The following is a 72,089-nucleotide window of genomic DNA, read 5'->3' as shown; positions in this document are numbered from 1 at the left end:
TATATAATATGAATATATCTTAAGCTATATAAAAGGATCACATGGGAGAGTACAACTCCACATCTCATCTATGATTGTTGTATTTTTCATTACTAACAGAAACTTTACTGCAAGAAGAAAAGCAAGGCAGTCCTTAGAGGGATACTTTAATAAGTTGAATACATTTATTACATTACATATTAGACATTTCTTTGATGCTATAACCACAGTTATATATGCTTCGAAATCTGCTTGTCACTTACTTACACAAGATAACTAAACTTTCACTAGTCTCTAATGCTCAGCTGGTCAAAACTAAGAAAATTTCAGTCATACTGTGGAAATTTCAGTCATGAAAAAACAACAATGGACTCCATGTGCCACATAAGATCATCTTCAGAACTATAATTTAAACACACTAACAAGACCAAAAAAATAGGTCTTTAAGTGCTTAAGCTTCTAGGAGCAAGAATGAGATTCTGGCTTTTACTCTAAAGAATTGAAGAGCCACGGAAAGATTAAGAAAGAGATGGAAAAAAAGAGCAAAATACTCCATCGCTTCTTGCACCATTAATCTTCTGACGGGGATTTGCTGCTTTAAGTTTATAAAGGCCAAATAAAGCCAATAGTGTTTAAAAGGATAGAGAAGCAGAAGAAAAGTAAGTTACATTTTGTTTTCCCTACCTTCATTTTTTTACATACGGTACCACAAGGAAATAAGTGTAGTGTTGTTTCACACTTATACATTAAACGTAATGGTCTTCTAACATACTTTTATCAGGCAGAAAAGGCAGCACTAAACTGACAACCTCGGGTACTAAAACATCTCATTTCTGTTACCACACTACAACTCCAGATATTTAATAATGGCAGAATACATGGCAGTCATTTGCTAGGAAGCATCATTTTCTATCTGCTATGAAGATGAACAGTACTCCAAGTTTAGAGGATAACTTTCTGGAGATACAGAATAGCAGTCCATCTGACAAGTGTAGAAATAGCTCTGCGTGAAAGAGACTAATCAATTTCCTCAGCCCTCCGAGCTGATACATCCAGCACATTCTAACTTCTCTTGTGTCAAACCTACCAAGCTACAAACAAAAAGAAATTTTAAAGCCTAATAAATATAGAGGTATGTAGCCTTTGATATTACAGTGGGTACAGACTTCCAAGAGGGAAGTCTGTACCTTTTAAAATCTTCTCCAATTAAGTATTCTCCCATCAGGTGATTAAATGACTGCCCGAGTAGTAATGATGTCTAAGAGAATAAGAAAACAATAATGAGACAAACAATGTAATTGCTTATTGAAAGTCAATTTAAATCCAGCTGTCACTTCAGAAAATCTGTACAGAAAAGGTGTCTTGATACTATGAAATTAATGTGAAATATTTGGCATTAAATATGCTTAAACCATTCAAATTGCTTGTCACACTAACATCCTTGATAAATAACTGAATACATTTGAGTCAAGCTCAGTCTTCTGCCTCTGAGGAACTAAAGACTCATTACCAGTATCATTATCTAAAACTAATTAGTAGTTGGTGATTATAGCCTTCTGGCACTGGGAAGCTGATTAACATTCCTCAGAAACAAATAGGACTGGGGAAGAAGGGTGGTATTTGTGTTTTGCTTTAGCCTCAAATAGCATAAAGGGAATGAAATGATTTACTATTTATACCTGTGCATGAGGTAGGTCAGTTTATTTCATTAACCTGTATAACAGTGATAATGGATGTGCTTCAGGCAGTTTCATTGCTTGATATACCTAAGTTCTAAGGGTTTGGGTTTGTTTTTTTTTTTTTGTCTAGTTGGAAGATTAGAGTAGAAATCTTAAAGTGAAACTAAATATATTATTGCTATTATTTAATTAAATAAAGGCTGGGTTTACTTTTCAAAGCAGATTTCAGTGGCAAGCTTGAACAGCATTTTCATTTTTCTTCATGAATGTAATTTGTAGCTAAATACTGCAATGATTAGTATAATTACCTTAAATAGCACCCAGTGAATTTAGGCAAGAGGGATGAACCAGCTGTGGAGTATTCTATGGAAAACAGTTTATTTTCTTAATAACGATCTATGTAATTTTCCTCTTTTTAACTAGTGAATGGATTTATTTAAAAATTCCAAATTGAAGTTTAGATCAAACTTTGGTTCCAGATGAGCCTGCAGTGTGACATAAGTGGTGTGAGCCCTAACTTCATGGATCTAGTAGAAGTCAGATTTGCAGGTAATCACTCAAAAAACTAGATACATGTATTGGAAATTTTTTCTTAGCCTATTATTCACCACCATGTGAAGTGTGTGCTGTTATAAAGAGTTTGTTCCTAATTCAAATCTGCACCATAGTAAAACATTAGATGAACAGGAAGAGGTTAAACTTTACTTGTCATCTGCACTGCTTCCTAAATAATGAGAAATATACATCTATGCATATATTCACACGCATAGAAACACATGGGTAGAATCTGCAGAGAAAACCAATCTTTTACTGCAAATGAAGTGATTTCTTTTTAATTTGTTGTTGTTGTTTCATTAAATATTTGGAAGCACTAAAATTCAATCTCTGAGACAGCAGGGAGAATTGAAGGCTCAATGGCAGGCTGCAGGAGGCGCCCTACTGGCCTCTAGTGGGTGCAGGTCTTCAGCACGGTCACAAACGTTTTTCTCAAAGCTGAGATTCTTCAGTTTTTAAACAAACATTTTCCTTTATTTGGAATAAGAAAACGTGACACGAATCCCCTGGTTTTATGAAACAGAAAAATAGCATTCATGGAGTCGTACGTACACATAAATGTGACATTATCATTACAAAGGTTACTATTTTTTGCTTAAAGCCAAAGGACACAAAGGACAAGAAATTTGAAGATGGTTTTTGTGCTATTCTTCAAAAAAAAGCACTAGAAATTTTGTTCAGTTATACATAAAAAGATTAATAACTCTCACATAATGTGGAATATTTAAATTATGTCTTGGTGAAAAAATACACAAATAACACCAAATATTTGTACAGAGTAGTAAGCAGTACCAGCAGACCCGAACCAGACCATGGTCATTGAAGTAGAACAAATGAAAACACCTAAGTTCACTAGGCTTTGGATGTCAGTGCAGGTATTTCATTTCATAAGGCTGTATTTGTAATGCTCAGACTCAAAAGAGACATTCACAACTCATATACAGCAACAGGGAAAACGACATGGATCCTTTTGATTATCTACAGCAATAGCACATAACAAGAATTTTATCTGCATAAATATCTGAATCTTACAGTATCTTATAACTGAAAATAGAGTGCACACGTTCTCTGATTGTTCTAGATTAGGAGGACATCATGTGGCAAAATTAGGTATGAACAGACTGACTTTCCCAAATACAAAAAAGTAACTCCAACCTTGCAGCGAAAAGCATTAAATACTCTTAACAAACTCTCTGAACGTAGAAGAAATATCCAATATTTGCCATTAGGACAAAAGAGGACTAGTAAGATGATTTGCAATTCTGTTACAAAGATACAGATGATCTCTTGCATCCGTAGAGGTATTCTCAGTTTCTGCACCCTCGGTGACCATTCTAGAATTTTACAGTCACATTTATAGGGTTAAATCTCAAGTACTTACATCAAACTTTGCGAGATCCCAATCAAAAGCAACAATTTCTGTGCTTGTGACCTAAAAGCATCAGTAAACAGCTCAAAGGAATATGGAAAGGAGTTCCATCCTATCCCAACAGTGAACACATTTGAATGACTCCATGATAACTAAAACATGAATAAAAAAAAAATCATCCTAAACAGGTACTGTTTGAATTACATAATTTATATTGCATTTATCTACAAAACTCAAATTATTAACCTCTTCAGGGGCAGCTATTAAATCCTTAGGTTTAGACTTCGGCTGATATTCTATCTATAGGAATCTAATTAAACCTTTATTTAAAAAATAGAAAAGAATATGCTTCAGTTATAATCCTAGTCATACTCTACGGAATCAACTCAGACTGTTCTGGTATCAGGAAATCAGCCAGAAATGAAAGAACAGAACAATTTAATAACATGGCTAAGGATAGACAGGTCTCTACATGTTTAGAATTTCTTCACAGATAATCGCTGAAGAATATGGATGTTCTGATTCACAAAACTAAAAGCTGAAAAATGGAATTCTAAGGATATTGTTCTCTTTCCAGTTTCTGCCCAAAAACCATTGGCCTGTATCATGCTATTTCTTTTTTTAAGTTTTTTCACCAAAACAGAAAAGCTGTCATAAAGGTATTAATACTACTTTTCACTTCATTTTAGAAGAAAATCCTCCCCATGGACAGAAAAATTTTGTAATGCTGACTTCAAACGCACAGCTAAGATGTTCTACAATATTTTTTATTTACAAGGCTTTCGTATTTAGTCTCAGCCCTGTAATACATTCTTCCCCTGCCACAGTTTCAGCAACCTTGGATCTTCCACTCCATTCCACTCTTCATGGAATATTTATTGACAAAGCAATAGTTTGTTCACTCCCTTAACTCATCATAGTGAACAATCTTAAACATATCTTAAGCAAAGGTATGTACTGTAACAATCTAAGAAACTGCACTATCAAGTTTGCAAGCTGGATAACTACTTTTCAGGTACAGCTTATACAGCTGTGAAGACAGGAAAAGGAAAGGAGGTGGAGTCCTAGAATAGTGTTCTAACAGGGGTAACTGAAAGACACAAAGATCTAAATACCATATTTCCATATACATATATATCCTGCATTATCAGCTACAAAAAAACTTACACGCAGAGGTGCTGTTAGAGGAGGGCAATTTTATTTACAGAGGCTTCTCTTTTAGCAGCGAGCAGAGCTGAGGCCCTACAAGCTCAGAAACAGTGGTTGTAAAGCAGTGAGGGAATCTCTCAGTACAGGTAAGGTGGGTGATAAAGTAGTTTCAAGATCGAGCTTGGTTGGTTTTATGAGATGTGACACCTGCTGCAGCAGGAGGTTAAATTCTACAGCCCAAATAGTTACTTCCACTCTGATTCCTGTTCTGCTAGAAAAGATTGGGAAAACATGGAAAAGCATTGAGAAAGTAACAAGAGGAACTTATATGAAGACCACAGTTGCTCAGTGCCTTAGAAATTAAGTGAAATACGAACTAAAAGAAAAAGGAAAAATATAGGTTAGCCCGCTGTTCAGGTCAGGAAACTGTTTTTCCTAAAATCGCATGGTATTTGAAGGGCTGTGAGGTCACCAAGTCCCCTAGTGGCTGCATTCAATAGAAGTCATAACTGAGTCCAATATAAGTTTTGTCCTTACCTGCGTTCATTAACCCTGTTAAGCATGGCCAACAACATGAATTTGTCCCTCCTTCATGTTCACTCAATCTCTCCTACTTTATTTGATTTTACTTTATGCTAGACAAATAAGCAGACAGACAAAAAAGAAAAAAATTAGGGGCAATAAAAGTACGCCAGTGTTGCCCAGCAGTTTTCTAATTGGTAACAGATCCTTTCACATCTAGCCAAGTGAAGACATAGAAGGAGTACAGAGAGTGTTCCGAAGAGGTTATTTCATCTTAGTGAACAGGGGAAGGGGAAAATAGGTGTATTTACCAAAGAAAATACAGTTTTTAGAACACTGAAGGAGCACTTCCAATATCTATCTACCAAATGTTCCCTGCGAGGGAAAGGGAAATCTCTGCTATGCCAGGCAAAGAGGGAGCTTACACAATAGGATTTCAGTCTATTTCGGTCTCACCTGCTCGCATCAATCCTGTCTGTAAATTCAGTAGGATAAAATGGAAAAAGGAAGGTTGCAAATTTCTTCAGCTACTGCACTATGACAGCAAGGAAAAGGCTCCTATCAGCCAGTATCCAAAATAACCCAAGGTCAGATTTCCTGGAATGCAACTGTAGAGCATATAACCCTCTGCCATTCTCGTATCTCCTGATTCTCTCCAAGATACTGATTTACATCTCCCACCTGCTGGCTAATCATATGCTATCAGTAAGATTTGCTTGCAGTTTCTCAAGGATTGCTGGTTTTAATCTTGGGATTCTTGAAGTCCAAAATCTCAGCTGACTACTACTCTACTACACAGTTCAAAAAGCAGTCCAAAGGAGTTCTTGCTTGCCTGAGACAGGATTCTACAGTCCTGCTTGGTGAATGCTTTGAAAGGATTTTTTTTAATCTCACCTTTTTGCCTTTCAGCAGTTAGATGAGAAATTTCCTGAGCATCCAGGTTGACTTCTATTCAAGGTTTCACACACAGTCAAAAATATTTATCCAACAGATGGAAACATGGTACACCAGTCTCTAAAGTAAGCACACCTTTTGAAAATCTCATGCCTGAGTCAACACCAGTAGTTAGCAATTGGTTGCTGCAATTTCAAAAGTGTCATCACACACAACTGAGAAAATGTCACAATCAGTCTTGCTATCTTCTTCATAGAAGAAATGTCATGTCTGTAAACTAAAAACATATGGATCATCTGATTAACTGAGAAAAATCAAATATCTTAGTGGAGTTATTGATACAGGAGATGAGTCAAAGTTTGCTTTACATAGTGAAATAAATGAACCCATTTTGTTCAAAAGTTCTCAGGAATGCCTAGTAGATATTTAAAACTTTTTGCCATCCTAGCCAGGCTGACTATAAGAATGACCAAATATAGATATAAAACAGCAATTTGCACTTCATAGAGACATAACCATATTTGACAGAAAAGAATGGCTTTTGACTTTGAGCTGTAAAAGCAAAAGTAGTTTAAGTTGTTTTTATTCAAGAGGTAGCTGCCAGTTTAAGTGCAGAACAGCTATAAACTATCAGAAGAAACAAACTAAACAGTGTACCCAAACAAGTCAAGCAGTTTAACATTGTAATCATTGATAATCAGTTCCAGATCTGGACTTTACAGACAGAATTATCTATCTAGCAAGAGGTGGTACAGCTCTACTTATACTAACAGGCACAAATATTACCTCAATTCCCTTTACTTCAATAATATACTAGGCCCTGAGATTTACTCATGAGAATTGGAAAATATTTCAGGCATGTAGACTTGATGTACTATTTCCTAACAACAAAAAAAATTGGTCAGCCTAACATTTTGCTTGCACAACTTACCACATGTTACTGGAAAATAAAGATGTGATATTTTACTCTGAAGAACCAGTTGTCAATATTGTTCATGAAGTTCAGGAAAGTTCAGTTCTACATTCTCAGTGATAAAATGTATTAATACATCATGAATTAGATTGTAAAGGGTACCTTTAAAGATTGTTATATTTCAAGGCAGTTTCACAGAATCACAGGGATTGGAAGGGACCTCTGGAGACCATCAAGACCACTCTCCTGCTAAAGTAGGCTCCCTACAGCAGGTCATGCATATAGATGTTCTGGCTCCAGAAAAGGAGAATCCACAGCCTCTCTGGGCAGCCTGTTCCAGTGCTCCGTTACCCTCCTGATAAAGTTCTTACTGATGTTCAGATAGAACTTCCTGTGTCCCAGGTTGTGCCCACTGCCACTTGTTCCGTCTCTCTGCACTGCTGAAAAGAGCCTGGCTCCATCCACTTGACCCCCTACCCTTTAGATATTATAAAGTTTGATAAAATCCCTCTTCAATCTTCTCCAGGTTGAACAGCACCAAGGCTCTCAGCCTTTCCTCGTAAGGGAGATGCTCCAGGCCTCTAATCGTCTTCGCTGTTTAGAGGTTATCTGTGTATTATACATTAACACCATCAGTAAGTAGTTTGTACATATTACCAGAACGTATCTGCTCTTATTCTTCAGACCATGTTTTCATAAAATTATAGAATGGTTTGGGTTGGAAGGGACCTTAAGGATCACCTAGTTCCAAGCCCCTGATACAGGCAGGGACACCTCCCACTAGACCAGGTTGCTCAAAACCCCATCCAGCCTGGCCTTCAATGCCTCCAGGGAGAGGGCATCCACAACCTCTCCAGGCAACCTGTTCCAGTGTCTCACCACCCTCACAGTAAAGAATTTTTAATATCTAGTCTAAATCCACCCTCTTCCTGTTTAAAACTGTTTTCCCTTGCCCTATCACTGCATGCACTTATAAAAAGTCCCTTCCCAGGTTTCCTGTAGGCCCCTTCAGGTGCTGGAAGACCCTGTAAGGTCCCCCCAGAGCCTTCTCTTCTTCAGGCTGAAAATCCCCATCTCTCAGCCTGTCCTTGTAGAGGAGGTGCTCCAGCCCTCTGATAATCCTCATGGCCCTCCTCTAGACCCACTCCAACAGTTCCATGTCCTTCTGTTGGGAGTCTCAGAACTGAATGCAATACTCCAAGTGGGGTCTCACAGGAGCAGAATCGCATTCCTTGACCTCATCACACTTCTTTTGATGCAACCCACGATATGGTTGGCCTTCTGGGCTGCAAGTGCACGTTATGGGCTTGTGTGGAGTGGAGACTTTCATCAACCAGCACCCCCAAATCCTTCTCTTCAGGGCTGCTCTCAAACCATTTTTCTTCCTTTTGGCAAACAGGATGTCATTTGGTACAGTGTAAAACGCTTTGCACAAATCCAGGTAAATGATGTCAGTTGTTCTTCCTTTGTCCACTGATGCTGTAACTCCATAATAAAAGGCCACCAAGTTTGTCAGGCATGACTTGCCCTGATAAAGTCATGTTGGTTACCACCAATTACCTCATCTCTATGTTCCATGTGCCTTAGTAGGGCCTTCAGAAGAATCTGCTCCACAATCTTATCAAGCACAGAGGTGAGATTGGTTGGCCTGTAGTTCCCCAGATCTCCCTTTTTCCATCTTGAAAGTGGGGTTACGTTTCCCCTTTTCCAACCAGGGTGAACTTCAGACCTTTTCATTGAAGTACATACAATTTTGGATTGCGTACTTGGAAACAAATTACTTCTATATGTGAAATATTATTCCTGTATACTTAAATCCTCAGAACATATTCTTTTGAGAGCACAAACTATGTATACCCATACTGTTAAAGTGAGGGAAAGAGTTTCAAAGGTGAGTGAAATCAGGATTTTGAAGTGGATTAGGCTGATATGAATAAGTTTACTTCCCAAAACATGCCAGTTCTGTAAGTTCTCAAAACCATCAACTTTCAGTGATCTTGAATGTTCAGTACTTCTGAAAATTGTAATATTATTTCTTTTGGAGTCCCCCAGGTTAGTAAATACTTCTAAAAGTTTTTTGACTTGTTCAAATACACACAGTAAATCAAATATCAAACATGTTCTAATCTGTAACAACTTCACTTTGCCTTTACTTTTCTACATATGCATCACCTGTTATGTGGCCTCACTTGCCTAGGATATAGCCATTAATGTGAATCTGAGTAGCATACACATCTATACAAGCTAACCACACTGTCCTATGTATATCCAAGTGCACTGGACATATGAGTCATCTATGCAATTACATGCCCAAAAATTTCAATAAACAGAAACATTTAGGGCTGAAATCTATTTTCATGTATTTTGCTCACTGGTTTTCACTTACGTTTCAGATCAAAAAACTCATCTCAGACAATCAAAATTCAAAGATATTTCCTACTACTTAAATTCTTTAGTTAGCACACTAGTATGTTTGCTCTCTCTCTAATATAACTTTTGTAATTATTTCTGATTTTACTTTTAATTCTCATAGACATTTGAAGATAAGGATGTTCCATAAAACTAAATAAACTGATCATGGCCCTCTGGAATTAATGAAGTTTTTACTCAAGAACAAGCACCTTTCCCCCAGGAAAGTCTCACTGAATTCTACAGAACTGCTCAGCAAATTACCTTAATAAAGATATTCGTGCAATCAGATCAAACCGTGTAATATTATACCTTTTATGTTTTCTCAAAAAAGTGTGGGTTTAAACTGTCTATCACACCAACTCATTACTTAAAAGCAATTATGGTACACAAATTATTGTTCTCAATCTGTATCCAAAATTTTAGTTCAAGGTGCCTGTGATTTCACCATCAGATGTGCTGAGGAGCTCTCACTGGTGTAACATACTTCAATAGATCTAATTTACCAACTTTACAGAGCTGCTGGCAGATGTTTCAGTTGTTTTTAAATGTGTATTGAAAGCCAGCATTTTTCAAAAGCCTGCAGCAGAAACATAACTTCAGGTTTTGTTTAATAATTATGAACAAAGATAACATAAGCAAGAAATATTGTGCAGTTATTTGTTCTTCTAGATCTCAAACCAGGTGGCAGTAAAATTCCCAGTACTTCTTTTTTGCAGTTACTCTACAAAAGGCTGGAGGAGGGAAATGCCACCTTATTATCTTACAGTGATTTTTTCTTAGTATAGTTGATTAGCTGCTGAAAACATATGATTCAGAAATAGAAGTTGAAGATAATACAGAGACCCATAGGAATTCATTAACTCTTATATATGCTGAAGCTCCTATTTATATTTTTCCCAAAGAAAAGCAACCCTGAGGAATTGGGTAGCACTTAGTAATCTAGCAGTGGTTAGAATTACTCATAAGATTAAGAAGTAGATGTCCACAGTAAGATATCAAAGCCCAAATGCTTGAGGGTCACAGACTTCCCAAACATGAAGTACTAGACTCAAATGAGAGGATGGGCACGATGACAGAAACCCAGCAGAATTAACAAAACCCTCTATTGAACAAATCAAACACTGCTCACCCACTATTCTTGAGATTAACAGTATGATAAAGGGGCTTCCCAGCTCTGGGATTTCTGCAGAGTTCTGAATAAGAAGATGCTGCTTCTCTTAGCTAAATCGCTCCATGCATTAAGGCTACTAGAACCATATTAGCGCTGCTTGCCAGCCTTTGCTAATCCACGTGTATCTTCAACTTGCACTCTATTAGTCACGAAAACTTACTTTAGAATTAATTCCAGTAAAACTTGTGCTGACCAGCAGCCATATCACTAAAGGCAGTTCTGTAGCAGAACACTAGTATGTTTAGTGCTTCAAAAAAGAGAAGAAAAAAACTTGAGTTCAAAAACAAGTTGTCTTATACTTTTTGGAAACACGATTTTTTATTTATTGATTGGTTTTCCTCATATAAAGCCAATAATGCTCATGTTTAAAGCCACATAAATGCTGAATCTATCAGATTAAGGGTTGTAAAAGCTTTTGTTGCCAACTTCTGTGTGTCATTGTAACAAGCAGAAAGATCAACATAATAGAATGTTAAGACAAGAGGTGCAAGAGACTAGCACGGTAGAAAAATAGTACAAAAGAAAAAGCACCCACCCATCTCTGAAGATCTAGGCTTACAACAGAAACCCTACAGGGGACCTCCAACCAGAGCCTTCCACAATGGCAGTCAGCCCTTAATGAGGTCTAAGAGAGGCACAGCCAGGCTCCGCTCCTTCCAGTCGCACAGGTGAATTGCCTTCACCTGTGCTCCCAGGGCTGATCTGGTCCTTTCTGCAGGTGCTCAATCACTGGTTCAGGCTGTGACTCAACAGTTATAAATACAGCCTTATACCTCTGCTCATCAGATCACTTATTTTTAGCAAAATCTAATTTTCATTTTGAAAATGAAATGATCTCTGGTTTGTTCCTGTTTTATCTATGGAGTGTATTACTGTTACTAGTTTTCATTGAGAACTATATCAAATATAAAGGCAATAAATCATCACGTGTTCAGTTATTTTAAGAGTTTGAACACTAAAATGTAAGTTCCAATGCTTCACTATTCTGTTATTAGTTGACCTCATGAAAATTAATGCCTTCATTGCTCAGAGCAAGTCCTATTTCATCTGAATAGGCAGAATCAGCCTCCTCATATCATCTTCCCTCATGGGCTTCTGAGCTAGAGCTCCTGTAAACAACTGCAGTCTCAGAAGACAAGCCTTGGCAAGAAATCTGTAATTTTATTAATTTCACAAGCATTTGCTTTATATAACCATCTTTACTCCCGTCATTATTACAGAATTACCATATTTCTCTGTATTCATTGCTTCAGTATTTTACATGAAGAGCTCAGAAGAACATGGTTAACAACAGTATCGCTATATTGTCTGCAACTAATGCTATAGAATTAAGTGGAGTACTGGATTTCATGCAGTCTTAAATTTATCATTTCTTAGACATTACAGAGAACAAGAAAAAAAAAATATGCAATCAGAGAATGTTATCCTAGCCGGCTTTATAAAAAGGTAAACATTCTAGGCTTTTGCATAGTAAAATTGCATACGTAGAAGATAAGATTCTCTTTACATACCTTCTGTTTTGGTTTTGAACAGAATGTTATCACTTATTAGGTTACTCCTTCATTTTAAATCCAACTGCAAGTGGCTTCCATTATAAATATCCTTACTTCATATCATGTTTTTGCTCTCTGTATTCCTATTGCAGTGAATGTACAATAGCATGATTTCATTAAGCATCAGTGAATACAGATATAGTTTATTTTCAAAGGGGAGAAAAATTATTCCCTGTAGTCTGGCTGATGATGTTAGCTTGTGGAACCATGTAATCAGTGGATGCAACAAGATGAGTCCTTAAGCTTCTACCAGGAGGATTTTTGAAGTGAATCTCCTGTTCATTCCCTCTTGCATTGTTTCACAGGTCATGGGTTGAGCGTAGCCAGATATCCTCCAAATGAAACAAAGTAGAAAGGCGCACTCTACTGAGCACCTCACTTTCTCCAACTATTAATGGACTTTCAGTTCACAGAAACAAACTGGAGCTAGTTCAAAGCAGACTCCCTGTGTTCCCCCCAGTCACATACAGTGTGAATGTCCAGTTCTCATCATGACTGTATATTGGCTCTTACTGCACAGCATTACATGCTAGTGTAGAAATGGAAAATGTTAGTTCAGGGTTGGGAGAAAGTTGGAGACAATTTTATGTAATAGGATGTCATTTCTTTTTTCACACTCAGTCTTTCACTTAATAAAAATTCCTTGATAAATTTATTCAAAAATAAATATTTTTCCTGCACTGGAGGAATGCATGCAAATTAAGTTCTACGTATGTCAACAAGTTCAAGCTGGAAACTCCAAGTTCTAATGCTCCAAATATGGCATGCTATCTGCAGCAAAAATACTGAACCAGTGATGGAGCACCTGGTAGGAAGGCAGGACCAACCCAGGGGAACTCAGGTGCATACAGTGCACTTGAAGGACAGGAAGGGGTGGAGCCAAGATACACTCCTTCCCAGACCTCATTTCAAGTTGGCATTGGAGGTAAGGGTATCTTTCTGGAAATTCCTGTGTACCTGAGGTCTTCTGAAGGTAAGTGGTTTCTTTCCTTTATTTCTGTGCCCATGATTGTTGTATTTGAGCAAATTCTCGCTTGCTGAACTCTGGGATCTTGCTGCTTTGCTGTTGTTGTTATGCTTTCCATTGTGTTATAGTATGTGTACATGTGTGTGGTTTGTCTGCATGTGTCAAGATGTACATACTGATTATATGGCTTGTGTTATTAGTTTTTTTACATCTCTGGAACAATCTATCACTGTAGCTGGCATTATCTGTCACCTGATTTTACAGCTTAAGGAGAAGTAAATGCCTGTCTCTATAAAAGTGGTACATCAGACAGCTCCATTAAAACACCTGCTAGAGTGCAGTCCTGTAGCTTTTCTCTATCTCTTTGAATTTACTTGCCAGATTGCCTTAGTTCCTAAACGTGGTAAGTGATGATGAAGAAGGCAGTGGTTTTGTGTGGGAAACACAAATAATATCAGTGCTGTGTCATGAAAGCAGAAAAAAGTCTCTAAACTCTACCTCCACCTGAGGCATGCTTCCATGGGATCACCCTACACATGTGATCATTTCTATTTTTAAATGTTTTCTAACATGAGTCAGTAACCAATCTATTTCTGATCTGAACAGGAAGGACAGCAGAACAACTTTAATCACAGCTGAACCAAAATTAGAAACAAAAATGGATCAGATCAGTTCCTCTATTTATACTAACCCGTTTTAGATGTACCTATATGAGCACATCAGAATAAAAAAGGGTATCCATTAAGCTCCCTCTGTAGTTATTGAGGATCAGAATTAAGTCAAAAGTGTATTTCAAAGTATAGCTTAGAGTGCTGGAAGGTGCTTGTTCTCCTCAAAGCTTTCACTTAGAAAATTGGTTAAATAATTCAATCAGGTAACTTAAGTGATCATCTAATGGGTGATTATAGTAGCATGCCTACTCAAAGCAGGTAAGATTCTGCCCTCTGTTAAGTTTTATTTATGCAGATCAAAGCACACTTAATGAAGCCCTTGTTCGGAGATGAACTTCTGAACAGGACTATGGGGAGAATGGTGGGTTGAATATGAGTCAGCAGTGAACTCTTGGAGGGACTGAAGGCCAACTGCATGCCAGACTGCATCAGCAGAAGCAAAGCCAGCATGCCAGAGAAAGCTGTTATTCCCTTCCCCAGCACTTATGAGGCTGCTGCAGCCAGTTTTGGTGCCCAGCAGGAGAGAGGTGCAGAAGGAGTCCAAAGGTAGGCCATTAGGATGGCTGGGGAGCTGGAGCACGTTACATGAGCTGAAGCTGAGAGAACTGGGGCTTGTTTAGCTATGAGGAACCCAAAGTTTTTGTTTGTTTTTTTAACCACCTACAGAGTAGTTACAGACAACACAGATGTAGGCACTTTCCAAAGGTGCACAGTGAAAGAATGAAAGACAACTCTGCTTGTGCAGAGGGGACAAACATTCTTCACCCTGGAAGATGCTAAGCACTGCAGCAAGGCCTGGAGAGGCTGTGGGAACTCAGTTTGTGGTGGCATTTCAGAATTAAACAGGCCCTGAATGTCTGAGATTACCCAGGCCTTGATTAGGACTGAAAGATGTGACCTTCAAACAACCCCTCTAACCTAAATTCTTCTATGATTCTAAAACAGACTCATATATCATGCATACAAAAATATATTAGACTGCATGGCATGAGATGATTAAAAACCAATATAGGCTTTTTTTAATGGCCATACCAGTGGGTGATATCAGAAGTCCTTTTTCAATTTCAGAACAGAGATACTTTAGCTGCAGAAATCTTATAGATGGAAAAAAGAATAAATGCTTAGTAATAACACTGTGATGTTATTGAGGATGTGTCATTATTAGAAGATTGCCAAAATATTTTGGAAATGCAGCCAAGCACTAAGAAGGCAGATGTGAATTGATTAAAAATATTAAATGTTTGAGCTGTGTTAAAACTGTGAAACAACTGTTTTCTGTAATGTCTGCTGAAGCCCTGCTGCTGGTTTTCCAAATCAGCTGATTTGTCTTGCGGAACTTGCAGATAGATGACTACAGTAATCACTATCTTTATAAAAAAGCTGAAGTATCTTGATTTAAAAAGATACTCATTGAGGTGAATAATATACAAACATGAATGTTTTTGAAGAGCTCAAAAGACTAATGTAGCTTCAAGCAGTAAAGTTGTCCTTAAACTTAGTTGCATGTAAGGAAAATACTCCTACAAAGGGGGAAGTGAACAGCATTTTTTTCCCGAGCTCCTGTGACTACTAATGACCCAGTTTCCATATCAATTCAATACCTATAATATAGGCAGAAGGTTTACATGTAGAGCTTATACTTGTACTTAGACAAACTTATATGTGTATATAAGCAACAGAGACAGCCACAGATACTGCAAAATGTTTAATGTGATTTCTTTTTCAGTTGCCTAGCAATAAAATTTGACTCTAGTAAGCTAACAAATACTGATTAGAGAATAGAACAGAACTATTTAAGGTATCTAATCTATCATGCAAAAAGAAACATAAGGCTATTTAAGAGGGTGGTAAGTGAGGAAAAAATCAATTGTATCCAGTGAAATCTCTTCAGAAAATATGTGATACAAAGAAGCTACAATGTCTAAATTACAAAGAAAGCATCAGTCTGTTCACTCCACCAGTATTTTTTTTTTACTGTCCTTCTTTTAGCAGAGTCTATTTTCATGTTGGTTAATGGATTTGGTTTTTGAATTGCTGTTTAACTTTGTCAAACCCACTCAATAGCAATTGGAAACTAACGGGAGAATTAGTTGGTTTTTTTTTATTTAGTTGAAGGAGTGTTCCTAGAACCATAGAATGGCCTGGGTTAAAAAGGACCACAATGCTCATCTAGTTTCAACCCCCCTGCTGTGTGCAGGGTCACCAGACCAGGCTGCCCAGAGCCACATCCAGCCTGGCCTTGAATGTCTCCAGGGATGGGGCATCCAAAGCCTCCTTGGGCAACCTGTTCCAGTGTGTCAGCACCTTCTGAGGGAAAAACTTCCTCCTAATATCTAACCTAAACCTCCCGTCTCAGTTTAGAACCATTCCCCCTGCTCCTATCACTATCCAGCTGTTACAGTTAACACAGTGTTACAGAAAACACAGTGTGGTAGAATCAGAAAGTCTGATGACATTTACTATGCTGGTGGAGAGGCAGAAGTCCACATGTGTGCTTTATTTGGTATTGAAGAGCTTCAAATTGCACTACTGCCTTTTAAAATGTTTATAAGGTATTTTTTCTCAGTTCTTGCCACATTGTTTTCCTCTCAATATTTAAGAGGTAGAGCAGGAATGTCACAAGCCAAAGATAGGAAGCATATTCCAAATCCAGCACAGACTGAAGTACTTCCCTCTGGCATAGTACTTACACTGATCTTTTGCCCTTGGAGCCTAAATTGAAACAGACGAGTTTATTGTAAAATGGGAAAAATGGCCCTTGGATTTCATTCCAATACTACAAGCAATGTGGACTTAAATCACACTATCTGTACATTAGTCTAACCTGAACAGAGAAGAGGCTCCTCTTTCTGTAATTTCCAGCACTTCCTTTTAACATTCCTCAGCAAAGACCTTTAAATTGGTATTTCCCAGAACTGCTGCTGTTGGACCTATCGCTAAACAATATCCATTCTGCTTGGGACCAAACAGTTGCATGATTCTCACTTCTCCTGTTACACGCACAGATCTCCACAGACTTCCTGTGTGACGTATGTACTTGGGGTTTGTCTACACAAGGAAGTAAAAATAAAGGAGAAAAATAGTCTCAATCCAGAGCTCAGTACCAACTCTGACGTAACTCCTGATGTAAATGTTCTTACCGTAGAGAAAGCAAAGGCAGCTTTTCCCTCTCTGAATAGGGATTAAGCTGAACAAAACATTCCTAGTAAAATCCGAAGGCTTGTTTATGCTCCACAATGCAGTTCTATGCAAGGAAAAAAATGAAGCAGATTTCAGTATCAGAAGCAGTATGTGTCTTCCACGTCACATATTTCCTGGTTAAACATTCCCACATCCCCAGATTTCATGTGGGAGTAATTTTAGATACTGTACACAGCTTTGCACTTTGGCTTGAAAATATCCTCAGTGTCAATGTTTTTGCAGAATAGGTCATTACCTCACAACACTATTTTTTTCTACAATAAATTCCTTAATTTCTTAGTCTTCCTTCCTCTATTATACACAATGCTATGCAGACTGACTACATACTGATTTGGTTTTGTACTGTAGTTCCCTTGTCTGTTTTACAGCATTGTGAAATATCCTTGAGCAACTAAACAAGACATGAATTGTATTTATTATATGAAAGGTCTCAAAGCAAAAGGGATTTACATGACTGATTTTTATGTGTTCAGTTTTATTACTGCAATGATAAAAACTACACAATTACTGAGGAAGAAAAGGCAGATCAAAATGAAGGGCAGGCAAGTACAGGAACTGTGGTAAGCAATGCAATCAGTATTAATTAACTGAGATACAAACTGTTTGGTTGTTTCAGAACAATACTTTCTCATCAGTAGAAACTGAAGTATTTATACACCTACTCAAATACCTTTCTTCTCTGTGCTAAAAAAAAAAAAGAAAAGAAAAGAAAAAAATTAAAGGTACACAGTACTTGTTCACATACATCCCTGAGAAGATGCTAGTTTTTGTAGGGATCTGTCAACAAAGAATTGAAAGACTGGGATAAAAAGCATTGTTCCTGCAAACATCTGCAATGCTGAGACTGTTCTAAAAAAGGGCAGTCTCTGCTCACCTCTCACAAATCCTCAGAACAGTTTGACATTAAAGAAATTCATCAAAATTAACAAAAAGAAAAAATTTTATCTCACTAGGAAAAAAAAAACCAAAACTGTTAAGGTACTAGGCACATGGAATTGACCATGTTCTCTTGTTGATTCTTACTAGTTTCTTGCATATTCTCCGATATCAGTAGTTATACTGAAGATTTTCCAAAAAGGGACAGATTAAATACAAACTTCCATGGTGGAGGCAGTATCCTATCCAATAGCTTCTTCATTTGAGTCAACGTGGTCATCTTTGCATCTAGTCTTACGTGTAAATACAAAATCCATCTCTCACTTTTTCTCATCTGCCATAAGAAATAACAGCTCAAGCTATCAATTTCACTGACGCACGTACCTGTAATTTGAGCTCTGCCCTTCACTCCATTTTTTAAATTTGAATTTTGTCTGAGAAGTCCCAGGAAATGTAACAAGTTTGGTTTGAACTCTTAATTTATTGTGAGAGTAATACTGTAAAAACCAACTTTCATGCCTCCACGTCATTGTTGCCTGAAAATTTATTAAAAGTTCTGCTGCCAACTACCTAACAAAGACTGTCTAACTTGTAAGATGTATGGAAAGGAACAAATATTTATGAATATAGTACTTACAATACTCACTGCTGGCAAACAAATCCATGTCGTCAGTGCACAAGACAGCACATCTTACTTGCTATATACTGTCAATAAAACATCATCCTGCTTTGAAAATTTGATATTTTTCTAATGCTTCACAAAGAGCAGGAAAACAAAATACTTCATATTCCTAACCAAGATCGAATGATCCTTGCAACTTGCACTTACTGCACTGTGAAGAATGTGAAAGGAAAATATTTTGGCATTTTTGTACTACCCATAGCAAGTGTGACTATTCCTTGTATCTTATTTAAATTATATACCTGCAAATACCTAAGAAGTTGTCTTCGTAATTTAATTTGATAGTAAAAAACAAAGTTGTACATATCATGTATGTAACCTGAGCCATCATTTAGTCTGGCCTAGTATAAAAAATTACCAAAGTAAATGCACCATAAATGTGATTTATAGCGTCATAAGCAATTGTTACCATTTGTAATGACAGGGTCTGTGTAACTCCTTCAACTGAGTAAGAAAAAAGGCATCTTGGTACAGGCACATTTTGTGTGCTTACAGGCACTGCTTTGGAGATATCTGCTCATTGTTTGTGTAATCATGCTTAAACCTGAGGCTGAGTCTCTAACTGAAAGTAAAACAATCTGTCCCATTTCCTGTGTTTGCTGTCCTATTAGTCAGGTAAGCCTTAGGATTATCCTGCCTATGGGGCAAGGAGCTGCTGCAGCAAGTTGAGCACTTTGGACTCTCCCTTTTTTTTAAAAAAAAAAAAAAAAAGAACAACATCAAAAAAAACCAGTCCATGAACACAAAAATAAACATTGTAGCAATCTGAGTATAATTTTTTAGAAACAGTTAATTATTGTTGCTGTCTAATTCGATGATGTGCACTTGTTAATAAATAGCCACAACACCATTCCACCACACAGTGGAAATGGCATCATATGAGGCCAGATCAATGGACGTCAAAAGGAAGCCAGCCATGTTCTCAGGCCTTTTTTGCGAGACAATTTCAGTTGCTCTGGTAGTGATTTCCCTTCAAGAGCTGAATGACAGCAATTCTGAGAGGTGACAGCAAAAGTGACAATTTTCTTTTTCTCATAGAAGAACAGCTTGAAACATCAGCACCAAACCTTTAAAACTGCCTCTAGTGAGAGCTAGGAGTGAGATTTCTGACATTAATTTTATTGCTTTACTCTCCAGTAAAATTTCTAGCTGCAAGTGCTTCATTTGAATCCTGATTCTGAGACTTTGAGAGGTGTTTTTTCTTTTTTTTTCTCTTGTTAGCTGACCAAACCCTAAGGAAAGCAATAAATGCTTCTTAGCAATATTTACAGAGATTACAAAAACAAAAATTAAATTTCATTAGTATAATAAAAAGAGAATATTCTGAACATGACTTCACATCTGGGCAACACTAATACCATGGTTATACTCTTCATTTTTAAAGAAGCCAGAAATCTTCTTATAGATTCTTTCTGCCTAAGATATATGGATCAATTAAATAATAGTTAGAATACTGCTAATAGTTTGATAACTGGCTGATCAACCTTTATTATACTAACCAGGATGCATCTTCTGTTGAAATATCCTTTGTCTTGATAAAGGCTTGTATCTCACAAAGCCTGAGTGTACTGCAAAGATTCCTAGAAAGTTCCACCACTGGAACAGAGGAAGTCACCAGTAAGTTTGATATTTCAGTGGTACAAATACCAGGTCTTCTAACACAGCGATCTCCCTCGGAACTTCTGCAGATCTAGGTGGCCCTGTCAGCAGGCCTGAATATGGAGAAAAATTTCTTCTAGATGTTTGCTCTCATTTCCATCGAGAAGAGAACGCAGTTTCCAGTAAGAAGAGTTAAATTTCCTGTCCAGCTTTCACAGGGTGAAAAATCAAAATAGGTAAATAAGGCTGCACGTGAGATAAGATATGAAGGTGTAGAGGATCTATGCAACTCTGATGAAAGAGAGAAAGGCCTGTGGAAGGAATGTTTATTTCATAGTAGAGCATGGTTAGATTTGGTTTTGTTTTGTTTGTTGGTTTATTTATTTTTCACTTGCCTATCTTCTTCTTTAGCAATTTTGCTATGATTTAGGCAGGATGGTATTTGTTACTGATAAAATCTGCTTTTTGTTACTTGGCTTCTACCTTCTGCAAGTCACGTTAATACAGTAAAGAGAAACAGGCAGAGGGGAGCATGCACCCCAAATTTGCTTTCAATCAAATCAAATGGCATGCAATAGCTCACAGCTCTGGGTATCTTTCTTTGCCTTTCCTTTTTGTGTTGCATGGCTGCTAATAATTCTACCATGGAGTGCAAAGTGGCTATTGGCCCCTTTAACTGTAATCTTCCTGAAGAAAATATATCATTTCTGCAAATAACTCTTTATCTTGTGTTTATGAAAAAATGCAAGCCAGGAAAAGGTGGGAAAAAAAGGAAAAAATGAACTTTCCCCCCAGATCACCATACATAGACTAAGACATTCCCATTTCTGTGGGAGCAATGCACCATTTGTTCTCCCTTTCACAAAAGTTGGTAGGCAATGTTATCAAAACAAGTTGGGTTTTTGTTCGTTTTTCTGTGCATATTTCAATTAAAATTGTGAGCTTTGATTGCTGTGAGGTGTAACTTTGGAGTACTGAAAAAGGAAAAGTTTCACAAGGTATCACAGAATGTAGCTGGTTTTTTCACCTTAAAAGTAGACAGGTGTGCCCATTTATGTGTAAGAGGAAAAACACCTTCTGTTCTTGGTTTTCTATGTAGGTATACACAATCTGAGTTATCTTTTAAAATTATCTATTGAATTATACTATATTTCTAATCAGATATACTGATCAAAAAGAACTAGATTAAACTGTTTTTTTTAAATTATCATAAAGCATTTTCTAAGTACGTGGATTTGGACATATGTTGGAAAGTAGCTCTGGTCTAATTTTAATTAATCTATAAACACGTGGTATTTGGACTCAGCTTTCAGAGTGCTCTCTTGCTGACTCATCGTTAATCCAGTACTTTTTCTATTTGTCATAGTGCTATCATGATTCTCTGCCCGTTTGGCTAAAAGTCATGATGTATTTACAGTAAAGTTGCTGTGAGTGAGGTGACAGGCAAGCTGGCTAAGAATGTATTAATTACTTGAGAAAATCAGGATTGTGGCAGAGAAAAAGCATGTGGAAATCTAGAAAGCTTTTACTAGGCTAACTTAGGATGGAAATCCTCACAAGCAGAAAGAATTTTGACATCACCTGTATATGTTTTGGTTTATTTTCATGCTTTAGCCCCTTCAAGGAGTAAGAAGCTGAGCTCTTACTGAAGTTTTCCGTCATTACTTCTAATCTGCAAAGGTGGTAGAATCAAACTATCTCCTTCATTCAGAATGGGCATTAAACATTAATCACTGACTCCTAGCTTTCTGCCAATGCATTTATGGAACAACAGCATTAAAGCCGACATTTTTCTGAAGCAGATGAAAATCAGGGTTAGGATGTTTGAAATAGCTTCATTTTTAAGCAAGCATGCAATCACTGCTCTCCACTAATTCTCTGGAAGCCACTTCATTTGACCATTGAAAGTCAATAATGTATACAGTATGGATAAAAATGCTGAATCAAACTCATCCCATCAACTAACACTGTGTCTTTTTGCCCTTGTTCAGGGCATAAAGAGAGTTGCATTTGCTAAAAACACAGCACTAGGAGTCAGTAGATGGAATAAAAGCTTTGGATTAGCTCGAGTGGTTTTTTGGGGGGGTGTGGGGGAGGGTATTGGTTGATGTTGAGCTGAAGAAGAGCCAGCAGAGTGCCCAAGTGGCCATTCTCTGCCAATGGCATTCTGGCCTGTGTATCAGAAATAGAGTTGTCAGCAGGAGCAGGGAAGTGATCATCCCCCTGAACACAGCCCTGAAAAAGTTGCATCTTGAATACTGCATTCAGTTTTGGGTCCCTCACTACAAGACAGATATTGAAGCCCTGGAGTGTATCCAGAGAAGGGCAGTGAAGCTGTGAGGGATCTGGAGCACGAATCTTATGAGGACCAGCTGAGAGAGCTGGGATTCAGTTTGGAGAAGAGGAGGTTCACATTCTACAGCTGCCTGAAGGGAGGCTGTAGTAAGGTGGGAGTTTGACTCTTCTCCTATGCAACTAGCAATACGACAAGGGAACAGCCTCAAATTGCACTGGGGTAATTCAGGTTGGATGTTAGGAAATACTTCTCTGAGAGTGTGGTTGGTGCTGGAATGGGCTGCCCAGGGAGGTGGTGGAGTCACTGACCCTGGAGACGTTCAAGAAACATTTAGATGTTGTACTGAGGGATATGGTTCAGTGGGAAATATTGGTGATAGGTGGACAGTTGGACTGGATGGTCTTGGAGGTCTTTTCCATCCTCAGTGATTCTATGGTTCTGTTTATGACCCTCTCTTAGATATTTTAGTCCTAGCAGGCTCAACTCTCACAATTTCTGAAGAATATTGAAACTAGAAATTACCTAGAAACTTAATATCTAGAAAATGGTGTAATACAACCTATCATCTCAGTTCATTAATCCAGCTGTGTACATTTGAAAGTAGCAAGGATCTGTGGGCGTTTACGTTAACGTGGATTCATCGTTGATGTGACTTGAGTTCGGAGCTTGCGATTTATGTAATGTGTATCCAAAAACCTTGTAGGATTTAAATTATTTCATTAAACCATTTTTTTGTTAACCAGAATAACTACCCAGTAGGAAATTATGATTATTTGTATTTTCTTGCTCTTAATTTAAAAGAAACAAACAAACAAACAAAAACAATTTATTTTTTATCAAGGAAGTCCAGAAACAATTTCCCAGTTGGAGATTCTTGTGATTATAAGCATATTACAGTAAGCACATATGCAGATCACCTTACTCTTCTGTTCACCTTGCAACCCCTCGTGAGATTGCTCCCCATTCACAGTAAGATAGCAACTCTTGCTATTCCCACAGCTGAATGTGAGACTGTTGCCAGGTAGCAAGGCCATGTTGGCTCAGAATCAAGTTTTCATAATCATCTGTTTTCAAACCTACCAATTTGACTCATAATTGCACAAGAGAGTCTGAGCAAATGGGATTGTGTTATTTATATACATTTCTGAGGTCTTTATATCATTTGTTCATTATCATTCATTTCCTAAATTCATTATGTTTACAAAGCTGGTTAATCTAAAATTGTCCTATGGTGTTGAAATGACTTGGATTGCCCCAGGAAAGTACTTTCAATCTACAGAACACACTGAACATTTTCTTTCTTAATTATTGCTATATGGCATAAATTCGTGTCACATGAGGACAGAAACGCCCACTGGTTAACAAAAGCTATCTTCAGAGCCAGCTCTGTCTCCTAGTATCTGAAAGTCTTCGTGTTTTGGCCTGATTCAGGTCCTGTTCTGATAATGCATGCTTTTGGCTCTCTTCTGCCCTCTCTCATTCCAATCTAGGTATAAGCAACAATGTGGATACAAAGGGGAGAAAGTCTCTTTTATGCAGTTCAGCAAAATAGGGCAAAATAATATAATTTCAATGAGCATTTGCTTTAAGTGGACTAAGGAATGAAGAAAGCCAGTATATAAGTAAACCATAGAAACGCAAAGCAATGTGGCTGGATGTGGCTCTGGGCAGCCTGGTCTGGTGGTTGATGACCCTGCATGTAGCAGGGGGGTTGAAACTCGATGATGATTGTGGTCCTTTTCAACCCAGCCCATTCTATGATTCTATGAACATACTGTAAGTAGACTGGATGTAACAGAGAGAAACATGTCAAACAGTGAAAATGCTATTACAATCTAAGGGCTTAATTTTCTTACACCTATTTAAAGATACAGTTTTGTAATAAAACACTCATAAAGGTATCAAACCTCTTGAACAAGTAGAGAGGGAAGAGAAGATTTTGCTGACTTCTAAATGGTTAAATCGGATTTGCAAATATTTGTGACTGATTTCACTGTATTATTCTTGCTGACAAAAAATGCAAAGCAGCTTTTCCTTCTCTTCTTTTTTAACTCAGGTGGATTTTGACCCCCAAATAATAGATGATTTGGCCTTCTAGAAAACCTACCAGACTATTAATACTATTATTTGTCATTAATGTACATCATACTAACAGCAGCCATTTAACAGTTGTCCTTGTATGTAAGTAGTACCTTAAGCTGCAGCAAGACGTGCTGCACTTCTGCCAGTAGAACAGCAAGGTGAACGGCAAGCATTAACTAACTGTAACCAAAAAAACCCTACTCTACAAGCGAGTAAAAATATATACATATCCTATGAGGTTTCTACCCTACACAAAACATGACACAGCATTTTCTGCAATGAAAAATGAAGTACAAAATTATTTTGATAATACCAAATGCTGCATTTTAAGAAAAAACAGTGTTTTCCTATCCATGCTACTGTTTTCAGAAGCAGTATGTTTCTATAAATAAAAGAGTAACACAATGCAGTGGGACACTTTGATGCTCTTCCAACTCTGTTAGTTGGAAGAGTAATTAGTATTCAGCTCCACTAAGTGTTCATGATTATGATAAGTATTTCATATATAAGAAGATTGCCACAAAACCACTTAAGCAGACATACCAGAAAGTGATCAAGGCAATACATTTTAGAACTGATGCAAGGATTATTGCTTCTTAAACCCTGCACAATTAAATCACAGAATTCACTGAAATATCATATTAGAGGTACCTAAAAGGTGTCAAAGTTAGAAATTAACATTAGCTAGACATAAGAATGCTAATAACTCTAAAATTTACAACAGTTAAATATGCTTCTAGGTAATTTAAACATTAATTGCAGGGGTAGGAGATAGAGAAGCTTTCTTAGCAAATAATGAAAACAGTATATTTTAAAGCTGTCTTACCTTACTGTAAATATGGTGCTAGCCAATATCAGAAGCAGAGCATTGCACAGTGCTGTTTGGCACACTTGGTCAGCTGATCCTAACGAATATGAACAAATCTGTCATTTTAAAAGGCTAGAGAATGTAAAACATCTGTAGTTTACATGAGTCACTGAACTAGACCCACTGAGAAGATGGTCATTTTTTGTGGGATGTTTTCCAAACAATTCTGGATATATATATATGAAAATTAGGATGACTGCATATTAATACAGTTATACTGGCTGAGAATACTCACTCTTCTAAATAGAACTGTGAAAGCAAGCTAGACTGTTAGGGGCATCGCCTCCCTTTCCTTAGTTGTCTGCGTAAATGTTCTCTGATGAAATATCACTGTCTCAGAAATCTGAGCATTCTAGGCAGTTTCACTGGCTAACTGTAAAAGTGACATCTCAAATATCTTCACAAGTTTCTGATAAATAACCATCATAAGAATCCTCTAAAACTGCAACTATCAGTTGAATTGTTATAAATGTTGGGAATCTTCAGGGCCTAAAGAAGAGGATGTGTAGAAACGTTTAAAATATATCTGATTAAAAATTTGAAGGACTGGTTCTGAGCAGCAGGAAATCCTGGGTGCTAAATTGAGGTATAAGGAACTAGCATTTCATAAAGTAACTACAAAGGATTTTTCAAAGGGGAAACAGAGAATGGGTGTTCCAGGTAGTTAGAAGTCCTCCACTGCTTAGAGTTAGAAAGCTCTTGCCTCAGTCAGCATCAGCCTCTTTAAAGGTCACCTCTGCTGACGATGATAAGTTTGATACCAATAAATGCTCTTTAAATAAAAAAGAACAACCACTAAGCTTTCTGAAATGCTTTCATACCATCCATGCTGTATGAACTAAGCACTTAATCGATATATTTGAGCATTTGTCCAAAACACAAGGCAAGCACTTCTTGTAATACTGCATCTATGCAATATAAATTTCTTTGCTATTGAGAACATTCCTCTTCAGCAGAAATGGAAAAATTAAGTTGTTTGAAAGAAAAATACAAGCATGTTTTCTAGATTTGTTGTTTGTTTTCCCTGCTCTCCTTTCTACAGTTCAGTCATGTTTGAGGCAAACTTCCATCACTGGAAAATTGATTTAAATGTTGTTGCTAGATGCTTCAGCTATGGGTCAGGAGCCGTACCTGGCTTTGGAAACAACAAGAGAAGGAGGTGATTAAGTTGGTGACATTAGAATGAAGTAAACTAGTATGTTATTTTGGTGAATTATTCCTAAGTAATTCTCTATTTGGTTAATGTCATGTACATGTCTGAACTACTTAATGGGGCACTCTGCATAAAACCCAACCTAGCCAGATCCACAACCAGTACAGCAGCAATAATATAGTGATGAGGTGCACCCTGTCATCAGGGCTTCGTCTGGAATCTCCACCCAACAGCGCTCAGCTCTGTAATCTTTGCAGTGCAACGTACTGCACAGGAAAAATCATGGCAATTCCAGCTTTGCAGTAGTAAGGAAAAACTCCCAGAACTGCCACGTGGCTTTCCCACATTGTGTGGGTTGTTTTGGTAGACAAGAAGCAGGCATTCCCTGTTCTGAGCTATGCCATATGCACAGCAAGGGACATTCCTCTTCCTCTCAGGCAGATGCTGTATCTGTGGCAGCAAATTGTTCCTGCACCACAGGGTCTGAGCACAGGAGGTTCCTCACAGCACTGCGCTAAAGAGCAGTCCTCTCTCCTACAAAACTAGTGGCAGTGATTCTGCAAGTTCAGACTGGCAGGGACCAACCCAGAAATACCACTGTACCCACTGTAAAATAGTTCCTTTGAACTAAAGCAGTGCTGATGCTCAGGATAAGGGCTGGAGAAAAACAGTAGTGAGAAAGTGGGAAAAATATAGACAATAAAAAAAAAAAAAAAAAAAGAAGGCAATGCGCAGAAATGACTGATAGGTGAAAGGTGATATCTGATAACTTTAGAATTCCATTTACTGTTTTTTTTTTTTTAGAGTAAAAATGATAAACTGAAGAAGAAAGAAAGTTAATTTTCTTACTGAATTCCTGTATGAGCAATTAGGCTGTTACATTCTCAGACAAGAATAATGTCATGCCTACCACAATGGTTTATGGAATGTAAGAAGCAGGATAGATGTATAAAACACGAGGGATTTCCTAAGCACTTTTTCTCCTCTGTACCACAGTTGATTGCTTTCATCATTTGTGCTAGTGCAACTGGTCAAGGAGGCTGGCACACAGGTGTGAGGGAAAACTGTGAGCAGCCAAGCACAGAAACTTCTTGTGTTCCAACCCACCAAAACCAGCATGACTTATGGGATAGCGTATATTCTGCTGATCTAAATGTAATACAGGAATGAGGCCTAAATAAATAAATAAATAAATAAATCAGGTTTATGAAAACAATGATTATTTGCTGTTATCCTTACTGAGCACATGACTGCTTTTTTCAGCTATTATACTAATAAATATTTTATAGTGTACTTTAAACAAAAAGGTGATGCCTTAGAGGGACAACGTTTTAGTCTGTCAATACGCATGCGACAAACTTTGTTTTATTGCTTTGCTGGATTTCTGTTCCAATTTTTTATTTTACTTTTTTAAGAGAGAAATTCTCCATGAGTTTTAGTTGTGGTATTCTCCCCTAATGCAGCATTGGAATAGTTATGCCACAAACACTGTATAAGAATATTCTGTCAGCCAATGGAAAACTTAATCTTTTCACTTTGGTCTTTAAGTTTTACAGTAATTTTTGTTTTACTTTTTGTTTTGAGAAATATTTACTTGAATAACATCATGCCTTGCTGTCTATATAGAATTCAAATGGAATTATATGTTTCAATGGATTTCTGAACAGTTCCGTTCTTGAAGACTCATATGCAAGGTCCAAGCTTTTGCAGTCATCTGACTTCTGTTAAATGTAGAGAAGTGTAATGATATAAAAGTTCTAGTATGGAAAGTACCACTCACCGTTATGTTCAACCTTATACAACTTCTCTGTACGGAAAACTTAGTTTCAGATAGCTTAGTCAAGATTCTGCCTAAGATAATCTGCTAAGTAAACTGCTTTTAATGTTTATGTGCATGAGATCAGTTTCCCTATCTTGAACAAATTTCATCCTAGATAAGGTGAGAAGTCCTGCACCCTTTGGGCCTTATATGTCTTGGGACGTATTGGCACTTTGTGTTGAAAGCAGTAGGAATGAGGGTGGCTCTGGGAAACTGGAAGTTCTGAAATACCATATGTTTGGACATGCAGTCTGTGTGGTTCATGTCTTATTATATGTATCCCTTTCACTCAGTCATCTAAATCATGAGTCATACCAACTGAAAGCGGAAGGTGTACGCCTGGATATTTGCAGAGATTTGTTGTATGGCTTCTGCAGCCCTTGCTTTCTGCCCTTTCCCATTTAAGAACTTTGAATCTCCGCTAGCAGGCATCTATTACCTCAGCAACAATGTAGCTATGATGGTTAAAGCCTAATCTCCTCCTGGTAAGCCTTTGCAAGTCCCCTGTAAGTCCAGCTTCCACCTACTGCTAAAAGCCGAGCCATCTTTGTTTTGTTTAACTGGGAAGGAGCAAGAAAGCCCCACCAACTACGGGCTTAGTACAATAAATATGGAAAAATGCTTGTTACGTGTGAGACTGCTGGGATGCCTTGCAATGCATAGGTCAGTTAAAAGCTAAAAGCAGGCACAGACATGCAGACAGCTTCCAAGCCCAGAAAGCTAAATTAGATCTGCACAGACGGGCTTTTGGAGCTCAAATAGCAGGTCTGCTTCTTGGATCTGACTGCAAGCTCAGGCCACAACCGTCTGCTGATTTCACCACAGCCTCACATGAATCTGAAATGCAGTTTGTGTGAAGGAAATGCACGGTTGTGAAAAGCAAAAAGCTTACGTACACGTGTATGAAACTAGCCCTTCTATGACTGTGACAGAATTCACGCTGTAGAACTGGGATTTCAGTGATGGGTGCAGCACAGGAACAAACAGCAGAGAAGACAGACAGCCAAACTGCCGCCATTAAGCAGGTACGCTACTTGCGCATATTTTCCTTCTCTCTAAGGCACCACCGCCACTCTTGCGGCGTAACTGCTTTTGCGAATACGGGTGCTGCACTGCGGCGATGGCACAGCTCAACCGAACTTCCTCCCTCCTCCTCCCACTTGGACGTTAAGCCCTCCCCCTTCCTGCATTGTGATTGGTCAGGCAGGCGGAGACCTTCGCGGCGATTGGAAGCGGCTGGCGGGAGGTGGGGTAGGTTGCGTGAACGTAATAAAGTTAGTGGGGCTGCCTCGGTGCGCGCTAGACGCGGCGGCGAGTCGGCTCTCTATGGAGGTGGCGGAGGGCAGCGTCGGGCGGTTGCTGCTTCTGCAGTAGTGACTCGGAGACTCGCCCTGCCCCGCGCGCTCCCCCCTTCCCCTCCCCAGCCCCGGTCCCCGGCTCCCTTCCCCTCCCTCCCCTTCTCTTGCCTCTTCCCCTGCCCTTGGTAGCCGCCGGGACCCGGGGAAGCGGACAAGGCCTTAGGGAAGGTGAGCAATTCGGGTGTGGCGGGAGAGCGGTTGGGGCCTGGAACGGAGCGGATACCGCTGCAGCCGCCGCGTAAAATGGCGGCTGGCTGAGTGGCCGCCATTTTCTCGTCGGCTTCTTCTCGCTTTCTCTCGCACAAAATGGCGGCCGGAGCCGGTGGCGGCTCTCGCTGCCCGCACCGCGGGTACTGAGCGGAGAGGCGGAGGCGTTGGGCGGACGCCGCCGGGTGGGGTAGAGAAGCCGAGCGGATCCGTTTTGAGATCAGAGCCGCTTTTCCGCTGTGCTGGAGGCTGGAGCGGGCGGCGCCGGTTCGTAGCTCGGCACCGTTGGGGCTCGGAGCCGGCGGGTCTGGGGCTGCTCCTGTGAATGTGCGGTGCTGGGGTGGGGCGGAGAGTTGTTGGTCCTCCTGGGGCTGGAGGAGGGAGCGCGGAGGCAGATTTGCGGCTTCTGCTTGGATTTCTTTGCTATTTCTGCTTTTTTTCCGTTTAATTTTTTTTCTTCGCTTCTCGTGGGAGAGCGAGCTGGCTCCGAGGAGCCGTTGCTGGGCCGGGCCGGGGGCAGACGTGCAGGAGAAGCCGGCCGCTCTCCGTTTTCCCGTCCGTGCCGGAGAACAAAGAGCCGGCCGGGCCCTGGCGGCGCCTCAGCCTGGAAGCGGGCGGCGCCCGGCGCGGTGGGGGAAGGGCGGCGCGGCCGGAGCGCGGCTCCATGCGGCAGGGCGGCGTCCGCCTCCGCCGGGGGGCGCCCTCGCGCCGCGCCGCCCCCGCAGCCCTTTTGTTCGGCGGCGGCGGCCATGTTGGCGGCCCGCGCTCCGCCCGCCGGGCCGGGATGGCGGTGCGGGCAGTACGGGGACGGGTGCGCGGCCTCGTGCTGCGCTGCCTCGCCCGATCTGGGGTAGACTGCGTTATTTTTCACGCGCTCTTGCTTTGATCCCTAAGTAAGTGCATCATCTTTCTGTTAGGGAATATTTTCCCGATTGTCTTTCAGATTAGATTTGAGGCAGAGAGCAGCGGTTTTTTTCCTTTTCAGTAGCTTTATTGGCCGTGTGGATTTAGACGCGGAAGATGGCCTTTTTGCTATTTTGGGTGATCTTGGAGCCCTTGTTGGAGCATTTGCTTTCTCACCGTCTGTGATTTTTGTCACAGCACTGCTGGAAATGTGGCTGCGGTGACGGGACTAGGCTTCCTGGGGTGGGAGGTGTTGCGAGATACGATGGTTGCTAGTAAAAACACTTATAATATGAACGCTCGATTTGTCTTTCTAGGTTTTGTTTTTCCCCACCCCGTCAATTTAATTTTATTCTTTTGAAGATTCTTCGTTGTCAAGCCGCCAAAGTGGAGAGTGCGATTGCAGAAGGGGGTGCTTCTCGTTTCAGGTACTGGTGCTGGTTTGGTTGACTGAACGTGTGGCAGTGTACCAGTCCTTTGGGGGGGGAATTAATGTTTTCCCAAAGTACTAGTAATACTAGTTCCCGAGTTACTAGTTTCCCAAGTCACTTCAGTAATGCCAAAGTGTCACTGAAAATAATGGTGTTTTGAATTCAGGCAAACTACGTGATTGTGTTTTAACAGTGCTTCTTCAGGCGGAGGAGGTGGTAGGGGTGCACCTCAGCACTATCCCAAGACTGCCAGCAACAGGTATGTCATCATATTCCTTGGATTAGCATCTTACTTCAAAGGCATGGGATGTGTGATGGTGAATAGAGTTGGAAGTAGTCTACCTTCAAATTTATACAAGAAGTATTATAGAGTTTGTGATGTGTTAATATCCATTATCTGTGGCAGGGTAGTATATAACGTATTAGAATTGTGCCTCGTGTCATGTGAGGAGGACAGAGCACTTCTGTGCTTTTCATGTAAAAGGTTTAGAGGAAGGGTTTTAGTGTTGAGAGTGGTCTTGATTTTAAAATTGTTTAATGACTATTTGCAGGTACTGTCATGCTGGTAGGATAAGCATATGCTTCCAGCAAAATTAAACATAGTATTAGTTTGTGTAAAATAATTCTGGAAAGACGGTTCTTGAAATTGTTCTTCAAAATTCTACAGCGAGTTCCTGGGGAAAACCCCAGGGCAAAACGCTCAGAAATGGATTCCTTCACGAAGCACTAGACGAGATGACGACTCCGCAAACGACAAAGAACGACATGATGCAATCTTCAGGAAAGTAAGAGGGTAAGTTTTCCAGAAGGTGCTTTTCCATGTTATTATGTTTAGCAATATTTTGATTAAATGAGCCTGCAGAAGAGGAAGATACGCGTACTTCTTGGGTTCCTTAGGGTGGTGAGGAGGTTTGTTTAGAAGGAATGAGGCAGAAACAAATGAGGCATACAGCAAGTGTTTGCTGCGGCAAAGAAGCAAACTTGCTGAGAAGCAAGCTTTCTGAAAGAGTTAATACTGGTAGTCAGTATTTTCATTCTAAAAGTTACATAATAAATAAAAATCTGATCTGACTTGAAAATTGGATTTTCATTTTCTGCCTTAAAGACTAACTCGTAAAGGTAAACTTAAATCTAAAATTACTCAACAAGCTTAGAAGATTTGTAATCTGAATTTTTTGTTTTGCTTGTTCCTCTTTAGCATACTAAATAAGCTTACTCCTGAAAAGTTCGACAAGCTATGCCTTGAGCTCCTCAATGTGGGTGTAGAGTCTAAGCTCATCCTTAAAGGGGTCATACTGCTGGTAAGCTGGTGGTGGTTTGTGGGTTGTTTTTGTTAGGGGGGAAGGAAGGGGGGGATTTCTTGTTAATTTTTAATCTACTACTTCTTTGCATCATAAGTATAAAAAGGTTGGTTGTTGCTGATTAGAGAGAGAAATAGTGTGGTTTATCTGGTGTTTATTACTAACCCTGACGTAAAGGAGTGTCGTCCCTTTTTGTATGAAAGGGATATGCTGGAGAGAGAGTAGATTTAGCCCTGTAAAATTAAATTTGAGATGTTAGTTACCAGTGTTCATTCTGTCCCACACCTCCCTACGCCTACTTCTTCGCATCCCACTGCTCAACAAGCCTTTACTGTCTGGGAAGAACTACCACAGGTAGTCTTTGGTGTACTAGATGCAACCAACAGATGGTTCTTAAATCTGAAATGGGCTTTAGTGTTCTGATGAGGAAATTCAGATTTGTCCCTTTCGTTAGTTTGGAATTATGGAAGCTTTTTGTGTAGCATAGTATCCGTTTTGCATCAGTATTAAGCAGCATGTGTTAAACAAACGGTAATAGTGGATTTTATTTCATGTAGTGGCAAGGAATCTAAATCGTGTTCTAAATCATGTAGAATGGTAGTCTTGTATTTCTTAATACATATGCATCTTACCACAAGCTGTCTTACTGAAAATAACTCGTTTTAGATCGTAGACAAAGCCCTTGAAGAGCCCAAGTATAGCTCACTGTATGCTCAACTATGTCTGCGACTGGCAGAAGATGCACCCAATTTTGATGGCCCATCTGCAGAGAGTCATCCAGGACAGAAGCAAAGCACAGTGAGTATTTCACTGCAGAATGGTAAATTTTGGTAATGCGTGCAGTTATGTGTTGAATTTGTAGCACCTTCCTTTTTTTTTTTTTTTATTGTAGACATTCAGACGCCTCCTAATATCTAAACTTCAAGATGAATTTGAAAACAGAACCAGAAATGTTGATAGTAAGTTTTGAAATTTAATTAAATTTCAATACAGAATTTAATACAGAATTTACTACTTTTTTTTTATTCTCACAGCCACCTTTAACAGGATTTTTTGTTTTTCAGTCTATGATAAGCATGATGGTCCCCTCCTCCCTGAGGAGGAGGAACAGAGAGCCATTGCCAAGATCAAGATGCTGGGGAACATCAAATTCATTGGAGAACTTGGCAAGCTTGACCTTATTCATGAATCTATCCTTCATAAGTGCATCAAAACAGTGAGTATATGGATTAGGTGTGGGCTAAGAACGAACAAGTATTTCTAAACTTAAAGTGTTCATGAAGTTTTAGGAGTTTTTGACTGTAAAAATGTTTCCTGTCAAGTAGAAATATCACTGTTTGAAATAAATAGTTGTGTGGTCTGATTAAAAAGGAAAACTGGTTTCATTTAAAGCTGTGGGAATTGTCTCAAAGTAAAGATGTAGTGTGGCCTAGATGCAATTACCACAGATAGCTCAAAGTACATACATAGCAAGAGCTTAAATGAGTAATAAGTGCTTCAATTAGCAGTTATTAATAATGTGATACATTTCTGCATGTCGTGCTGTACGCTGTTGTTAGAAATTATCTGTATTATGCTGAAAGAACTATTCTGCTTCTAATATTTCAGCTTTTGGAAAAGAAGAAGAGAGTCCAACTCAAAGATATGGGGGAGGATTTGGAGTGCCTCTGTCAGATAATGAGGACAGTGGGACCTAGATTAGACCATGCAAAAGCCAAGGTATGTGCATCTGCTGTGATCTTCAGAAGTAGCTTAAAATCCATGCCTAAAACTCTGAAACTTCAGCCATTCTGTGCTTCTACTCAAAAGAACAAAACAAAATGTAATATCGCCTGGAGCAAAGAGTGCTGACTATTGCTCATAATAAAAGCTCTTGATAGTGGAAGGAGGCAGTCTTTCAGGTGGCTTTCAAGGTCTTCCCAGAAGAGGCAGTTATTACTAGTCCTATAAGTGAGAATGTCATTTTCTAAATGCTTCTTAAACACACGTTGATACTGATTTGTATTATCACTTTTGTTCTCTCAGTCCTTAATGGATCAGTACTTTGCCCGTATGCGCTCCTTGATGTCAAGTAAGGAATTGCCAGCAAGGATTCGTTTCCTGCTGCAGGTACGGTACTGAAATAGTCTACTACTGTTTTGTTTTGTTCCCCTCCTCCCGCCCCCCCCTCCCCCACACACACACACAAAGTTGACTTCACTCCTTCCTTATTTATGTTCCAAGGATACTGTGGAGTTGAGAGAACACAACTGGGTTCCTCGCAAAGCTTTTCTTGACAATGGACCAAAGACTATCAATCAAATCCGTCAAGATGCGGTAAAAGTAAGTATTTGATATTAAGTCTTGTGCTTCCCTTCTGATTAAATGCTGATGGGAATCCTTACACTGTTTAGTCACAAAACTCATCTTCTGTATGTATAAGTCTATCTGATAGTGTGGCAGTAAGGTGTTGATGAGGGTTGAAAGCATGTAGACTTGTAGTTTAAAAAACTTAGTAGTTTAAAAACTTGATTAAGGACCATTATTATAAAATAACCAGAATGGTAATTCCTCTTTTAAAGGATCTAGGAGTTTTTATTCCCGCTCCTATGTCTCAAGTGATGAGAAGCGACTTCTTTCTGGAGGGACCCTTTATGCCACCCAGGATGAAACTTGACAGGGACCCACTCGGAGGGCTTGCTGATATGTTTGGACAAATGCCAGGTATGCTGAAACTGTGAGGCTGATGTGATGATTGCAGCTGTACTGTGTTAAATACAATGAGATAACATACTGCCTTCTGTTTTCTGATAATGTAGGTAGTGGAATTGGTACTGGTCCAGGAGTTATTCAGGATAGATTTTCACCCACTATGGGACGCCATCGTTCAAACCAACTTTTCAATGGCCATGGGGGTCACCTCATGCCTTCTGCTCAACCCCAGTTTGGAGAACTAGGCAAATCTTTTCTGAAAAGTCAGGTAAGGAAAAGATGGCTTGAGAATGGTTAGAAGCTCTACTACAGATGCATATGTTATGGATTATAGTGTATTTGTGTTGGAAGGCTTTCTCAGGTTTGATTCTGATTAGAGTTCATGCTCGGTTGGCAAAAAAACTTTCTAAATAGTCTCTTAAAATGATGGAAAAGATAAGGAATACGCTTGTTTTTTTGTTTGTTTTGTTTTTACTGCAGGGAAAGGTGCATGTGGCTTTGGTGGGTCAGAATGGTGCATTTTTTTATTTGAAAGATAGGCCTGTTTTGGGTTTTTTTGTTTGTTTTCTGGGTTTTTTTGTTTGTTTGTTTTTTAGGAATAGGTGCTGCTCTCCCACCACCCCTGCTCCTTCTTTTTCCCTTCCTCACAAATAGAATCTTTTTTCCTCTGGTCCCTCTGGTACTACTTACCATATGATGTACGCCACTCCATCATCTGCACTTTCTCTATATCTCCCTTTCTGAAATAGGGGCAAAGCCAGCTCTACCATAACCAGAATCAGGGACTCTTATCCCAGCAACAAGGACAGTCGAAGGATATGCCACCTCGGTTTTCTAAGAAAGGACAGCTTAATGCAGATGAGGTATATTACATGCCTACATTACTTAAAGCCTGTACTCAATATTGCCCAGTGATTATAGCAAGACGCGTTATTATGAGGACTTATGCTGGATCTCTTCCTACTTTCTTCCTCCTCCTACTTTGCCCCTTCCTCTTTCACCTTATTCCTCACTTTCCCTAGGGTATCCAGCGTCCTGTGAGCAAGACTGAGATATGAGGGCAATTTCTTGTGATGTTCCTTCCTTCCCTTCCCACACATCCCCAAGAGCACTACTCTGACATCAGTTCCGTGCGTCATATTGATAACAGCATGTTTTAATGGAAACTCTAGGAGATCCTAGTACTCAAAAAATCTAGAAGCCCTAGAAGAATACTCAAAGAATCTAGAAGTGCTGGACCAGGCTATTATTTTTTATTTTTTTTTCTTCCTGAACTAGGTGTTAGGCAAAGTGTCAAGCACAAAGTAAGCTGCAGTATTATTTAGAGGAAAAAAAAAAGGTGTCCTTCTGAGCAGTTGGTGAAGTTTCATCATAGTTGGAAATCCTGTCTGCAAGCATGCTAAGTATCTTCTTAGGTCTCTTAACATACTGCATCTGAAATGAGCAATTCCAGATCTTGGTACAATGTTACTAAAAACCAGTAACTTTCAGCAAGCTGTGATTTGCTGAGTCATGCTTTTGGGGGCATGCTTTTGGGTACTGCATTTTTTTGCAATACCAGCGTGACTTAATCTGACTTTTTACACTGTAGGAACTGAAAATTAAAGTTTATGTGGGATGGGTTGGTGCAAGTCCATTTCTGTGTAATTGTGGTCAAAGTAATTGAAATAGTTTGAGGTTTTTCTGATTATTTACAGATAAGCCTGAGACCTGCTCAGGCTTTTCTAATGAATAAAAACCAAGTGCCAAAGCTTCAGCCCCAGATAACTATGATTCCTCCCAGTGCTCAACCACCACGCACTCAGACGCCACCTTTGGGACAGGTAAATATCAAAGTTACTGTGTGCTGTTGACCAAGTTTTCTTTGTACTGAATTCTTGCATGTGGGACTTCAGCCTGTTTCTAGTAAGAGAGGGAAAGGTTTTTTTTTTTTTGTAGCACATAGCAGAAGATATGAAAGCATATCTGAGGATGTAATTTGACTTTAACCTGCTTAGTAAATACTGGAAGTTGATAAAAGTTTGGAAACAACACTGTAGGTAGGTGTACTTCAAAGGAGTAACTTCTGGTACTGTCTTTCAGCCTCCTCAACTTGGTCTTAAAACAAATCCACCACTTATACAAGAAAAGCCTGCAAAGACCACCAAGAAGCCACCTCCTTCTAAAGAAGAGCTACTTAAACAAACGGTATGTTAATTATATTGCAGTGCTTCTTTAAAAATGCTTCTAAAAATGTAAGTTTAACCATCCACTGTCTTTCACTAGGAAGCTGTTGTGACTGATTATCTGAATAATGGCAATGCTAATGATGCTGTCAATGCTGTGAGAGAAATGAGAGCTCCAAAACACTTCATTCCTGAGATGCTGAGCAAAGTAATCAGTCAGTCCCTCGATCGATCAGATGAAGACAAAGAGAAAGCAAGTACTTTGATCAGCTTACTCAAACAGGAGGGAATAGCCACGAGTGACAACTTCATGCAGGTACTGCAGTCTGATATTCATTGTGCTTGGCTGCTGGTGATGTCTAGTTTGGATACAGACAGCAAATCTTATTTTGTCTTGTTGATGTGAGGAGGTAGAAGTACACACTTGCGAGAGAATGTACTAAGTGATGAGGGAAGAAATGTAGGTTTGGGATTTTTTGGTGGCAGGAAAGCTCTAGGCAAGTAATTCGGTGGGAGGTTTAAAAAAAAAAAAAAAAAGGGGCTTTTATTTAGTGACTGTATTACTGTATGCAAGAACAAAATCTCAGTGTCTCATCTTGTTACTGTTTTGTAGGCATTCCTGAATGTATTGGACCAGTGCCCCAAACTGGAGGTGGACATCCCATTGGTGAAATCCTATTTAGCACAGTTTGCAGCCCGTGCCATTATTTCAGAACTGGTGAGCATTTCCGAACTGGCTCAACCACTGGAAAGTGGCACCCATTTCCCTCTGTTCCTGCTTTGCCTTCAGCAGTTAGCTAAGTTGCAAGATCGTGAATGGCTAACAGAATTGTTCCAACAAAGCAAAGTGAATATGCAGAAAATGTTACCAGGTAAGAGTCTGTTCAGATATTTCATATTGGTACATGAGATGGTACAAAACACACAAAAACCAGTTAATATAGTTACTTCAGTGAGGTCAATTGTACCATCCTCACTAAGGATCATGACTTCTAATAGGTATCAGTGAGTACCAGCTCTTAAGTGTGTCTTCCTTGCTTTTCAGAAATTGATCAGAACAAGGACCGCATGCTGGAGATCTTAGAAGGGAAAGGGCTTAGCTTCTTATTCCCACTTCTGAAACTGGAGAAGGAACTGCTAAAGCAAATAAAATCGGATCCATCCCCACAAGCCATCTATAAATGGATTAAAGATAACATTTCACCCAAGCTTCATGTAGATAAAGGATTTGTGAATATATTGATGACCAGGTGAGGTGGTTTCTTGTGGTGATTCAGGCACGTGCCTTGTCAAGCAACCAGTAGGTACTTAACTATGTGGAGACTGGCATGTACCTTTGCATAAGATGGTACATGCTAAGGTAGAGATGAAAGTTGTTTTAGCTGGACTTGCTCTCTTTCAGTGTCCAGTATCTGTTTGCATCAGTTGTGTTTTACTTCGGGATGAGAAACAGAGAACTAATAGCTCTGTTCAAAGAATGTTTCAGAGCCTTAACTTGCATAAGTAGGATTTTGTAGTGGACGGTAAAATATAACACGTGCACCTTCATGTGTGCTTAAATTAGTGAGCAGACAACTCAATAATTGTAGACCATAAAATCTCATTGCTGTGAGTTGGAGTTCACAGAACTAACCTTTCTGTCTCTGGTCCAGTTTCTTGCAGTATATTTCAAGTGAAGTAAACCCACCTAGTGACGAATCAGATTCTTCGTCTGCTCCATCAAAAGAGCAACTAGAGCAGGAAAAACAACTGCTTCTTTCCTTCAAGCCAGTAATGCAGAAGTTTCTCCATGACCATGTTGATCTGCAAGTGAGTGCTTTATATGCGCTCCAGGTGCACTGCTACAACAGTAACTTTCCAAAAGGTATGTGTGTAATCTTACCCCAACCTCAGCTTGCTTGTGTATGAATTTGAGGTTCACTGTATCTCTTCAGTCAGATAACCCGTTTGGAAGCTTATAAAGCTAAGAGTTTTAATTGTGTGCTTCCTTTCAAAGGCATGTTACTGCGCTTCTTTGTTCATTTCTATGATATGGAGATCATTGAAGAAGAAGCCTTTTTGGCATGGAAAGAAGATATTACTCAAGAGTTTCCAGGAAAAGGCAAAGCTTTATTCCAGGTAAACTTGATAATGGCTCTGTCTCTTGTCATGCTCCAGCAGAGAAGGGATTACTTGGAGAAACATAAGGAGTTATCCACTAGGGAGGAACGAGGGGAGATGAAATGAGTGTAGAGTACAGCGAAAACACTTGGAACAACTTTGGGAAAAAGCGTTCTGCAGATGTGGGTAAATAATTCCTGTTGCTTAAACCAGTTTTATGTAACTGCAGGTAAACCAGTGGCTAACCTGGCTGGAAACTGCTGAAGAAGAAGAATCTGAAGAAGAAGCTGACTAAAGAACCAGCCAAAGCCTTAAATTGTGCAAACATACTGTTGCTATGATGTAACTGCATTTGACCTAACCACTGCGAAAATTCATTCCGCTGTAATGTTTCACAATATTTAATGCAGATGTGTGTCAGTAGGATATCTTCTGCAAAAGGTTTTTGTAGTATGTCTTAATAGTCTACAATAAAAATATTTTAGAGTATCTTTAATGTTTAGATAACAGTGTATTAGCAGCATGCAATAATTACATCATAAGTTCTCGAGCAGAAGCAGTCTGTTGCAAGGGTCTTCTTTGCTGCCAGTTAACATAGGCTGTTTTTAAGTTAGAAAACTGAATAGCAACACTGAATACTGTAGAAACGCACTTTGCTCAGTGTAATACTTGAGTTGTTGCAATATTTGATTATCCATTTGGTTGTTACGGAGAATCCTTAACTGTAATCGATGGTTGTTGCCGTAATAGTATATTGCCTGTATTTCTACCTCTAGTCATGGGCTTTATGTGCTAGGTTTTAATATCCTTGAGCCTGGGCAAGTGCACAAGTCTTTTTTTTTTTTTTTTTAAAGAAACAGTTTACTTGCACAAAAACTGATCAGCTGGACAGATGATTTAATGCCCTTTGGAAGAGGTTTTTGTGGGTGTGAAACATGGTGAGAAATTTGAATTGGTCCCTCTATTATAGTATTGAAAGTAAGTCTACTTAACTTATCAAGACATGTTCATGCCCTGATTTTATATACTTGTATCTATCAATAAACATTGTGATACTTGACTTGTTTTTGAATGTGTCCCAGCAGAAGGGCTTTGACTGACAAGTAGTTTACTTTCTGAATAGAACATCAGTAGGAGTTTACTTAGACTGTGGAAACATCTTAGGATTCTTTTTATAGAAGGTCTGTCTCAATTTGTTCGTGAATTCTCAGTAAGATCACAGGTCAGAGCAGGCACTGATTTGCTATGTCAGGAGGATAATTAACAGATACCTGCTGAAGGAATAGGTATGACCTTGCCTTGTGATTCAGTGAGTAATCTGCCTTTTTTCTTCTGATGCTTGGTGCTTTCTCTCAAGTTCCCTTATTTTTAATGAAGTGGCACTGACTAATCCACTGTTTCTCAAGTAATGAAATCAGAAACAACAACATGTCAGCTTAAAATGTCATCTATTAAATGCTCAAAAAACTTTGCTTTCTAAAACTTCCTTCCGAGTGAAATTTTTTCATCAGTGGTGGTTTTTTGTTTTTTGTGGGGTTTTTTTGTGTTTTTTTTTTTTTTTTTTTTTTGCTAGCTTACAGAGGTGATGTTTGTAGTAGCAAAAGTTTTCTTGATGGAGTCTTGTTTTTGCTAGTGCTGGAAGTGCTTCAGACTGTGTCTTTCACATGGTAGATGAAAATGTTGCAAAAGAAAAAAGATTTGAGATCCTGATAAAATTTACTTTGAGGGAAGAGTAGTTTGCATTTAAGTGTGTTAAAAGGCTGTGACTAGTTAAATGGGTGTGGTTCTTGCATTGCTGGCACTCTGTTATCTAGGGCAGGCTTCCTGACCTGCAGTTGAAAGCAGTGTACTTTGACACGAGACTTTTTCATTGGATTTCTAACGTGGTAGTCCAGATCACCTCCGTTAGGAAAGGGGTATTTAAACTTTTAGAGTTGCTAGCAAGTATTTTGACTACCCGTACCACTTCCTGTCTGTATTTGAGTATAGTGGTGCAGCTAGCAGTAACTTGTGGATTTCTAGATCAAGTAAGAGAAAACAAAGGTATGTTAAAGCAGCTTGAGGTGGGGGAAGTGGCTGCTTCAGTTGCTGTAGTTGCAGCTTCTGAGGGTGGTGGTAGTTCCATCATGGGCCCTCCAAATGCATTCTTCCAGTCATAGTTTTCATAAATTAAAGCCATTCTGCGTTTCATCACAGAGGAATATAGTTGGTGCTTAAGGAGCTGCAGTGTTCAACTTTGCTTTTTGTTATCAGATAAGCGCTCCAGAAATGTTCGCATCCTACATAGTAAGGTTCAGCAGTCAAACAAAAACTGCCATCTTTTGTTATTTCATGTCTAAACAGTCATTTCAGCTGATCAGTTTGGTGATGTGTTCCCCTACAATACTGTTTCTTAAAGTTCACATGTAGTTTCCTTGAATACCCAATGCAATTCCTTCCAGTGCTGTGAAGCTGCCAGTCACAAAAGCACAGTTCTAACTGGTGATTTTCAATTGCGTGTACCATAGCGGTGAGACAAAGAAGAGCAATTATAAGAAGAGGTGCAAGTAAAACAATTCCTGATCAAAAAAGAACCAGACTGCCAACTAACTAACCAGTTTTTTGGAGGAGGTTAAACTGGCAGCTGTAGGTTGAGTAGCATGAATAAGCCTTGTATTCTTGCCCAGTCTTCACTCTAATCGCTACCATCATATATACTTGTGCATGGAGGCTTTGCTGCTTTGCTTTTTTTTCCTTTCTGTAACTAGCTAGATCAGGTAAAATCACTTCTGCTACTCTGTTAGTGAAGAGTGAACTGTTAAGAACTACGCCTACCAACTATATTCCATATTTTCAAATGCTTATACGCCTCAGAAATGCCATTAAATACAGAAGTTATTGCCGTCATAAGACTTGCGCATGCAGTTAGTATGCGCATATCCGGCCTCTTGAAACTGGTATAAAAAAGGCTCTTGACATTGCAGTGGCTCATTGAAACTTTCTTTCTACAAAACAGGGAAAAGAGCATCTTGTTCTTAATCTACTCATTTCATTTACCTGACTGCTCAGTGCAGTCAGTCTGGTTAAAGGGGTGGGTGTAGAGTTGGGCTGTTCGAGTGACTTGAGTTGTGTTTTAAATGTAAATAGAGCATACTCCATTTTAAACTAGTAAAGTCACGGACTAGATTAAACCAGTAACTAATCAACAATAGTGACTCTTATTTAGTATCAATTTTGATAATTTAACGTAACAGGAAGATTGGAAAAAGTGCACATGAAACAGTTTGGTCACAAAGTTTGCCTTCTGAAATAGGGAACTAAGTTGCTGTTATCATTCAGGAAGCTTCAGTTCCATTTATCAGTTGCACAGATTACTTTTCAGCAAAGTCATGAGAAGTATGGCCATCTAAATGAGTCAGTCTGATATTTAAGAATAGAAGGTTTCTTCGTCAAGTTGCAGTCTACCCTGGCAGCCATTTGCATTGGAGTTGGATATTCAAGGAAAGTGTTTAATAGAAACTTCCAATAGAGAAGAAATCTTTATGACTGAACAGCCATTGTTGGTTGCTTTTCTGTTGTTTTTTTTCCCTTGAGGAAAATGGCAAGAAGCCTGGGCTGGTAGGGGTGAGGTTGGGCACAAACAAAGTGCTAGCATGTGACAAAGCAGCTTTCAGCAGACAAATTTCTCCATGATTGCTGCTTGGGTTTGCAGGTTCGTGCAGAGCAGTGAGTAAATCCAAACAACGATTAGGTAATTCCAGCAGTTTAATAGTTCCTGTAAATTCTTAGCCTGCATCCAGAACATGAGTTTTAGCTGATGTTGTAACATAGGCTCATAGCTGCAGTTACAGCTGGTTCAAATTAGTTCATACCTCCTCTATGCTTTCATCTGATTTAGATCAGATAGCTGATCCAACTTACTCTTAAGTGTACCTGGACAAACTGCTACCTGTTGCTTGCTACAGGTTGGGTTTTGTTTTGTTTTTTGAAATACTCACAATGCCTTAAGTGTGGCAAACAGAAATGTGTTAGTATGTTCTTTATGGAACACAGTAACACAAGTGGAATGTGGCATAAGGTGTTCCTAATACAAATGTGGAGGTTGTTAGTATGGATGTTGATGAACAGCAGTACTGTCCTACTTTTTCCCTCCTTTCCCAGAAGTTACCACACTTCTTATGATTTTATTGTTGCTGCTGCTTATTTCAAATTGTATTGGCCAAAACCCACAAGTTGTTTTCTGCAGACAGATGTGGTTTCAGTTCAACAGGGCAAAATCTGCTTACAGGCAGATCTTTAAAGCTATATGCTGTATCCTCAAAAGCAAAACAGGAATACCCATGTGCAGCTGAGACTTCTAATGTGGAGCTGTTAAAGTGATAGGGGCTTATCTGGATTCACGTTATAAAACTTGTGTCCATTATTGGCTTTAACAGAGTCCATACATCTGGTAGCTGGAAACTAGCAAAATGTTATTTTTAATAAGTTGATTAAGCAGCCATGACAACAGAGCTTTATTTGGCATAAATAAATGGTTGGAGTGAGGAAAGTAACTATCTGACAGTGGGTTTTATCTTTAAATGCTTCAGGCATAAATCTGTTCAGCTTTTGTTTAGGTTAGCAGTGAAAAGCCTAAAATAACTGATGTGTGAAGTATTCTCAGAACTGTGTTATCTAAGCTGTGCAAAGCGAGACCGTGGAGGGAGAAGTGACCTTTAATTGATTATATGAAGTACGTGGGGGATAAGGAGTTCATAGACACTTTTCTATTCCTTTCTGGTAGGACAGCATGAGATTTAGGAAACGAAGGTCAAGTTATTCAGAGCATTAGAGTTAAAAATAAGGAATGATGCTACTTCAGACTTTGGAAATGCATGTAAAGATGTGTCACTTGAGCATACTGGGCTACCGGCCTTTCTCGAACCATGATTGCAATTGTGCCAGCATAGTGAAAAATTCAGAACAGAAGTAAATGACACTGCAGGTAGAGCTGACTGCATTAGAGGTGCTGTTAGCCCAGGCTAGTGCTGTCCTCTGTCTCAATGAACCTGTGGTCTATTCAGATACTTGAAAATGCCTTTAATCTTTTAACATCTTTTCCATAGATGAGTCAGGTTATATCCTCAAAGCCTCATACGTTTTGGGGTTAGGAATTTACGTTCTGAGGAAATGAGCTTTGCAGATTGCCATTAGCATGGTGCCAGTGAGATTCAGCACTACGACGGCATCGTACAAATACAGGTCTGGAAAGTCAGTTCACAGCTGCTGCTTTAGATCAGTTGATCTACACAGCAAAGTAAAAAATAGGGCACCAGTGTGCTTGTGGGAAGCATTTAGCATAATCGAAAGCATCAGCTCCTCAAGGCTAAGGTTTTTTTAATGTATACCTGCTGCTTTCTGATAGGATGAAATGAAACACAGTAATTTAGTGTGGAAAAAATATACACCTAAACAGCTTCAAACCAGGATGCTGAAACCAGCTCCTGCTTTGACAGAGTTCTAGAAATACACATTTACAGATTTATTAACTGCTATAGATGGGAAATAAACTTGGAAATCGACGGGGATTTTCTCTACACAAATTAGTATAGTAACTCATTAATGAAGATAGGTGACTTGTAAGAAAGAAGATACAATGCGGAAAGTACAAGAAAAAATAGCAATAAATGTAGAGAAAATCTTGGCCATACTGTCTTCCAGGGCCTCTAAAATCAGTATTTTAAAGTGTCTCCTTTCAAATGCAAGTTTTATCTAATTAGTAACCATTACATACACATTGATTTTGCCTGATTTTTCTTGAGACTTCAGGAATTTCTTACAAACACTTATTTTTATATCTATAACTCACATCCTTTCCCCTTTTCTGCGTTCAAATAAGTGTTTCTGCCTTTCCTTCACCTTTCATCCTGGGAATTCTTGAGTCACTCAGCCTCTTGAGTTGCTGCAGCACTGTCTGTGACAGAGTTCTCTTTTAGAGCCAAAGGATAATTATTTTGAAATTCAGAACAGATAAATAATAAATAAATGCTCCCCCACAAATCATCCTATATACATGTTGATCAAAATTGCCATCCCTATCAGACAGATGTTGAGCAGAAGGCTTTCTACTTTGTGAGAAACGAATGAACTAGTTACGGGATAACCAGCCTTTGTGTTTCTTTGCTTCTGTATCCCAAAAGTTCTGTTAGCTCATTTTAGGTTCGCTCATTCACGATGAGATCATAAAGGAGCATCCTCTTAACTTTTAACAGAAGTGATGTCTGCATCTGTAGCAATTAGCAGCATCCCTGGCCACTTGACAAGTGAGGTCACAGAAATAGGTGAGACCACAACCAGCTGTAAAAGTAGATTGGAAGGCAGGGGGAAGGAGACTAAATATTAGAATAGGCACATAAACCTATGGTTCTACATGCACTAGGTTGCATCTACTGCAGTTCTTATTTCTGCTGGGAAAGTTCAGCTTTGGCCTGAGCTGCAAGAGATCTCAAAGTTGAGATGAACTTTTATGCAACATTTTCTAATGACTTGAAGGATTATAAAAAAGGAAATAAAGAAAAAGAAGTTACCTTCTGTGAGGACAGACTGAAAGCTAGGGATGTTCAGCATGGAGAAGGCTTCACACACACCTGAGAGCAGCCTTTCAGTATCAAAAGGGGACTTATAAGAAAGAAGGGGACAGACTCCTCAGCAGGGTCTGCTGTGACAGTACAAGGGGAAATGGCTTTAAAACTAAAGAAGGGGAGATTTAGATTGGATATAAGTGAAAAGCCTTTTTAAGATAAGGGTGCTGAGGCAGTGAATGTAGTTGCCTAGAGATGGGGTGGACGCCCCGTCCTTGGGGACAATAATGATCAGGCTGGATAGGGCTCTGGGTGCCTGATCTAGCTTCAGACATCCCTGTTCATGGCAGGGGAGCTGCACTAGATGGCCTTTAAGGGCCCCTGCCAACTCCATTCTACGATTTATAATCCAGCCCCAAACAACTCCAATAGTAAGAAGAAATTTTCTAGACAGCTGTCCTAGCTGGTTACCTTCATCAATAAATTCTCAAAGGAATATCTAAACCAAAACACACCTGCTGTTTCCAGCTGCTGGGGAATGAGGATTACTCAGATATGACTGGAACTGTCTGAACTCGCCCCATCATAAGTGATTCAGATTACTCCAGGCACCATTACCAAGGAACTGTTGCCTTACAAGTTTCAGTTACCTACTAGGTAACAGGATGGTGTACCTTCCCTTATCCACCAGAAAAGCTAAGTGCAGCACAATAGTTCTCCCACAGCAAGTAAATTTTCTGCCATCCACTTACTTAAAGCTGTTATTTACAATCCGGATATTGAAGCGCTTTCAGGGGCTGGGTTTGTATTTATTTATTCATTCCTTTTGAACAAATGATCATGGTCTGTTTCCACAAATGAAAGTATTTGATTATTTGGCAGCCTCAGTGACTGTACAACATGCTCTGCTGAAGCTGCCCCAAAGATATTAATTGATGGACTCCATAAAGTATTTGGCAAGAGCAAAACAGCTTCACACCAGTTTGAAGTAAACTGGAATTGAATGGAGGAATAAATGGTTCAAAACCTCACTCTTCAACCTGAAGATCAGTCTTCAGAGCAAGATCCAGTCTTAAACACCAAGGTTTAATTTGGCAATAAACTGACAGTTTGGACATTCATTTATTTCCAAGTCATATTTCTGGCCCAGATTTCAACCTTTCTAATAGTAAAATTATGTGTTTATGTTCTCTTCTAAAATTAAACCATTTAAAAACAGAAATAGATCATTTGCTGGCCTAATGTGAAGGGGGAGAAAGAGGCTATTACAGATGGTTGCGATAGCGTGCTATTACTAATGCAGCAACAATGTTTGCCATTTCATAATCATGTAAAACCTATCCATGCTCCAAGGACTATGTACATCAGACAGAAAGTGTCTGATATGAATTACAGGAGGCTGCAATTACCAATAGTGAGATAACAGCTAAAAAGTGGCTTAGATTTTGAATTCAGAACTTTGACCCCATCTGAATTCTTCTATTTTTTTAGATCAGGAGAATTTCTCTGCCACAGCAGTGATTCCACGTGCTTTCACTCATCCATTTAAATATAAGACAGTGGTTACAAATACTAATCTGGCAAAACATTTGACTGCATCATGTTAGAAATGAAAACCGTAATAACGGAAATTTTAGAACAGCTGGAGATGCAAACAAGTTTGCATTCCAGTTTTTCAGGTACTGTACAACCTCAGTCAACCTAAGAGATCATTCTGACCCAAAGCAGCTCGAGTTCTGTTCTTGTCACACAAACTGAAAGGGATGAAAAAAACCCAAGAAACTGAGTGATCATTCATAGGTAGCAGTGAGAGAACACACTACACCAAACACAGCTCTTGCAGCCCACCTCTGCCCATCATGCTCTTACACCTTTCTTAAATGTAGCAGCAAAGATGTATGAAAACAATAAGACTACAGGACTTCTGTTGGAAAAAAAAGAAGCAGGATGTTCTGCAAAGCCAGAATTGAAAGCAACTGCTTTGATTTGTAGGTAACACAGGATAGAGTAACTCCAAATAGGCATTTTTTTTCCACAGAGAATTATCTTTATACAAACTCTGGAGATGCTGGCATCCTTTTATGTCTTTTATGTACAAGCACACACTGCAGGCAACTGAAGTGAACCCTGGGTTCTGCTTGGATCACAGCACTGAACTGGAAAATCAGTTTAAATCCATCACTTAGACAGCATGGCAGAAGTGGTCAAGATAAATTTTTTTTTATTTCATGTGGCCAAGTAAGGCTTAACTTTCCCTTCAGCTCACAGGAATAACACTGCTGCTTAGGCAAGAAATAGCTCTGCAGAACTGCAGCCATTATTCAGGAGCAATATTCTCATCTGCAAACTGATTTCACGTCTCCAGATGATATCTTTTCTAACATGAGTTTAAAATGTATATCTTGCTTGATCTTAATGTTACAACTTCTACTCTCTAGTCTTACAACAGCTCTTGCTGTATTGAGAAAATAAGCCTTCCACTCTCATGTGTACAAAAAAAAAATAGAAACCTCTTTAGGCATTAATTCTAAGAAATGAAGCACAGAGCAAAAGCCAGAGTAAGAGATTCAAGTGAGAAATATAAATAAAAGGGCATTTCCATTAAAGGAACTAAGCAATTAAGTGGCAAGACCTTAAATAGTACGTCTATTTTCATCACTTATCCAACTTGGTTTGCTTATTTCTTTCCTTTCCTGCCTGTTCCAGTAATACCATTTCATTTATATCACAACATCTAATTACATTACATCTGTAATTCAGTTAATGCCTTGTAAGGCTCTTCTGCCTTGTACAAAATGAACTCTGACAGTCAGACTGTTTGTCTTTCAGCACACTAACAATCCCAGGCCCATACAATATCTCCATGCTACATGTAATATCTTCTAGTTCAGAGTTTGGAAAATTTAAGAATTTGAGGCTGCCAAAAGCACCAAATAAGCACTAAACAGATGCAGTCCATGCCCACCATTAAGTGCAAATGTTCTCAACACATACGTCCTTGATGAAACTCAGACACACCAGAAGTTAAAAGACAGAAAGTTGATTTTGATTTATATCACTAACTTGAATTCCTGCGTGTATGCACTCAGTCCTGCAAACCAAATGACAATTCATTCCTCTTTCTGTTTTAGTGCTAGAAAATAGCTGCTGACAAAAACATTTCCTCCTAGCTGACTGAGGATGGGCTCCCAGCAGAAAATGGATACTACCTTTTGCTCAGAGACCCCTAGGAAAATGGGAAGTGTTATCAGGCATAGTTCAATACAGCTTCATCAACACAGAGAGCAGAGCCAGTTCAGAGTAATTCAGACTGTGTTGCAAGTCAGAACAAAAGAACAACCAGTTTTGAAAGAGGGGAGATAGGAAGCAAAGTTGCACATTCTCTAACTACATCTTCAGAATTAGTGGCATGGGAAATCAAAAGACTGATACACTTCAAGTAGTAGTTATTTCAAATGTAATGCTCCTATTAACTTCCATGGTAACTATAATGAACACAAAGAGCATAAAAACACTGTTTGACAGAGCAAAGTCTGAGCCACAAACATGTTTTTTCAACCACTATTTGTGCATTTTCACCAGCAGTGAACAAAAGCCTGCATGCCGTGCTTGTAAAAATCTGCACCATCAGAGTGACCAAACTGTCACTGCAGATTTGTGATCTTCCCCAGCGTGCTCAAGAATTCTTTGGCCACCATTAATGTATGGTATTTGCACAGCATCAAGGAGAGGCCAAAGAGCACACTCGTCTGCTAAGAATTTGGAAGGGCTCAGGAACCTTTTGAGAGCCTGGGTATTTCTTGATCTCTTTTAAGGCGACTGAAAAGACCAATGAAGTTCACTGGCACTTGATAATCTAAGTTGCTAAACAGCAACTGTTTCTTTGGTTAAAACAGGGTATTTGTCTTTTAATTAACAAGACACAGATAGGAAGGTGTGAGACTCTTCTAAGTTCATGAGCTAAAAACAGCACTCCTGGAGTTCAGATACCTGGGGCACCTCCAAGCCATCAGATACGAGGATGCATGTAACACAGGGATGACACAGGTATTTAGAAGAGCAACAGGAACTCTTTAGCATTTATCATGTCAAGGGAACTATGAGAACAAGGTTAACAATCTACTATGCCACTAGGAGATACTTTGCAGTGTAGCCAATATAACACAGCCAATCCCAAACTCTAGAGGCTGCAGAGAAAGGTGTTTTTGCCTAAAAGTAAAGGAAAAACTAAAAAGAAGAACAGGTCTGTCCCTGACAATAAAATAAACTTGCTCCAAAGAAGAACGTGACTGTGGTGAACATTCTTGATTTCCTGAACAGCCAAGGACAAAGGGAAAAAAGGAAATAGCCATATTAAAAACTAGGTGTCTACACAACTATGCCTCCTATCAGTTTTGCTAAGACTGAAAAAAATCCTTGAAGTATTTCTGGTACAGTTTGCACAGTCTGAGTAGATGATCAAAGTTCAACTGAAGTACTACGTATTTACAGCGTACTTTGAATTTCCTTCACAAGCTCACCCCTATTTGCTATTCCCTTAGATTGTCTTCAACTCAAATCACCTTCTGTAGAGCAAACACAGTGTGTACATAATAGTACTGCTTGTGTAGATAACAGTATTGCTAGGAGAGCAGGAAGCAGTGGCACTAAGAGTAATACACATTTACTATATACTCCCTTTTTGCATCCCATGTTGTCACAGTTTTCTTACCCATATGCAAAAGGAAAGGAACACTGAATTTGTCCTTGCTGACTGCAGCTTCTGCTGTAGGAACTTTTCCAGGTGAATCAAGATTCACTTCCTTTAGTTATCACTATCCATGAAGTACATCATCACAGCACCACTGAGAGCAAAGAAACTGCACAAAACAAGTAGGGAGGAAGCTTGTTAACACTAGCCAATTTCCTGAAACACACCAGCAATGCCCACCAACCCCTAATGTAACAATTCAAATCTGTCCAAGAGGGAAAGGCCTTGCTACTATAACCACCGTTTTAAATAGTGAAGTATTTAGTATAGAAAGTAACTTACCCTCAAAAAAAGTCTTTCAGGAAGAACCAGTGTAACTTAGCTGTAGTGCTCCTACCATAGGTCTTGCCTTGCCCAAAGCACTCCTTAGTAGCTTGTTTCCAAATATGTACACCTGCACCTTGCTTCCATGCTGACAGACTGTTCTTGCTCTCAGAGTTAAATTTAGAAGAGAATCTATTAATTTACACAAAGGCACTTCATTATACAGCAGTGGCAGCTACCCCTTTCCACCAAGCAGAGCCAGAAAGGTTTCTGAAAGACAAAAGCTTGAGTAGGTGCATTAAAAGAAAACAAACAAACAACACAAAAATCCAAGCAATCCAATTAAAATAAAATAAAACAAAGCAAACAAAAAAGACAACCACCCAAACAGGTTGACCAATTTAATTTTCAGTTACTTCTCAAGGGGTTTTCTTTTTGCTTTTTTGAAGGGACTGGTCTATAAACTACAGAATCAAGGTAAAATTGGGAAAAAAAAAAAAATTGCAAATAGCAAAACATACACTGACCTCTTCTGTGATAATCCAAGACAGATTGGCTCATATTTGATCCTAAACTGCACCAGAACTCAAAAGACAACTTACCATGTAGTCATGTAGTTTGTTAGTGGAAACAACAGATACTGATTTTCTTCAGTTAACTCTAATTTCTCACACTTTCTGCTTCATTAAGTGAAGCACTGGTTTTGCACCATAGGTATGTATCTCATCTGTCCACTGCTTCCTTCTGATTCTGAACAAGGTAAGGACCTGTGCTGTGATCCTCTTAATAGCACATTTCCTCTAAGGGCACCAAGTTTTCCCCAAGCTCATGTTTTCAAAGCTGTCTAGCTGCCAGCATTGTGAGCTCGCCATATCTTCTACCCAAGTGATTCTACGTCAATAAGATGACTGAGTTAAGATTCAGCTTTGCTTCTAAACCAACAAACATGGCAGCTACTCTTCAATTCTGCACATTACCACACGTTTAAATTTTAATTAAGATCACTTCTAGAAATGTGATATCAAGCTGAACCAGTAAAAGAAACATCTCAACTGTTTCACATTCTACTTTATCTGCTATGGTTACCAACAGCCCATAAACACGTGGCAAAACATACACAATGAGAACAGTTACTGTTCACAACAGACCAGAAATAACAGCATGGGAAACTTCACTTTCAGTTAGTGCATAATGTTAACTATCAATAGTGACAATCTGGACCTTCCAGAAGAAAAATGAATAACAAAATAAAATAAAATAAAATGGAATACAGTTTATGCTATGCTCTCCATTAAAAACAACAGTAATATACTATCCAGATCTACATGCCCTTCTCTTAGTGAAGATCTAACGTCCAACTTGATAACTAATAATCAAAGGCAGAAAGAAATTTTCTTTCCCCAGAGTGGTGCAAAAGAGTGATTTTTCCAAAACGTCAGGCAAAGACAACCATAAAAGAAATTTGGTTCGCTGCAGTTTACAAAGCACGCTGTTGCTGTCATGCATGAATGCAAGATACAAAAGAGCTCAACTCCAACAGCTCATATTGAAGCTGAGATGAACTTGGAGACTGCTTCCTCAAAACACACTCCTCTGTCAAACAAAACGTTTTCTGCTTGTACCTTTTAAGGCTTAAAATAAATCACTCGAAGCAAATTAGCAGGAACAGTTTTATTGCGACACTGTCTCAAGAAATCTATGCATGTATAAATAGAGAAAACACAATTTCAGCCACACTAGAACCACCTAAACTGAGATTTAATGTTCCACAGTTTTTACATGCATCCCATCCCAGGTATGCCTATGATACAGGGTTTCTGTTCTTCATCTACAGCAGTTTTGATTTAAGAGTACACCGTAGGCCAACTTAGAGAAACATCCATCAGTTGCTAATAGAAAGAATCACAGAAAGGTCTCAAGAGAGTTTACTAACTTAATGTATTTGCCTGTAAGTTTTCAAATACAAAAATTGGCTTTCTCTACAACTGAAATATATTTACACGAACATTTAAAAAGATGTAATTTCAGATCTAATCGCTGTCATCAGAACCCCCTTCAGATCCCTCATTATTGGATCCTTCTGGTTCAGATTCATTACCAGATCCTCTGGCAGAACCCTCGTTATCAGATCCTCTCTCAGAATCTCTGTCTGATTCAGCACTGCGAGAAGCTGGGCGAGATTCGTTATCCGAACCAGCAGAACGACTTCTTCCTGACTGCATAGACTCATTGTCAGACTGCTCTGAATCCGACCGTCTCCTTTTCCTGGCTGACCTGTCACTGTCAGAATCTTCTTCGGATGGGTGGACGCTGGACCTCCTCGGACTGCCTGCCTCACTGCCGGATTTGTTTCTGTTATCAGAATCGCTATCAGAAACAATGCGTTTGCTGTGCTGCTGTTCCCCATCATCTGAATCGCTGTTGCTATTCCTGGCATGCCTGTACAGGGGGAAAAAAACAACCAATCCAATTAGGATGCTGGATTTGAGAAACAGTAGCACGATCTGACTGCAAAAGGCAGTGGAGTAATTCGTAAAGAACACGGTGAGGTTTTGAGTACAACAAAATGCTCCTCTTCAGCTAATTACTATAAACAGTGTCATTTTTCTCAAAAACACGTGTTGAAACTTCAGTGTTGGAGAAGTGAAGAACAGTTCTTACCCATCATCAGCAATCTTGAGTTTGTCCTCATCAGATGAATCGTCACTAGATGAAATTATGGCTTTTGATTTGATCTTTCCTTTCATTGAAGGAGGCAAACGTTCTGGTTTGGGCTGAGGGGCAGGAAAAAAAACAAAAACAAGAGCTGCTCATTCACACACTTGGTTAGAGTATTAAAAAAAAATTAAAAAAAATACAAGAGGCATGCTTCTTTCTAACAGATGCTCTAAAGTTATTTGATCAAAATTTTCCGTTTACTATCAATTGTTATACATTGCTTCAGAAATATTCTGTTCAACACTGAAGCAGCTACAGCAAAAGGGAAGGACAAAAGGCAGTTTGCTACAAAAACCTGTTATAATTTTCAGCATTTATAACTCTGTTGAATGCAGTAGTGCTTAAGTTCAAATGCATGTTTAGAGAAACAAGAAGATACTCAGCAGTTGACTTACAGCCTTCTTCTTCTCTGCTTTGGGTGGACGGCGTTTTTTAGGTCTTGGACCATTTTCATTTTCTTCATCATCGCTCCCCTCATCTGCTTTCTGGGGTCTTAAACAGAATAGTATTTTACATCATGTCAACTATATAAAAACCTTAAAAAGCACAAAAAAAAGCAGTCCAAACTCCAGCTGATAAATATTATTCATACTTCTGCGTAGGAGTTCCGTAACTTGTATTTAAAAACACCTATTGTAAGACTTAATCACACTAACCTATTAACAACTGTTCATATTTTTTAAGCTGTCATGAAAAACTGCATGAGAATATACTTAACAGCCACATTATTTCTCAAGAAAGTCTGACATTAAAGTACCAGTTACCTCCTCCTCTTCTTCTTCTTCCTCTCCCCTTCTTCTTCTTCCCCATCTTGTTCACTACCACTGCCCTTCCTCTTCTTTTTCTTTCTAGACATGGGCAAATCTTCGTCGCTGTCATCATTGACAAACTCATCAAATTCCCCTGCTCCTTTTTTGGAACGCTGTAACAGATAATTTATCTATTTATCTTCAAGTTAAAAACTACCAGATGGCAAGTCAGAAGTGAAGTTCTTTCTGAAAATATTTTCTAAGACATGAAAACACAGCCCTTCCTGTGACAACTTTCTCATGCACTCTAACCTGTTATCATTAAGAAACCAATTCCAAATTTACACTTCATAATCTCTGGTTATTTTAAACATCGAGAAGAACAGATTTTAGTAATGCCACCTTGGTCATAACTTAGGCATTAACTTTCAGTTTTTACACTGGGGTATTAAATCTGCACCACTTCATACAACAGAGGTTAAGTGGCTTGAAATTAAAACTCTACATGTTTGATGTTAACCCAAGATAACATTTAAAGGGAAAGTGAAAGAGGAAGTTAAATAAATTCTGTTCTACCCTGCCTCCACCACCACCACGTTTTTTCTCCTTTGATCCTTCTACTTCACCAGTGAACATAAGAATATTCTTTGTCTTCTCCACATATTGAGCTCTTTGTTCCAAAAGCTTCTTCTGCTCTTCTTTTTCTCTCAGGCGTTTCTCTTCCTGAAACAGAGACACAAACACCCATTACTACTGTATCTGTACTATTACATTCAAAGGTGCTCAAGCTGTGCAGGGACAAGAAACTGCAACACTTCTACAAATCTGTCACAGCACAAGGTCCACGTGGCAAAAAGGTTTTGTACAACATCTACACTACAGCAGGCAAAAGGCCTTTTTTTTTTTAGTTGTTTTCAAGAGCTCCCTCATCCAGCCATCAGTACAGTATTTTGAAGGCAAAGCTTTTAAAAGGCAATACCTGGATTACATTACAAAAATAAAAACATATCTGTAAGGGTATGGGGTAGAAGATCACTTGGTAACTACAACTACTCTATTTTGCTAGCAGTTACTACTTCTAAGAAAACTGTCTGCTTGATACTTTAAATCAGTTACACCCAGGAACATCATGGAGCAATAGAAACATCTTTTGCTTAAATTCAATACAATGTAACAGATCAAAACCTGCTCTTTCAGTAGTTTTTGACGAAGCAGCTCCTTTTCTTGTTCTTGCTTTGCACGCAGCTCCCTCTCTTCTTCATCCTGTTTGCGTGCCCGAGCCACGTGATACTGGGCTTGACTCAGTAAGTCAGAGCATTGCCTACAACATGCAGTGGTTTCAAGTGAAGGAAGGTGGCAGACACACCACAAGGAGAAACAGTTTTAGAGAGGGTATGCATCAGAATGCTGTATTTGTGACAGTAAGATACCTGAACTAGTACAACAGAAGACCAGCACAGATTACTGAGTTAACAAAGAAACCCTCTAGTAAGCAAATCTATCTGCAAATTGCAATATGCAACGTACAACTTCAGAACTTATTGCTTTACATTTCAGCAGGCTTGAGTACAAGCAGTACCCTGAACAAAACTTAAAGCAGACTAGACACCCAGAACACAAACATTTCACGTTTCAGTAGCTGACCCACTCTACTCACCATAAGCTAACTTAAATCTCCATGAAAGCAAACTGTTACGATGAGCTTTAAAGTCAAAATAGGCAGAACTAGAGATCTTTAAATACACAGTCACATTCTCCTTGATGGAAAAGTTTCCATTAAAATAGCAGAAGTTTTACGGGTTTCAGCTGATGGAAGAAGACACATTTAGTGTTGTGGACTGCACAAACATATTAGAAAATGAAGAAAGGAAAAAAAAACAAAACAGTAACGGGGAGTAACCCTGTATTTGGGTTTCTGCTGTTGTGTAAAACAGGCAGCTGAAATCCAGTTGAAAACCAGTTTTATTCTGGAAGACAAGCAAACAAAAACCAAGACAAAAGCATTCCCCTTAGCTTCTGAAAGCATTTGCTTCTTACCTGGCTTCTGTTGCAGCAAGTGCCAAATCAAATCTCATCTTATCACCCACTTTGCTCAAGTAACTGAAGTACCTAGAAGAAAAACATAAGGAAGAGCAAAAGTGGTATCAGTTACACATTTAATGCAACTCTGCCTTAAAAGTAAGCACTAGCTCCCCAGTTAAAATCCTAGGAAACTCATCAGAGGAGGACATTCACCAATTTTCTGCCTTATTGTATGCATCCACTTTCAATAAAACACCAAGCAAGTACATTCAGAGTTCTCAGATGTAAGAGATTCTAGAAGTACTCCAAAGGAGAACAATAATCCAGAAAGAACTACTAGTCATTAACTATTAGACTCGATTTTGAGACCTACTTCCAAAGGTTTACAAGATGCTTTTAAAGATGTCTTCAATAAAGCATTAAATTTGTAGAATAATTCACAATGCTTTTCCAACTATGTTCATCTATGAACAAGTCCCCCCCCAATCATATTACAAAACTCACTAAGAAATACATAATTGCCACCTGGTCAAATACAACTAGTTCTGGAGCAAAGCCTGTATTTTCACACAGTATTTTCAGGCCCACTAGTTCTGCTAGGAACTCTAGAATGCAATACAATGTTTCACTGGATATGACTGCTTGTCTAATCAGAATCTGTGATCCATGCTGCATATTTACTGCAAGGGAACTGAAATATATTACAAAGACGAGAAATGAATCAGCTTTACCTGTGGGCTAACTCCAGCTCTTTCACAGCATTAAGTACCTCCTTTAGATTGCTTTTCTCATCTTTCAGGACTGAGGTAGCTAGTCTTTGTAGCACTAAAGCCACATTAAACATAAGGACTGTATCACTTGGTGCAACGTGTCTGGCCTGTAAATAAAAAGCCTGTTTTTATTACCCACTACAGAAGTATACAAGTAAGGTAAATAGAGGTATACAGAGAATAAACACCACTGTTTCAACTCACGACTACTGAATTTAAACAGACTTAAGCACGTACCAGTTCACAGTAATTTTGTTCCATGACCTTCCTATTTTCTGCATACCTTTAACAAAGTCTGCTTACATTCCTGTAATTTCCCACATTTGAAGAGTGCCCGGGCCAGATATAACAATACTTCAGTGTTCTGATGCTTATAGAACTTTCTGAGGCAGTTTTCATACTGAAACAGAAAAATCAAGAGGTGCCAATGGTTAGTTATTTTTGTTAGTTAACTCCAGTACACTTGTATTCCTAGGATGTATTACTGCTAATGTGCCTTTTGCTGTGTGGTTGGTTTTCTGTTGTTTTTCATTTTAAATCAGCATATTATGCTGCATACAGAGATGCTTTGTTCACTGATTAGAGAATCCTTCCCTGCTATTCTGTAGCAACAACTTGATTTTTCTGAAAACCAGCAGCAGTCTGGGAGGCTCTGTAGATGTCTGAATATAGAATACTTTGCAAGTACCATCTATTGTAACAAGGCCAACAAACTAATTTTAAGAGCACTCTCAGTTATTCTCTTATTTATTCATAAATTGAAAATGTAATAAATTGAAATGCAGTAACTTCATACAGATGATGCAATCAGTTACAAAATAAATACACACTTTTAAGATATTCTGTCCACCCAGCTGCCTATTTCTTGTTACATTATATCTTCTTTCACACTAAAGCTGATCACTGGTGTAAAAGACCACTTGTTACTTTACGTTTTATAGCCTCAGAGTAAAGCCTCCAGCAATCATGCATCTCATGCTTTTCATTAAAAAGTGCCTTTTATTTGCCATGCTATTAGGAAATCTTTCATAATTTTTAATCTTCCAAAATAGCAAGAAATAGAAAGCAGCCTTTACTTCCAGCCCAACTACAGATAACAAATACCCTGTACCCTAATGCAGAAGTGTAAGTCTGCCTTGGATTTGAATGCTTTACAGTAGAGAACTCACTGCAACACCTGATATTGCAGTAAGCTGTGCTGCTGTGTTAAACTCATCTCCCTTTGAGTCCAATATCATCTACTGCAGACTACGGATTGCACCAACTGCATAGCAGAATCCAGAGAACAACAAAACATCGCACATTTCCACTAAGCAGCTTCACCTAAATGTGTCAGCAAGTAAGTACAATATTTTCTGACAAATAAAAGGTGATTTTCCCCACTTTATCACTAAAATTCAATGTATCATTAGGCTTTTTGCATGTAAGAGCAGAGATGGTCCTGAAGGTAGATTCTACTCTAACACAACAAAAGCCAACAGACCATGTTGTTAAATCCTTTCACAGTAGTTTACTGAAGAAGAGTAACTCTGAGGTCTTGATCAAGTATAAAGGCCCAATATCTCTTCCTTACAACTATCAGAATCCTTAAGTGCAGGAAGGGACCTCTGAAGGCCATCTAATAGCCTCATGCAACCTGGCCTTGTAAGTCTCTGGGGATGGGGCATCAACCACATCCCTCAGAAACCTGTCCCAGAGCCTCACTGTAAAAGATTTCTTCCTTATATCTAACCTAACTTTTTTACCTTGAAATCATTTGCCCTTGTTCTATCACCACAGATTCTGCTAAAGAGGTCCATCAAAAAAGCTTTAGGATAGCTCTGAGTTAAGTATTTTTGACACTCTATATAAATATTGATATATATATATATATATATATATATATATATATATAAAAAATATATATAAAGCTTAACAGAACAAGTTTTTCTGAGCTTCCATCTTGCTCAATACTTTTTTGTTAAGCTTGTTTTTATGCTTTCTGATCAACTAATTTAAATAGTGTGGGTTGATACTTGGAACTTAGCTTGCTTGAGTGAGTTGAACTAGATGACCTCAAGAGATCTCTCAACATAAATTACCCCATGATTTTAAGCATAGCAAGAGAAATAATAGCAGCTAGTTTTCCAAACATCTCCAACTGTTCTTGCAAACAACTGCATAAATAAGACCAGGAAGTGTTGGTATTAAAAAAATCCCAGCAGCAAACTGTATTATTTCACTAACATCTGAAAGTAAATCACATACAGTAACTTCACCAAGTGAAACCTCTGCAACAAAAAAGAGCTCCCAAATTAAAATTCCAACCCAACTCTGCTACCTAAAAAAAAAAACTATTTGGCAAATTAAGTCTATACTTGACAGCAAATAGTATTGCTAGAAATAAACCTATAAATTGTTAAAAAATTATTCAGAAACTTAGCAGCTGCCAGTGACAGCTAAGAACCATCCAGAAGTCATCTAACCCAACACATTATGTAGTTCAATTTAGAGATGTTACCATCTGCACAGCACTGATGTACTGTTTCTGTTCTACATAGATATGTGCCAAATTCAGCCACACATCACTGATATCTGCTGTTGCCTCTCTCACTTGGGCAAAAACATCACGAGCTTCACGGAAATATCCTTTATGCGCCAAGACAGCTCCTAAGGGGAAAGTAATATGTACAGCGTAAGCTTCCAAGTTCATGTACTATGTACTCCTGCCAAAGAAAATAAAATATTGCCTGAGTCAAGTTTCCCATTAAAAACTGACATAGCTGTCATATGAAAGCTATTCTTTCATGTGCTCCACTAAATAATGTGCAGGCTCTGCAAAAACAACTCTACATGTATTAAAGCATAAAATGTAGTAATACCATCAATTGCAATTTAAGGAAAACTAATCCAGCATTCACCTATGCCATTAGCAGCATACAAGTTCTTTGGATCATTCCTGAGTACTTGCTTGTAGATTGCTAACGCACGGTCTTGATGACGTTTTTCCTGCGGAGAGAAGTATCCCAGTTGATCACTCATTGCTATAATGAGGCACTGAAAAACCTACCTAGTGTTTTAATGGACTGTAATATGTCAAAGAGGCAAAAACAAAAGCACCCTGAGTAACCAACCAAAGTTAAATAAGTAAAATCACACACACGGGACAGACGGATGCCCATTACCTTTTCTCTGTCTCTTGTGGGTTGATGCAGGGTCTGCAACCAAACGTTGCCAAGAGCCAACATGGAGTAAGTATCATTCTGTGTGGAAGGCTGCTTCAATATCCTTTCAAATTTCTTCTGTCCTGGACCCCACTCTTGTTTAGCCAAATGAAGATTACCAATCAGAGACCAAGCATCTGGATGGTCCTGAGTAAAAGTTTACTGTCAATTGCAAAGATACTATATTTCCATACAAGGTTACTTTTCCAGGTATAAAATGCTATTTTTGTTAAATAAAATTCCATGTTAAAAATAAAAAAACAATTTTAAAAAGAGCAGGTTATAGCAGTTCTCACTCTTTTCCTACTTTATATCAACAAGCAAAATAGAACAACAACAGAAGGAAAACAAATTTGAAAGAATAAGCTAGTGCTAAGTGTTCTCAATTAAAACAGTCAAAGGGTTACAAACCTGATTTATCTGAAGCGCTTCCTTAAACCAATCAGAAGCCTCATAGAAGTTACCTTTATCCCTAGCCATAGCACCCAAGCGCAAGTAGCCTAAAAATGAAGAAAACAACAACATTAAGAAACAGCTTCAAGTAATCTCAAATATGAAAAACACTAGCCACACAAAAAGCAATTTTTTCAAATGTTCAAAAGCAATCTTTTTCTTAATCTAAGGACAGCATCACGACATTTCTCATGTTCTATTCAAGCTGAGATGCACTATGTAAAGATGAACTTCCGACAGTAACATTTAACTTACTTTACCTGTTTTCACAAGTTACTGACATTCAAGAAACCTCCAATAGTGAAGGCCACGTATGTTATACAGTTTTAGCTCCCTCCACATTAAACAGTTCTCCCGCCCCTGCAGGCTTTGCAAAGACAACCAGATAGCAAGCAGCAGTAATAGACAAGAAGAGATATGGCTAAGGATTAGGCTAGAGCATGCTGCAGCTTGCTGAGAGAGTGCTATCACCTTTCCTTTACAGAGAGCATATCAGATTGGATACTTGAAAACAAGAGAAAGAGTAAAGCAAAGAGGAAAAAAAGCACTGCACTGATGCCCTCAACTTCAGCTCTTCTTCTGTGGAGGAAGGCCAAGGGCCCATGGTAGACAGCATTTGGTATAATCACTATATTTCCACCGATGTAAGCAGGTAGGGTTGCAGAGGCTGGGCATACTGAGTGGATAATCTTGATTGCACCTGAGAACTGAGGTGCTAAGGGTTTTGGGGAGGGAAGCAAGGGGAGCAGTAAGGGACAACAGGCACACAAGTCTAGACAAGCTAATCTTGCTAGATTTTTGGAGTACAATAAAAATCCACCAATAATCAGAACTCTTATGTCTGGAGATTGGACTACAAGAATGATTCAGGCCTTAAAAAAAAATATAGAGAAAATGGTAGGTAAAAAGGCAACTACTGTGAAGAGAAGGGAGGACAGACATAAGGAGACCAGAAGACACTCAACTGAAAGTTTTTGGTATTTTAAGAAAGACTGTGGAACTAAAATACCAAGTGTTTCTTACAATCAACATAATTGGGATGTTCTCTTAAAATGTTCTTGTACAGTTTTTCCGCTTCGTGAAATTCACACATGGCCTCATACAGTCTGGCAAGGTTATAGGACGTTGTTACAGAGATAGCATTGTAATAATGCTCGTCATGTTCAGCTTCTGCTTTTGCACGATCCAGCGATGCCAAGAAATATTTCTAAAGTATAAAAAGAGAAAAAGACTAAAACACTCAAGAATGTTCTTAGAGGAAAGCTTCTGGGTGATGATAAAATTCGATTCAAACTTTCAGTAATTACATACCTTTGCTTCTCCTAAGTTTCCCAGCCTGAAGTGCAGAGCACCCACATTATTCAAAATCTCTGGTGGGACGTCAGCCTGTACTTTCTCTTGCAGAATGCGTGTGGCTGTACCATAAGCTGACAGTGCACCCTGTACAAATAAAAAGCAGATGCAAGAAAGAGGAGAATGAGCTTCGTGTGCTCTTATAAAAAGCATATATGTAATTCCCTCAGTGTTTATTATCAATTACCTGTATGTCAGTCTGTTCTAGAATTTGGGCTAGCTCAATCCATGCCTCTACATCATCAGGATATTGCTCTGTGACTTTCTTTAGATGTCCCTAAGAAACAGCAGAAAATAATCACACTTTTTCGTGGACACAGAAATTGTTAAACCTGAACTAAAGAGCAAAGTTATTTGTTAGTTTCCTTCTTTGTTATTTTCCTCTTTTTTGCAGAATGTAAAACAGGTTTTAAAGTTTTAGAGAAGTGGAAAGTACTAAGTGTCACACCAATATAAGACACTAGAAAGTGATGGCTACTAATATGTGCATGCATTTAACCAATATTAGATCAAAAAATATTTTATTAAATGAAAAAGCAAAACCACATTAACACTGTTTTTTCAGGTAAGCCATGACAATTGTTTTCTAGAAATCCCTAAATTTGGGAAGTATTCTGCCTTTTAATAGTAAGTAGGAAAATGTGAGGCTGGGGCTTGTCTGAATTTCTGAAGTTGCTTTATCCAGAGACAAGTAGGAGCTCCAGCTCTGTTCAGAAGTTGTAGCTCCCCACAGATAAGAGGATCTCATATGACAGCAAATATTAAATATTGTATATTCAGAGTCAAGTAACCCTGAGTTTCAGGCACCTTGAAAATCAGACTTGAAAAAAGAGCCTCTGCCTTAAGTTATGCTCTTGTATGTAAAAGAGTTCTGTCAGCACAACACTGGCAGAAGCACAACTCACCTTTGCAATATCCCTTTTCTCCTGGTCTTCTGAAGCTGCATAAAGAGATCCAAGGATTTTCATAGTCTCATAATTGTTAGGATAGGCTTTCAAAACTTTTTCAAAGCATTGTGACGCATTCTCCTTGTCCCCTCTATAAATGTACATTTGACCCAATCCAAAAAATGGAAGTACAAAAGAAGATGAGGCGAACTGAGTGGCTTGGTAGTAATATTGGAAAGCTTGATCATAATCTTCCTAAACAAAAATTAAAGAAATGGCAGGTAGTGCTTTCACATGTAAGCTTTTTCCAAACAATTTAACAAGAATTTTAGGTGTAAAACCTCAAAGAGAGGCTTTTAAAAGGTTTCCTACCTGTACATGAAAAGACCTAGCCAGCTGGTAACAACTCTCCGCCTGCATTGCTTCAACTTCCGTATTATGAAAAGCATGAAGAGCCAAGTGTTGTACTTTACCATAATCCTAAATAAATGAATTTGAAAGCCTTCATTTTATTTAGTCCAGTCATGTTTTACTTACACAAGAATACACAGCAAATAAAGGAAAGTTTTAGCCACATCATCTACTAAATAACAACAGATTTAGTTTTAGAGGCTCCTGCTTTCTCTTTAATCCTTATCTTTTACATATTTTAAAACCCAGAAGGGAAAAGGAAAAACAAACAACAAGAAAATGGAAAAATCCCTTTGGGAGATAAAAGTGAGCTAGATTTAAGAAACAAGTGTACTATTTTTGTCCTTCTTAAGAAAAACTTACAAAAAAATTAAGTTAAAAACTTAATGCATATTCATCTATATTATCAGTTCCATAATCTGTACCACCCAGCCTGATGAAATGAGATCAAACCTAACCCTGGAATCCTTTCTGCTTGGAGTTACTAAATATTTGACTGTAAAATTTCACAGACCACTTACTTACCTTCTTGAAGAAGAAGTGATTAGCCAAGTGATTCAGCACCATTGGATTACTGGGATCAATCGTGTAAGCCCTAGAGAGGAGCTGGACGCCATTCTTGATGGAATCAGCCTAAATGAAACATTCAAAGGTATCAGCAGCATCTCAATAGCTTTATCTTATTAAGAATTTAAAAACTACTCTTCAGGTGACACTGCTGCAGGAACTCTAACAGAGCCTGTGTGCTAGGCTCTCAAAAGAAAAAGAAAATGCAGCTACCAGCTTTTCTACCTGCAGCATAAAGACGGGAAACAAAAAATGAAGCCATCAGATAGGGTGCAGAAAAGGAAACAAAGAAACAAGCAAACAACAACAATAAAAAAAAATGAAGTATTACTTTCTAGGGAGAAACAAAAAGAATCACATAGCCTTAGTGTCCTTTGCCATTTCAGTTGCACACCTCTGACAGCCTTCCTTCTACTGTTCAGCGTCTCTAGATCTTGTTTGGTTTTGGTCTTTGAATGATTCATTAAACAGAGATGTGAAAATATTGTCATGTTCAAATTTTAAACAAGAACTTCTGATACTGAATTAAGACCTATTGAAATTAAGTTCTAATTTTAAAAATGGCAGAAGTTTGACTTAGTGATATTACTCTAAGAGCACATGCTTTTATACAGAGGCCTAAATTTAAATAAAGCTTTCCACGAGTGCACATTTGACTTGATGACAAGTTCAAGTGCAAAACTGACACAGTAAGTGCCATTTTTGGGGGATGTTGCTGAGATATATATCACAAGCATACGATCTTAAATCTGTAGGTATTTCATAATAGGAAAAAGGAACAAAAATAAATTATACAGTACTAATAACCTAGTAATAAACTGAGGTCTCAGTGTCATAAAATCTGAAGTCCAACTGGCACACAAACAAATTTCATTTTAATGAAGGCAGTATCTGTCCAGTTTCATCACAAAAATATAGACTGGCTAGGAGATACAGAATCATTTTTGCTTAACTTTCAAAGGCAAAAAAGGCCTTACAATCATATTAAGTCTGATTTTTCCAGTAATTTGGACCTCATGTCCAGTTTCAAATAAACTCAGTGGTTGGGCAGAGGTCTCAAAGCTCCTAGGCACCTTCATGAAATGAAATCAGAGAGAAGACCAACTCCAGAGAGAACACAGCGTAATCTCAACCCTCATTTGACTTCATAGTATCCTTAAGGATGGAGAAACATTGCCAATATCTAAACACGGGAGAAATCAATTAGAAGTTTGTACCTCAGAGAAATGTGATGCTATGCTAACATTGCAGTGCAAATTGTGGAAACGGAGGAGGGTCAGTTCTTAATCACAGCTTTGCAAAGTTTAAGGGGACTTTGGAGATTTAACAAATTTTCAGGGAATCAACCATGTAAAATAGCAGGTTTCATCCGTTTCTTGTCCACTGAATTATTTGTTATGATCTGATGTTAGAATATTTTTGGTTGTCCCTGGAGCTTTATGGGGAAAAAACCTCTCGAAGTCATGTTTACTCAAATTTCTTATGGGAGTCTAAAATAATTTTTTCCCATGACTTTGTAAACTAAGTCATTTTCAGATATTCCGTACTAAAAAAAGTTCTTTCCTAGAGAGCTATGTGTTCTACACAAAGCAATTCTGCAACAATATTAGATATTAGCAACATACGACTATGCAAGAAAGGTTGGTAATTTATTTGCTTATTTACTTATTTAAAACCTTAAAGGTCCCATCTTCCACTGATAACTTTCTTAGCACAGGCTGACCATCTCAGACCTTCAGATCTCAAGTTAAGTTTTATGACAGCATGGTCATATGACATCTAGAGATACATCTTGATTTCATCAGCCTAGTTAAAATTTGTTGATTCCTTGGTTTACTATGGAGTGTATGCTCTGAGTTAGCTAGAGCACAACTTGCACAGTTGTACGAAAGGTTATGTTCCATAAAGTCTTGGAAGCCTGGGACAAATCTATGACCACATCTTTTACTGTGATCTTCCTGCCAGTAGATGCTCTTCCAGAAAAAAATCCTGATGCTCTGGATACAGCTGTCATCGCAAATGAGGTCTCCAAGTATCTGGGAACTTTCAGATCATCTTGAGTACAAACTCACATACTTACACATTTGAAACTTCAAGGAGGTTAAGCAAGGCCGGCTATTAGATATGCAACCACTGCTCATGAAAGATTTTTAAAATCACCACTTTCTGACTGGATGTGTATTCACACATCTCATCAGGGACTTTCTGTGCTTAGAAAAGCACCTCTATAAGCAACAGAATTGACTGCTTTTAGCTAAAGAAAGTTACTCAGCACGTACCTTAAGTACAAACCTATCACATCATTTAACAGTAACACAGGCTGAAATGATTTAATCACGCATTTTTGTACCCCTCTTAAAACCTGGAGTGCCCCTCAAATGATAAAAACCTTGCTGTTTCAAGCGAGTATGGCTTATAGTTAAGTCAGACCCACCTCTTTATTATTGAGTTCCAGGACAGCCAGACCAACCAAAGCTCCAACACATTTTGAATTTAGCTCCAGAGCTCTGCTGAACGCCAAACGAGCTTTTTCCAACTTGTTCAGTTTCACAAAGCAATGACCCATACCTAATCGAACCTCAGCTGAAGAACAAGATGACACCATTCAGAATCCCAACATTTCAACAACTTCTATTTTTACTTTTTTTTTTTAAACATACTGAGCGGAAATACTTTTTTAAAACCTGTAAAGCCTTCTAATAATCTGCTGTTTTAAAACACAGCCTCCCTCACTCGGTAGCAAAGTCAACTTCTCTAGGTTTCTTCATAAGATTTTACCAGATTGGCATACATCTTTACAATACTCAAACAATGATCAAATAAAATATTACTTCTATGAAAATGTCACAAAAATAACTAAGAAAGACATGAAAAAATTGTCAGATGAAAGGGCTGCAAGTATCTTGGGCAGCTTAAAGTTCACCTGAGAGTAGGAGGCCTTCAGAAAACAGTCAAATTAACAAGTTTGCTGGCATTCTGCCTCAAACAATTGATTCACTGTTAGCAAGATGCTGTTTATCATCCTCTAACTTCCATGATCTGTACAGACAAGCTAATATAGAGGATTCACATTGTTCTGCTCTTTCAGGACTACAGATGCAGAGACATTTATATACAGTGAGAATAAAATACGTTAGTTTCAAAGTATGGCTTACATTTCTACACTTATTTTAGCAGCAGTGATTCTTACACTAAGCCAGACTAAGGAATGCACATCACCTTTGCAGAAACCTCTTTCAGGTAAGTTCTGAAAAAGCATACCACAGCCCTCAGAAGATTTTAGAGCATTTATGATCCCCATGCAAATATCCTTTACTACTACAACTATTTCTAAACCACATGCACAGCTTTTACAGCTTTTCCAGATTTCTGCATTAAGAAAACCATACAACACAATAAAAAGTCTTATCACAAAATATGGGTAGAATTCTACATTTCATGTTGTTTCATTATTAATGCTAATGCACTGACATAATTTCCTTAACTGTTATTCCGGAGCTCGTAGTCTTGAGCAGTACTTTCCTCCCTGCTCCACACAATTTTAATACACAACTTCTCATTTTCTAATAGCTGTAGAAGGTAATAAGTGGAGAAAAAAAAATATAAGCATCTTTCTCAACATGGTTTTTTTCTCTAACAATGAAGTTGCACGCCAAGTCAAGAAACACCTCAAGTCTCCAAGAGGATGAAGGGATTTTTTAGTGGTAGCTCTGGGGATGGTTTTGGTGGATCTTTTGGACAGAACACAAACAAGCCCGGAGATATTTGAATTAGGGAGATCTGAGTTAGATGCTTCCACTAGCAAATTGTTTCTGTCTTACCTGGACAACCCGGATTGGTGCGCAGTGCTTTCTTGTAGTATGCAAGGGCTCCTCTGTAATCTTTCTTGTTGAAAGAAATGCACGCTTTACCTGTGAAAACATATATATCAGCTGCAAATTCATCAGAAACATAAACAAAGCTGCTGTAAATCAGCACACACATATCATTTACTGAACACACGCTGTACCAGTTTTCAAAAGCTACAATTAAAAAACTAACAGAAAATTCAGACGACCACAGCTCTTTTGGTATCTTTGGTGATGTCAAATATAAAATAACAATGGAATACATCAATTTACACTTTCCTGGCTTCCCACTTAAACTTAATTCTTTCCTGGTGCAGAATAAAGACACTTACTAAGCCTGGATTAATTAGTGAGTAAAGAAAAATAAGTATTCATAATGCACTTCTGGTCAAAAGCACATACTTCTACATCTTCTTCTTTCTCTCTCTGCTTACACACATATCACTTTCCTAAGCACACAGCTAATTCCAAAACTCAAGTAGAGAAATCAGGGATTTTTTATTTTTATTTATTTTTACACAAATATCCATAAACTCATACCGAGAAGGGCTGGAATATTATTTGGAGACTGGTTAAGCACAAAATGGAACTGTGCATCAGCCTGGTCCATCTTATCACCTTCAAGCAGACAAAAACAGGCTCTTCCCAGCAAGTGATTCTAGATAAAGAAAACAAAATATCTGCAACATTTATCTTCATAAAATATGAAGATGAGACCATGAAAAAGGTTATCTAGCTGTGCAATAAGATTTTTTTTCAATGATTTATTTATTTAATCATTGCATCAGGATAAGCAAAATCAAAAACGGTGTTTAAACAAATGGTAAATGTCTAAAACTTCACATGTCATCAAGCAAAAGAATAACAACCAACCTCGCCTTCCCAAACCCACAAAAGTTGATGCATTAGTTCTATTATGTCTCCAGCTAGAGATAACTAATTATTCCTGGTAGCACCACACACTCATTACAGATGTTTTCAAGTGTTATGCCAGAGTTAAAAGCCTAAGCATTTTTGAATTTCCCTATAGTGAATCAGTATTTGCTTTCTTTAGAAGAACTTTTTGAATGCACACAGAAAATATGTTGAAATTAAGCAAAAATGAACCATTAAAAATTTTACACAGATTCCTTTTACCTGATCATACATGATGATTTTGTCAGCCATAGTATATAACAAGGTAGCTTGTGTAATGAGTTCCTTCTTGTTATCCTTGTTCTTCTCCTTTCGAGCCTGCTGTACATAATATGCTGCCAGAGTATCCAGACATGTCATTTGATCTTTTTCATGGTCTCTATAGTCCAAGTTCCCATCTATGCGTGCAGCTTCCAACAGCTTCACAAAATCTTCTGTTTTTCCTTGTTTGTAGTATTCCAGCTGTAAAACATACATGATTTTAATGGAAAGTTCCATAAGCCACATAAAGCAATAATATTACATTAATGATATTAGCAATGTTTTTCCTATCACCATCCCAACTTAGTTTTTTAGAAGTCTTACAACTATTTCTTATAAATGATAAATAGTTTTTCCTCTGAACTTTTGTACCTCCGCATGCTTCCCCGTGCTTTCATCAGTACAAATAATGCACTCTATTTTTCAACACAGTACATAATCAAAGATGCAAAATGACAAAAATATGGAGGAAAAAAAAAAACAACAACTCAGGAGGGTAGGGATCGAGCAGCCTTGTTTCATGAGAAAAGTTAAAAATGTTAACGTGTCAATTCAGAAGTATCTGCTTTGAACCTGTTACCAAATAGTCAAATGAAATTCCAGTTCCAAATTCAATTATCCCTGGTCATAACATTAAGTGGAATTCTTTGATAAATTAAATACACAGTTGAGCACATACTCACCGCCAAGGCAATCCATATGTGCAGTTGTGTGTGTTCCTGTTTCAGTATACTTATAACTTCATCACCCTCAGGTAACTGGTCGAAGTCAAGCTCAATAACCTACAACCAAACAATGTAGACCTTCTTATCATTAATATTCTCAAATTAACAGTGTTATTTATCCTTGAGCTCAAAGCAAGCTGGACATTTCAGCACACAAAACAAACAATTCTATTCACAGAAAGTAGTGAAGAAAGAAATTATGATGTTTTTTATTCTGGAAAGTACAAAAGTGCTGGCCTCTCACAAATATCTGAGAGAAGAGCTAGTGTTAGGGATACTGGTCAGGGATGAGTTACTAATTTAACTTTTTTCACCATATATGTCAGGCTCTGGAAGTTCACACTTCAGGTAACAATCAGCTAACCAACTTGCCTTCACACACATCCCTTCAAGAACTACTCTATTTTTAAACCACTTTCTACAGGTAAAACAAAGATCTGTGACACAAAATAATCCAAGGAACAGAGTATTACAGAATCCATTTCTAAGATATATCTAAGAACAGTGCAATTTTCCACTGTGCCTGAATTAATGAAGAGGTTACTGATGTGGCAAACATGACTGAGAATAAATTTCTGATCACTAATAACTACAGTTACAATGAGCAAAGACAGAATCATAGAATCATCTGACCCTTTAGGTCATCAAGTCCAATTCCCCTGCAACAAACATGGATGCCTACAGCTAGAGCAGGTTGAGGTCAAGAACTTCTCACCATGACATCATTATCTAACAAGCACAATTTCACCAAGTGGGTCTACACTTCTGATATAAAACTGAGGAAAAAGGAACAAATGCTCTCAAGGTGGAATGTCCATTTAAGGTGTAACACTATTTAAATATCTCTGCACTGTTACCTTGTACTGTGTGTGATATTCATCATCCACATCACTACAACTTCACAGTGAGAAAGCAGCACAGCAGTTACAACCAGGTCTGTCCTACTGCTACCTACACAGGGACTTCCATCCCCATGACTGAATTAGAGCCACTCAGTTGATAAGGATTTCGATTTTACGAGGTTGCTATTATAAGATTAACCCAGAACCTCAGAACTCAAGTCATTCTTAATCACAATCTGAAGAGCACCGAGCTCATCCACTCATGCTGACACCCACAGCTGAAGTTTCTGTCAGAGAACGATAACTCCTCTCTCGTGTAACGCACAGAGTGCTTTATGAGCCATGTACACACTACAGCAGTTATAAGGAAACTTGTTAAAGTCGGCACAAGCAGCTAACGCACACGAAACACCACGCTATGGAAGAGCAAATAGCTCCCCCCAACCCTCCCTCACGGCGGTGCGAAGGACACCGGATCGAACACCCGGCCGTGCCCAACCGCTCTCTGTCAGCAGCCACCCTGGCCCACAGCGAGCCGCACGGCGAGCGCCCGGCACGCTTTTCGCATCGCGAGCCCTCCCGCCCCAAGAGCAGGCCGCGCCTCCGCCTCCCTGTCCTGACTCGCCTCGTCGGTGTCCCGCAGAGGGATCTCGATAGACCCCCGCGACATGATAGCGATGACAACGGCGCGGACGCCGCCAACCGCCGAGTTCCTCCGGACCGCCGGCCTTCACCGCGCTACGGCAACGACGGCCGCACTTCCCCTCGTACACCGAGTGACCCGGACGTGCTCGGGCAGCCCCGCCCCGCCCCCGAGACGCGAGGAGCCAATCGCAGCGAAGCACGAGCCCCGAGGGCCGCCTCGCGCCCGCGCGTGGGGTGGCGGGAAAGCGCGGAGGTCTGCGGCGCGCGGCGCTGTTGCTGAGGCAACGATGGCCTCGCGGGCGCCCCTCAGCGAGCGGCGGCCTCCAGCCCTGAGCGACCCGCTTACCTGCAGCGTTGGTCGCTCTCTGCAGCGGCAGTGGTGTTTTTAATCGACCCTTTGAATCAGAGCGTTTATTTATGCACTGATTATTCTCAACCGAATTGCCCAGTCCAATGAACTGTAACTATCTTTTCTCCTGCTTACACCAGTCCTTAGTTCTTTCATGTGTAGAGAGGCTTTCACATCCGGCAACAAAGTGAAAGAATGCAGAAACTAATAAAAACAGTGAAAGTGCATCCTTAAAAATGCACCTAATTGGGT

General features: G+C 38.9%; 2 protein-coding genes and 1 non-coding gene across 3 annotated transcripts; 2 read left to right on the top strand and 1 right to left on the bottom strand.

Moving 5' to 3' along the window:
• Window positions 1-30,074: 30,074 nt before the first annotated feature.
• EIF4G2 (eukaryotic translation initiation factor 4 gamma 2) lies at window positions 30,075-42,528 on the top strand. The gene is made up of 23 exons (XM_042881843.1): window positions 30,075-30,118; window positions 30,452-30,868; window positions 31,196-31,306; window positions 31,503-31,568; window positions 31,977-32,102; window positions 32,508-32,610; window positions 33,277-33,408; window positions 33,503-33,569; window positions 33,675-33,826; window positions 34,219-34,329; window positions 34,636-34,719; window positions 34,834-34,932; window positions 35,172-35,313; window positions 35,409-35,569; window positions 36,051-36,164; window positions 36,999-37,124; window positions 37,384-37,488; window positions 37,567-37,782; window positions 38,080-38,338; window positions 38,512-38,716; window positions 39,119-39,330; window positions 39,463-39,584; window positions 39,796-42,528. The coding sequence occupies exons 1-23, from the start codon at window positions 30,075-30,077 to the stop codon at window positions 39,859-39,861; spliced, it is 3,240 nt and encodes a 1,079-aa protein (XP_042737777.1). The 3' UTR covers window positions 39,862-42,528.
• On the top strand, window positions 36,206-36,365 carry LOC122185974. Its single transcript, XR_006181025.1, has one exon. It is a non-coding gene; the product is annotated as a small nucleolar RNA SNORD97 (small nucleolar RNA).
• A 10,247-nt stretch (window positions 42,529-52,775) lies between the features above and the next one.
• CTR9 (CTR9 homolog, Paf1/RNA polymerase II complex component) lies at window positions 52,776-71,620 on the bottom strand. Its single transcript, XM_042882088.1, has 25 exons — window positions 71,469-71,620; window positions 69,960-70,058; window positions 69,238-69,477; window positions 68,641-68,758; window positions 68,074-68,163; window positions 66,687-66,835; window positions 64,211-64,318; window positions 63,647-63,754; window positions 63,293-63,529; window positions 62,575-62,664; window positions 62,346-62,474; window positions 62,058-62,241; window positions 60,993-61,081; window positions 60,543-60,728; window positions 60,279-60,366; window positions 59,879-60,027; window positions 57,662-57,778; window positions 57,340-57,485; window positions 56,624-56,695; window positions 55,772-55,907; window positions 55,163-55,309; window positions 54,602-54,759; window positions 54,233-54,329; window positions 53,781-53,893; window positions 52,776-53,558 (listed from the first exon to the last, which is right to left on the bottom strand). Exons 1-25 carry the CDS (start codon window positions 71,511-71,513, stop codon window positions 53,150-53,152), a joined length of 3,504 nt encoding a protein of 1,167 aa, XP_042738022.1. The 5' UTR covers window positions 71,514-71,620; the 3' UTR covers window positions 52,776-53,149.
• Window positions 71,621-72,089: the final 469 nt, after the last annotated feature.

The sequence above is a fragment of the Lagopus leucura genome, unplaced genomic scaffold (assembly GCF_019238085.1).
Source record: "Lagopus leucura isolate 7727_CA_CO unplaced genomic scaffold, USGS_WTPT01 Super-Scaffold_100033, whole genome shotgun sequence".
In the NCBI taxonomy this organism is placed as follows: domain Eukaryota; kingdom Metazoa; phylum Chordata; class Aves; order Galliformes; family Phasianidae; genus Lagopus; species Lagopus leucura.
This window is presented reverse-complemented; position numbering and strand designations above follow the sequence as displayed.

Coding starts and splice junctions, on each gene's coding strand:
- CTR9 (XM_042882088.1), bottom strand. CDS start 71,513: ATGTCGCGGGGGTCTATCGAGATCCCTCTGCGGGACACCGACGAG. Junction 63,530..63,646: donor CTAGGTCTTTTCATGTACAG/GTAGGAAACCTT, acceptor ATTTTTGTTTAG/GAAGATTATGATCAAGCTTT. Junction 55,908..56,623: donor CTTGCTGCAACAGAAGCCAG/GTAAGAAGCAAA, acceptor TGCATGTTGTAG/GCAATGCTCTGACTTACTGA.
- EIF4G2 (XM_042881843.1), top strand. CDS start 30,075: ATGGCGGCCGGAGCCGGTGGCGGCTCTCGCTGCCCGCACCGCGG. Junction 30,869..31,195: donor GCTCTTGCTTTGATCCCTAA/GTAAGTGCATCA, acceptor TTGTCTTTCTAG/GTTTTGTTTTTCCCCACCCC. Junction 34,330..34,635: donor TAGACCATGCAAAAGCCAAG/GTATGTGCATCT, acceptor TTGTTCTCTCAG/TCCTTAATGGATCAGTACTT.